The sequence below is a fragment of the Malus sylvestris genome, chromosome 10 (genome assembly GCF_916048215.2).
Source record: "Malus sylvestris chromosome 10, drMalSylv7.2, whole genome shotgun sequence".
Taxonomy (NCBI): Eukaryota; Viridiplantae; Streptophyta; class Magnoliopsida; order Rosales; family Rosaceae; genus Malus; species Malus sylvestris.
In genome coordinates, this window is record NC_062269.1 from 8,363,207 (window position 1) to 8,434,469 (window position 71,263).

General features: G+C 38.4%; 5 protein-coding genes and 1 pseudogene across 5 annotated transcripts; 1 reads left to right on the top strand and 5 right to left on the bottom strand.

Annotated features, from left to right (window-relative positions):
- The first annotated feature begins 9,095 nt into the window (after positions 1-9,095).
- Positions 9,096-20,528, top strand: LOC126584982 (protein DETOXIFICATION 46, chloroplastic-like). Its single transcript, XM_050249363.1, has 14 exons — positions 9,096-9,656; positions 9,766-9,860; positions 10,847-10,955; positions 11,117-11,172; positions 11,813-11,868; positions 12,340-12,478; positions 12,618-12,755; positions 13,336-13,404; positions 13,491-13,601; positions 14,643-14,771; positions 15,341-15,418; positions 16,187-16,258; positions 20,067-20,129; positions 20,213-20,528. Exons 1-14 carry the CDS (start codon positions 9,206-9,208, stop codon positions 20,312-20,314), a joined length of 1,668 nt encoding a protein of 555 aa, XP_050105320.1. The 5' UTR covers positions 9,096-9,205; the 3' UTR covers positions 20,315-20,528.
- Positions 16,372-19,999, bottom strand: LOC126584981 (uncharacterized). The gene is made up of 2 exons (XM_050249362.1): positions 19,427-19,999; positions 16,372-18,796 (listed from the first exon to the last, which is right to left on the bottom strand). The coding sequence occupies exon 2, from the start codon at positions 18,783-18,785 to the stop codon at positions 16,428-16,430; it is 2,358 nt and encodes a 785-aa protein (XP_050105319.1). The 5' UTR covers positions 18,786-18,796; positions 19,427-19,999; the 3' UTR covers positions 16,372-16,427.
- Positions 20,529-27,456: 6,928 nt separating the features above from the next.
- Positions 27,457-29,965, bottom strand: LOC126584193 (GEM-like protein 4). The gene is made up of 2 exons (XM_050248653.1): positions 29,941-29,965; positions 27,457-27,980 (listed from the first exon to the last, which is right to left on the bottom strand). Exons 1-2 carry the CDS (start codon positions 29,963-29,965, stop codon positions 27,457-27,459), a joined length of 549 nt encoding a protein of 182 aa, XP_050104610.1.
- Positions 29,814-33,927, bottom strand: LOC126584985 (UDP-N-acetylglucosamine transferase subunit ALG14-like; annotated as a pseudogene).
- Positions 33,928-36,699: 2,772 nt separating this feature from the next.
- On the bottom strand, positions 36,700-39,021 carry LOC126584984 (uncharacterized). The gene is made up of 2 exons (XM_050249367.1): positions 38,363-39,021; positions 36,700-37,358 (listed from the first exon to the last, which is right to left on the bottom strand). Exons 1-2 carry the CDS (start codon positions 38,957-38,959, stop codon positions 37,083-37,085), a joined length of 873 nt encoding a protein of 290 aa, XP_050105324.1. The 5' UTR covers positions 38,960-39,021; the 3' UTR covers positions 36,700-37,082.
- An 8,079-nt stretch (positions 39,022-47,100) lies between these two features.
- Positions 47,101-49,748, bottom strand: LOC126584194 (protein MEI2-like 1). The gene is made up of 4 exons (XM_050248654.1): positions 49,150-49,748; positions 48,691-48,804; positions 48,392-48,533; positions 47,101-47,665 (listed from the first exon to the last, which is right to left on the bottom strand). The coding sequence occupies exons 1-4, from the start codon at positions 49,746-49,748 to the stop codon at positions 47,504-47,506; spliced, it is 1,017 nt and encodes a 338-aa protein (XP_050104611.1). The 3' UTR covers positions 47,101-47,503.
- Between the last annotated feature and the right edge of the window lie 21,515 nt (positions 49,749-71,263).

Consider the following 71,263-nt stretch of genomic DNA (forward strand, 5'->3'; position numbering starts at 1 on the left):
CCAAAACCATCAAGATAGTCCCTAAAATTGAAAATCAATGAATGTAGTCCCTGAAAATAGGTGTCGTAAATCCATATGATCCTTCCGCCACAATTTTGTAAAATTTTTGTTATGTGTTGATGTGAGTTTAATAATTAATTAAAAAAATTGTCTAAATGCCTTTTAGCACATAGAAATTTTTTTTTTATAGTAGGACTTACTCTAAAAAGAGATCCATTCCATAAATTCTCAAAGGCACAAGGCTTAACCAATGCCCAAAAGGGTTTGGAAATAGTTTTCAACCAACACTAGACGCACCTCGGTTATAACCTCATTATCTCAAGGTAGGCCTCACCGTTCTTTAAGTCACCAAACCACTAGGGAAGTAACGAACAAACTTTCTAAGATTAAGGTTATAAGGACGCTGATCGCCTAAATGTTAACGGTAATGTCCCAAAAGTTATTGTCAATCTGCCAAGCCATCATCAAAGGTGATCTCGATCCAGGTTCAATTCGGTGAAGGGTGTCGAAGTGTGTAAAGATGGGTGTTTTGAGATTTTTTTTAGAGAATAGACAGTGAATGAGGTAGAGGAATGTGGACTAGGATCGGAGGTGATTTCATGACTGGGTTTTTGGGTTCACAACTTTTTATTAACTATTAAATTATTAAACCCATTTGTAATTTTTTAAATTTAATTACACTTGTGTGATCCATTTATGTGTCACTTCAGCACATAACATAATTATAGAATTGTGACGGAAGGACTGATTTGGGACACTTACTTGTGGGACTACATTGATCGATTTTCAATTTTAGGGACCATTTTGATGTCGCGGGTCAATTTCAAGGACCATTTTGATGTCGCGGGTCAATTTCAAGGACCATTTGTCAGAAGAAAGAAAGAAAGAAAAAAAAACTTATGCAACCCATTTATATGCCACACCACATCAGCACTTAACGAATTTTTTAACAAAATTGTGACGGAATGACCACATTGATTTGTGACACCTATTTTTAGGGACTACATTGATTGATTTTCAATTTCAAGGATCATCTTGATAGTGAGGGTCGATTTCAGGGATCATTTGTGATAAAAACCCTTTTAAAAAATGATTGGGAGAAGTTTGTTGTCTTTAGATTTTGGCCTAATTGGATTAACGAAGAATTGACGGAATTTTCAATTTTGAACCTAAATTCTAACAGACTTCACTACAGAGACTTAAATCTTAATTTTTTTTTACCACATAAGCTATCTTCCGACTACCCTATCACCATGGAGACTAATAATCCAATTAAGCCTTAAGACTAAATATATAATTTAGCATATTAACAATAAATGTCATTTTCAGACTTAAATTTCAAGACCTAAAATATTTTTATTTCTGTGGAATAATTTTAACTTTGATTTCCTTTTCAGTAAATTTTTTTTTTGTAACTTTGAGTTATGTTATCTTAATTAAATTTTACGAATGTTTTAACTTAAAAATTTTAAATTTTGATAAAATTTTCAAAACCGAACAAATTACATCAACCAACGAAACTTCAACATATACGTTTTAGGGAAAAAAAATTGACAAAGAGAGGAGTGGCTAGGTTACTGAAATTTGGGAGTTTTAACAAAACACTCATAGTACTGTTCACTTTTAACAAAAAACCATATTTATACATTTCCTTGGTACTATTCATTATACCTTTAAAAATGGCTTTTCATTAAAATGGAGGTTTTTTTTTACTTTTCGTTACTTTTTATAGTAGGGACATAGAAGGAAATAAAAGAGAGAGGGTTTTCTCCCAAATTACCAAAATAAAAAGAGATGAGTTTTTTTTTTGAACAAACTATATTATCTACACTAAAGGAATGTGGGTGGCTTTAACTTCACAATGAGCAAGTAATAAATATTAAATATACATTGTAGACACGCGTAAATGTCGATGAAATAAAAACTCACAAACACATTAAATTTTGACATCTTAGGGCTTACTAGCATGCACCATGTGTCTCACAAATCGTACACACGGCACGTGACTCACAAAAAAACTGAACGAGTCATCAAGAGTGACACGTGTCAACATTTGGTGAAAAGTAATTAAGAAATTATTTTTATTTATTCTTTAGTTAATTTCAATTTAAATCAAACAAATTACTTGATTTAAAATGCCAAGTCAAGGATGATTTAAAATGCCAATGCAAACAAAGCCCCCTCATAAGTACATCTTCACACTCAGGCGCTCAAACTCCCAAACAGTCAGAAGATTTAGAAAACTCTATGCATTCTTCCCCACACCCGTGAAGAACCACTAAACACCCCTACACGTGCTAGTTCCTCCATCACCACAAGTCAAATCCTTGTGGCATCCGTTCATTCAAGATCAAGTCACTGCAGCGCTCGGATCAACGACCATACACATACACTCCACAACTCTAGATATCAAATTAGAGAATTCAAACATTGTAACAGAGATTGTAACCCTAATTCTACATTAATACGATCATTCACTTTGTACACGTGTTCTTGTTTCATTTGTTCTAGAAATTTCATGTGTTTCACACATTGAACAAAAGAAAAACATTAAAAACACATGTGGCCACCATGTGGTATTTTCATTTTGAAATATTTTAAAAACACATCATCAGTGGCCAACTTGTGGTTTTTTTCTTTTGTAATACTAAAAAAACACAACATGGTGCTTTGTTATATTGAGAAGTGAGATCCTTTCATGCTTCCTCAGCTGCGCAGGTGGAGTTTCAGCCGACTTTGGGAGGCTTAAGACTTGCAAAATCCAAAGGTTACTCAAGATCTTGGTGGAGAGAGATTGATTCCGAAGTTTGCGTCTCGGTTGCTAGCAACGACAAACTATTAGTTCGCCGGTCAATTTTCCCTACTTTGCGTGAAATTAGAGCTGTTAAAGCTGCTTTCCCTTCTCTTCGTTGGCAACACTCACAATTGATTGTATTGCAACACTTGCACGGTGGAGGTTGTGCTTGGGCTCTTTTGTTTGTTGATTGCCAATCTCCCTTGTTTCTGTTCTCTCTAATTTGGTGGTTTCTTTGTTGTTTATATTGCCTTGTTTCAATGAAATTCTCTTTAACAAAAATGAAAAGTGGAAAATGGGCTAAGAGCAGCTCCAGCAGGAGCTCGTGCTCGAGGGACAGGCTGCGGAATATGGCTTGATTGTCCAAGGAAGGAAGCCCAACATTGGCCGGCGAGCAAGCCCGAGCAGGCCCGAGGGAGAGGCCTCTGGATTCGTGTCGGCCCGAGTGCCCGAGGGCAGTCTGACGTGGGCTGATGTTAAGGCGACATTAACCGCCTTTTTTATATTTTTTTTGTCAGGCGCGTGGCCTTCAAGAGCCCGTGGGCGCGCATCAGCCAACAGAAATTCAAAAAAAATGGTCCGTGGTGCACTCAGTTTTCTTACCGTAGGGGAGCCATGTGGCTTTCCCACCTCCGTTGGATTTCAACGGCTACAATTTGTGGACCGTTGGATTTCCAATGGTAAAAAAAATAAAATAACCTTATTTAATATCAGCCGTTGGATTTGAGATCAACCGTCCACGTTATTCGACTTTAAAAAATAAAAATAAAAATAAAAAACAATTAAAAAATCAGAAATGTTACCGTTGTGCCACGTGGCACAATCTGAAGTGTTGGAATTCAAATTTGTTTAAATCCAATGGTATAGATTAATTAGGTGAATAAGAAATTTAAAAAAATGTAAAAAATTATTAAAAATCCAATAAAAAAATTTTAAAAAATTAAAAAAAAATTGATTTTACTTTTCTATAAATACCTTCTCATTATCTTCTACCTTACACCACAATTTCATATTTTCTCAACTACTTTCAACCACATTCATATCTTTCTCTTAAAGTTTCAATCCAATTTTTTTTCCAACAAAAGTACAAATTGAATACTTCTTAAAGATGTTGCGTTGTGTACTAGCTGGGTTGAAGTTACTCATGATTTGCTTATAGGTAATGAGATGCAGTTGCGAGAAATGTGGAGTCTTATTCATACCAATTATCTTGAGAAAATGGGTAGGAAAAGAACCAAAGAATCGATGTCCAATTGTTGGAGATTACTTAGCCAATTGTTTAGTACTTGGAGAGACGCATCGGCACACGCTAGTGGTAATCTTCGAAACGAGGAAAATTTAGCGGATCAAGTAACAATATATTATTTATTTGTTTGTCTTATTTATTTGTTAGCTACTTTGATTATAATTATTTGTTTGTATTATTTATTTGTTACCTACTTTCATTATAATTATTTGTTAGCTACTTTGATTATAATTATTTGTTTGTATTATTTATTTGTTACCTACTTTCATTATAATTATTTTTTCTCCCGCATTGTGTAGGAACTTCAAGCATAAGCTTGGTATAATGCCAAAACCAAAGCAAAAACAAATCATTCACCCGATGGGAATGTTGGAATATTGTCAAAGATTGTCCTAAATTCAGAGTTGTGTCTGTGGGTCCAGAAGTTTTCATGAACAGCACCCCTTTACACTCTACACCCGATCATGCCTCGCATGTTCATGAAGATGACGCATAAGAAATGCCTTTTCGAATAATAACACGTGGCGCATCGAGAACGATTAAAAATCTTATTGGAAATCCATCACTAATAATTATCTTTTCGGATAATGACATTTGGTGCAACGAGAACGATTAAAAATCTTATCTGAAATTACAAATAAAATTATTTTGTATTATTCTATAAATAAATAAAATAGTAATATTTTATTGCCAATTGCCAAGGCTATTCAGTGTAAAGGTGAAGATGCAAAATGCGGATTTTGTTCATTAAGGGCAGTTACTGTTCACTCGATGGATATCATAGTGGATAGCCATAGGGGGCCTCCACCACGCTGGAAGTGCTCTAAGGGTGCAACTCGGGCCCCAACCCTAACCAAACATTCCTAATTCGTGTTCGAGTTGTCTTCGGATTTATGTGGATTTATTCGGTTTTAAATTTAAATTGGGTTCAGGTTGAGTTTGAATTTATGCGGGTTTATTCGAGTTCAGGTTTAAATTGAGTTCAGATTTGACCAATTTTATCTAGTTCAATCTTGTAATACAGTATTTTATAAATAAATACCAATTTTCGAAGCAAACAACGTCAAAACTATTTAAAGTTCAATTTTACATATCGTCATCTATACAAAAAATAAACCAAATAGTGTGGGACACATTTCTAAAATTTAACCATGCAAAGTAAATTAATTACATGACAATATCAAAGTTTTAACAAAACAAAAGAGCTAAAAGCAACACTATCATTCATTTTTCAATTGACAACCAAACAACAAACTTCAACCATATCCTTAGCTTATATAATATGAAGTGGAGCATGTATTATGTGAATGAGCAATTCGGACTAAAAATTAAATTTTGGTTGAATTGATATGGGCGAGCAAAGTATAAACCCGAAACTGGATCCCCTCTGAACCCAAAGGAACTGAGCCTACTCATCAAATGATCCGGGCTATTGAAATTTGATCTAACGGCTATAAATAGGGGGACTTCTAAAAGTTATAATAATTGTAATCATTGGATCAAATTTCAATTGTCACGCCCCGATCCCGACATACGTCCAGGATCAACATGTGACGTCGCCAAATACTTGTATATCTAGCATACCTTGTCTCCGGGATATGAATAAAGCACCACTCAAGGTCCAAATTGCATAGTAATTTCCGTATATTTTATGGCTGCATCTAACTTCCTCGTTAGACTGCCTACGTACCCTCAACAGGGATCAAGCCATTCGTAGTTCGTCCTTCGCTACAACTCCACATATGTCACAGCCCATTCAAGCCGAAAGGCATAACATTCCTCCATCAAACATATGGACTTGACAAACATGAATTATTCGATTCAAGCTACATAACGAACCCACTTGACAATCAAGTTTTCTATTTCATCCATCATATAAACCATTATGTTTCAACATAAAATCGCAATTCATAGCATGTAATATATCAAAGAATCAACAAAGCACAATAGTTTCCTCTAGTCGCATTGATCACTGATCTAATCGTATTAATAACAATCATATTCAACATCATTCCACAATCACCTCAAGTAACCCATTCCATGAATCAAGAAGACACGATATTAACATTTAATTACGTTAATTAGTCAACCAGATCACATATCAGTGCACGAAATTTAATAAAGGAATTCTACATAATTCCCTGCAAGGATTCCCAAGTAATAACCTGGTAATTCTAATTTATATTCACAAGGTCTATTGTGGGTAATTCTCATTCACTCGAATCCAGGGTTCTAGTCTAACTTATAGAAATGAGCAAGAGTAAGGATTCCAGACCACTCAACAAAATCCAAAATATCAAGTGGTTTCTCGTAATCTCTCCAAATCTGTCACATGTAAAATCAATGCCAACATCATGGAAATGGTACATCGGGCCAATCAGACACTTAGATAAACTGCGAGGCTCGGGTGAGTGACAATAATACAAATATGTGACATTTAGTAAAAACGGATTATCAATCACAATCTATAAACATCGAGTATAGAATCATGCTTTATGAAATCATAATCAAGTCATTGCAAACTCCGAAAGAGTCACCCAGACATCCAACGGCTTTTCTAATTCAAACCACAAGATTCTCAAAACCATCATTCATATGTGCATTAAAAACTAGGGCTAGAGGAACGCAGTTCGGCCAAAGCCTACATAAGTAACCAAACAGGAAGTGCCTCCCCAAAACGGATTAACCAAGCAAAGCCACCCCTGAGAAAGTAACCAAGTAGGCAGTGACCCCCCAACACGGATTAAGCAGAGTCATTCCTACAAATATTAGGAAGTGATCACCCAACGCGGATTAACAAAGCATGATCACTCATAAGCGTACATGGCCATAAGGATCGCTCAACGCTGATTAACCAAGCACGATCCATATATCGTATGGTCCCCCAATGCGAATTAACTAAGCAGGACCACTAGTGACCCCTTAATGCGGATTAACCAAGCAGGGTCAAGATAACCAAGTAGGTAGTGACCCCCCAACGAGGATTAGCCAAGCAGAGTCACACTTACAAAACTGTTAGGCAGTGATCACCTAACGTGGATTAACCAAGCATGATCACCCCTAAGTATAAATGGCCATAAAGATCACTCAACGCGGATTAACCAAGCGCGATCTATAAATAGTATGGTCCCCCAACGCGAATTAACCAAGCAGAACCATCCATGTACCACTGTTACATGGTGCAATTAGATCAACACATAAACCACTTACCCTCTCATCCACTATGATTTACATCGTAATCACTTGCACTATCAACTTCTCATGATCACTATCTTATCATACAAACATAAAAGTTCTACATAATACTTCTCATAAGATTCTGGATTCACATCGTCATAAAAACAATCATACACATCATACTAATCATACATATCTAACCACATTTCATAAATGTTTCCAAGCTACAGTCGATTCACAATTAATAAACATAGATCGATGCTAAAAATAAAAATAACAATTCAATAGAAAGCACATTTAATAAACAAGTATAACTCAATATGGTGCCACTAATACATATATCAAGACACACGTCAACTGGAAACGACACATCATTGTGATGGGCCAATTAAGCTCCATCAAGCCTCAACAACAAACTAGAGATAAACGACACTCTAGAGTATAGCACGTTGACTAGAACGTCAACCGTCAATAAGGTAGGTCCATTAAGATTAATAATCTAAGGTTATTCAATCCGGAAGATCCGCACATCGGATTTCCGATCCGTAAGTTCTCAAAGGTCCAACAACTGATAACTAGGGTGCTCACAAAGTTGTACAACGATCCAACAATCGGATTGTTGTCAATCACACAAACAATTGGTGGTCCAATTTGATCACCACACCAAACAATTGAATTTCGGGAAACCGAGCTAGACATAGGTTCATAGGGTCACTAGAAGGTATTTGGTACTTAGACAACACTTGTGGACGGTCCCACACATCGCCACACACGATGGTAACCATGGTAAAGGGTTTGAAAACCAAGTTTTCAACCTCAACCAAAAAGGCTCAAATTTATGTGGTATCTAGAGCTCAACAAGGGAAACATTATTCACAACTAGGCCAATGACAAATTCTAACCGGAAACCATCCAAATTCATCTGGGAAAACCAGGTTTCTAAGGTTCTAAACACCCAACTCTAAAACGAATACGAAAGAACAAATCAAGCATACCAACTTGAAGATTAAGAAGAGTAGATGAAGTTTAATACCTCACTCGAAAGAAATGGTTGCTGAAGTCACCGAAAAAATGACAAATCGTCGAAAACCCACGGAACTTTGCTGCCTCGAACTGGAAAAATGGATAAGAAAATTAGAAATCTAACACTGCAGAGATATAGGGCTCATCAAGAGCTTTCCATGGACACCAAGATCACCCAAAACGGAGCTCGGATGAAGAAGATATAAGTGGGTCAAGTTTGTGGGTTAACAGGTCCAATTCACCCCCAAAATAGGTTAGCAGCAACCCCTTCCCATTTTTTTTCAGAAACCTTCCCCTTTTTAATTTGATTCCTCCTTCTCCTTCTAACTGATTGATCCTTTTATTTTTGCTTAAATCTAATTAGGCTTCTTCCTTGTGGAAGTTTAAATGATTTAAAATTTATAGTTTAGTAAAACAACTTTAAATGTTCGTAACTATACGGTTATAATCCGAACTCGCAAACGACTTTTGCCTAAACGTTCGTGGTTTCAATATCTATTCAAAAATATAAATTGTGACGTCGAAAGATCTACGGATTTTAAATAATTAATTTCCAAACTTCAAACTTCGTAACTAGTTTAATTAAAATCTAAATTCAAACAATTTAAAATAAATTCTCGAGAAAGAATATAAAATCTCAATATTATAAATATGTAGATTATAACAATGAAATCCAAGAACGAGATTTCACATCAATAGCCCGAATAATTTGATCATTGGACTCAATTACCCTTGGATCTGGAAGGGATCCGGTTCAACCTAACCCAATAAATGATTAGATTGAGCTGGGGTTGTGTGGGTTATTACCAGCTGATCGGGCTTAAGATCCAATTGGGTATATGCCGGGTTCGAAGACCCAACACGAACTTCTTGGCGTTGGTAGTCTCCTCCAAGTTTCCTCCTCCGTTTTCTTTTCTCGAGCCAGAGATTTTCCTGCCCATTTTCCCGGAAAATAAAAACCTAAAATGCAAGCCAAAACCCTGATAGCTCACCCTCCTCACTCTCCCCTCCTCCAAAACCCTACTCCCAACGCTCTTTCTCAACCTTCTCTCTCCTTCACCACTCCATCTCTCTCTTTCCCCCCACGCTTTCACCACACACCTGCACTTCGCCTCCCATGGCTACGCTCATCCGCGCCTATACGGCGTCGTAATCGGTTCTGTACCGCCTGCAATGCCCAAACACCTGGAGTCCGCGCGGCAGACGATGGAGGGGACGATGATGCTTCGGTGTCTGCGGAGGGAATTGTGGAGGTTAAGAAAGAAGTGCTGGAGAGTCGGAATCTGTGGAGTCAGATGAAGGAGATTGCAGTGTTTACAGGACCCGCCACTGGGCTTTGGATGTGTGGCCCACTTATGAGTCTCATCGACACCGTCGTCATCGGTCAGGGAAGCTCCATTGAGCTTGCTGCCTTAGGTACTTAGATCTAATTTACTTTGATTTAATTGTTAATTTATACTTTTGTAAATTGTAATTGTGCTAGATTTTGTTTGGCTGAGCTTTATTTTACTATTTTGATATGCAGGCCCTGGAACTGTGATGTGTGATTATATGAGTTACGTGTTCATGTTCCTTTCCATTGCAACTTCAAACATGGTTGCCACTGCGCTTGCTAGGCGGGTTAGTTTCTCGTTCCATCTTGGATATATGTGCAGGCTTTCGTTGATAACAAGATGGGTTTGCCATGAATTTTTTTATTTTTTTTGGGTATTTTTGTGTCACGTTGATTCACAGGCAATGCAATGCAACTTGAAAGTATTCTGAATTGTATTATGTATCACTCAGCGAATGTAAAAACTTGTTCCGGTTGCTGACAAAATGAGATGTTTTTTCCTGGATTGGGTTTTATGAGATCAATCATTAACTTATTCTTTGAAAAACAGAAGCTACGGATTTTTTGCTATTGTTTATTATATTATTTTCATGCGCTAAAGAGAGGCCATTCTGGATTGATGATAGCTTTCTCTTTGTCAAAATGATATGTCATGGTGGGGCTTTCAGTGGTTGACATTTCGGCACGTCCTCCAGAAGTTCCTCGGGGAATTTTTCTCAACATGAGATAGTGTAGAACACCTAAGTTCTGTAAGCATGAGTCGTGATTGCTGATATAGTAGTAGTCATTCCAAGTCAAAGGAATCCAGGGAGGTATAGTCTTTTGCGAAATTGGATGCAACTAAACGGCCGTAGTTAGGTGGGCATGAATCATGCACATTGGATGGGTAGTCTTTTGCCCAACCATGTATTTGGTTCTTTATTGAAATGTCATTGCAGGGCTTCTTTAGTTAAACACAGACAATGATAGCTGATGACTTGCTTGTGAGCATGGACATGAGTTTTGTTGTGTGTCTTGTTCAACTGTTACTTTTATGTTCATGCACTCAGTATGTACATTTGTTAATTGTTATCACTCCATTTTAATAGACTACATTTATTGCTTTGGCATAAAACCATGTATTCTTTTCTCTCTTCTTTCATCTTTACTTTTCCGAGAGAAAAAAATTCTATTCTGTATACTTGGGGATGCTCTTGCTGGATTCATTTACCACTTTAATCACTATTTTCCATGACTTTTACTGTATTTTTTTGACTTCTTAGAATTGGTACAGGATAAAAGTGAAGTGCAACATCAGATATCTATTTTGCTCTTTGTTGGATTGGCCAGTGGCTTCTTAATGCTTTTATTTACAAGATTCTTTGGTTCATGGGCACTAACTGGTAATAAGGACTGGTACATATTTTAAATATCGCTTGATTGTTTTTTCCTTTTAAGTAGTGCATCTTAGAAAATAGCACATAGCAAGAGTTTTCTGAGTTTGTAATACTAGCATAGAATCATAGACAATTATTGACTGATCCAATTTTTCTGGCCTTTTCAGCTTTTACTGGATCAAAGAATGTGGATATTATTCATGCAGCAAATACATATGTTCAGGTTTTTTTCCTTCTTTTTTCTTTTAATTGTTCATTTGTTTTTTTCCCCTTAAGCTAAACATGCTTGATTACACCTCTTACTGAAGATTCTTCTCTCTATAAATGGTAAAATGTAAACAAGGATAACAAGTCTAACAGATTGTCATTTTACTTTGTCTTTTTGTTACATTTGACTTGCTCTTAGTTATTAGGTCACACCTATGCTGTACAATGATACATACATTGAGAATGAGATTTGTGTTAGACTTTGCAATATCGTGTCAATATTATTTGACCCAAGACTGCCTTCTTTTTGTTTATTGCCATGATTTATATTTATCTTATGGAAGGTCCACAAAAAATAGTCTGCCTTATTGTTTTTGTATTTTTCATGTAAATGGGTTGGTGTGGGGGACGTTCAAACTAAATGCTTCTGCGACATTATTTTTTTCCCAGAAATTAAGTGATTACTTCTCTGTTCTCATTGATCATTAGTATATGAAATTCAGAGTGAATTTTCTCTTTACCTTATTGCTATGATGTCAATGTCATCCTCCACTTCAATGGATGATCTCTTACTACTTCATGTTCTTCTACAAATAGAAGAATCCCTGCATTGAATTTCTTTAAATGTTTGGTAATCTAACAGAATCTGTTGGCAGATACGAGGATTGGCATGGCCTGCACTTCTAGTTGGTTGGGTTGCTCAGAGTGCAAGGTTATTATATCTCTACCCATGGATTATCTACATCAGACATTTCTAACCGTTTATAGATATAGATGTAAATCTGTAATCATAGAAGCTCCAGTTGTCCTGTTTGTTCAAATAACTAGCAACTTCTCTATGTAATGGATATGTTAACGGCCTTAAGATCTTTTTAACCCGGGTGATATTGATTTTATATGGTGAGTGCTGAGAAGAATTCACTGTCGGAGAAAGAAAATTGGCATGGTATAGGAATTGAAAAATCAAATTCTGCTAAGTTAATATAATTTAATTTATGAATTTACATATCAGAAACAAGTATGAGACAAGCATTCTCAATTTGACCTTTTACTTTGACTTGAATCACTTATTTTTTGCCTAAGGGAAGGTCATCTCTGGCAGGAAATTTAAATGCCAAGGTTAATGAGCTTGTGAGCAGCTGTTACTTCATTCAATATCTGATATTCTGAATCTGTTTCCCAGTCTTGGCATGAAAGATTCCTGGGGTCCTTTGAAGGCATTGGCTGTAGCCAGTGCCGTAAATGGAGTTGGTGATGTACTCTTGTGCAGCTTTTTAGGCTATGGTATTGCTGGTGCAGCGTGGGCAACAATGGTGTCACAGGTTTGAATATTTTATCATATGTTCTTAACAAATTAATTTCCTTTTTCATTGCTATTGACCGTTATGGTTTCAATATTCCTATCATGGCTTTGTCGAAGCATTAACTTGCTTTCCACAACTATTCACTGGTTTATTTTAGGTTATTGCAGGATATATGATGACTGAAGCTCTCAACAAGAAAGGATACAATGCCTATGCCATCTCTGTTCCCTCGTCCAAGGAACTTCTAACAGTACTTGGACTTGCTGCTCCCGTATTTATTACAATGATGTCAAAGGTTATAGTTTACTCAATTAGATTTCTTTATCTAGTTTCATGCAAATTTGTCATCATTTAGACTCTTGAACTCATCCTCAAATTGATAAGGGGCAATTTTGAACTGGAACTCCAAAATTCTTGGATGCTGATGCTCTCCTGAAGAACAACTAGACATATTAGTCTGCTTTAACAACTTAGGCATCATGTGATACAACTGATCGCATTATGTGTCTTCACAACTCAAAGACATCATAGAGACGTTTGTTCAGAAATATGACGACGTAGATATAGCATAGCGAAGTTTGTTGAAAAAATGAAACAAAATTCTCTTTTTCTAGAAGAAGATTGAATCTCAAAGAGTCAAAATCAATGCGCTAATACCATGATGAGAAAGAAAGGAGAAAGTTGGTTTAATCACAGAAGGATTTAAAGAGAACACAACCTAAGCATAATAGTAATCTAAACTACCACCAAATCAGTTAATTCAGGAAAACACTAGTTCACACCCATAACCAGATTAGGCAACCAATATATTCTACCCAACTGTAACCTTCAACTAAATATGTTTTGTTCTCTAATAGAGGTACTGTGATATATAGGTGGCTTTCTACTCTCTCCTTGTGTATTTTGCGACATCTATGGGAACAAATACCATGGCTGCTCATCAGGTTGGTTTTGGTCAAATTTGTCTTGTTGGTCTTTCTTTTTGTACATAAGATGGTTATTTGCATTGATCCCTCACCATTTTCTCTAGGTCATGATTCAAACATTCTGCATGTGTACAGTGTGGGGTGAACCTCTCTCTCAAACTGCACAATCGTTTATGCCCGAGTTTATATATGGAGTAAATCGAAGTTTGGCAAAGGTTTGTCCTACTCAATTCTATTAATATGGTAACATCTAATTTTCAATCTTGGTTGTACTGGTTGAGATGCGAAAATTCTTCATGTGTATTTTGGTGCGACAAATAAACTAGATAGAATACTCCTCTTTCAATGAATATGCTGTATTAATCTTTATTTATTCATTGTCTAGTATGGTAACATCTAATTTTCAATCTTGGTTGTACTGGTTGAGATGCGAAAATTCTTCATGTGTATTTTGGTGCGACAAATAAACTAGATAGAATACTCCTCTTTCAATGAATATGTTGTATTAATCTTTATTTATTCATTGTCTAGTATGGTAACATCTAATTTTCAATCTTGGTTGTACTGGTTGAGATGCGAAAATGCTTCATGTGTATTTTGGTGCGACGAATAAACTAGATAGAATTCTCCTCTTTCAATGAAGGGTGAAGTGCCGATTTAATCCTTGAACTATCACCTCAATGAAAATTAGGTTCCTGAATTATTTTTTCGGTAAAATAAGTCCCTAAATTCATTATAAATTGCTAATTTCATCCCTACTATTATATTCAAAGCTATTTTATCCAATTTTTCGTCAACTTAAGTCACTTGACACACTTTAGAGTGTAATACCATCATTTTCTTGTCTATAAGCCCTTAACATTTCATATAGGTTGCGAATTTAATGTCTAATTTACCCTCAAAAGTTAACTTACAATATTTCTGTATGAAAAACTATCAATTTATCCTCCAAAGTTAACTCTATACACTATTTCTTTATGAAAAACTACCAATCTACCCTCCTATGTGTATCACATGCAAGTAATGTGACTTAAATGGACGAAAAATTGAATATAGTAGCTTCAAATATAACATTAGGGATGTAATTGGCAGATTTTTATAATTCAGGGACTAATTTTTCTGAAAAAATAGTTTAGGGACCCAATTTTCACTAGGGTGATAATGCAGGGACTAAATTGGTTGTTTACCCTTCAATGAATATGCCTTATTAATCTTTATTTATTCATTGTCTTCTGAAATTTTTTGATATGAAACAGGCTCGAATGCTGCTCAAGTCACTTGTCATCATTGGAGCTATACTTGGTTCAGTATTAGGGATTGTCGGAACATTTATTCCATGGTTGTTTCCCAATATCTTTACACCTGATCAGATGATCATTCAGGAGGTTGGTTCTTGCTTTCTTGAACTTGTTAATGTCGTCCTACTTCCTGTTTCTTGTTGCCATTAATTATAAGTTGTATTGTGGTATCTTAATCAAGGGGAGTGTCAAGTTGGGTTTTATTGCTCCATCATAAGTTATATTGATTATTCTACAATATTGTAGGAAATGATTCCTGCACGCCCCTTTTCTCTTTCTACATACCCCTTTTTTATTTCTGTCCCTTGATTTTCCATTGATTCATTTAATCCAAATGCCATAAATATTTAGGGGTGTGCTAGGTGAGAATAAGAGTGCGTAAATCACTGATCCATTTGTAGCTTCCACCAGATAACATGGTATAAGTGGTTTGTGAGTCGTGACAACAGCTTTTAAACTGAATCATTACCACTTATTCTTCCAATAACATCCAACTTTTGAGCTCCATATATATATGATTTTTGACTGAGGGTATCCGTTGAGCTAAAAAAGTTGGACTAACTGATGTCTGTTCCATAAGGCGGCTGGTCTTGAAAAATCGTAATTACAAAAAATGTGCCACAAATGTACTAATATTCTGGTTTGTGTTAATGCAGATGCATAAAGTGCTGGTACCATATTTTCTTGCATTAATTGTGACCCCCCCAACTCACAGCCTTGAGGGAACATTGCTGGTATGTTTAATTTTATCTTTAGTAATGATTTTTCTCACATTCTTATTATAAGCATTTTTGTTTGCACAAATTGTGCCTGTCGTTTTGACCCAAAATTGGTAAAAACTACAATACTGTGTTTCCATTGGAAATAATGAGCGGTTCATCCTGTTTTTGAATGTGGAATATATGCTCTCTTGGAAGGGTTTTAGGAAATCTGATGGTCATGTTAGACACTTGAATAGGATTCTAATATCCTCATGGCATGGTATAACGTCTGATGAATGCTTCTTGTAATTTGTGTTAACTTCATGAAATATGCATAGTAAGCTCAATTTTCTATCTTTATTATGAGTTTTAATATTAGTTTAACTGAAAAGTTTTGACCTAGGAATTTCGTATGGGCGACGTAGTTGATGGTAGGTGTCTACATCCCCCTTCTGCCATGCTTCCCATGATCAGAATTAACACTTGAGAGAAATAAGGAAACACATAAGCCTCTCGAGATGTTTGGTTTTGGGAAATAGTACTTCTGGAAGTAGCCTTTTCTTTTGTTTGTGAAATTTGAGTATCACAGGACAAACACGCGTTCAACAAGATTGTTCTGCTGATTGTGTCATATTTTCTTGGTATCCACTATCCAAATTATAATTATACCCTCTCATGATTGAAATGTTTGGAGTTAAAATAAACTTCAACTTATTCGTTGATTTTAGATATTATTTTAGAGAGCTCTCTCCAATCATAGTTACAAACTTTTCTCCAGCATCAATATTTTGTTTATTTCAGGCCGGACGAGATCTCAGATTTATTAGTCTGTCCATGAGCGGATGCTTTTCCTTAGGTGCACTGCTATTGCTGGTAAGATATTTTTCTGGTGTCTTCTTAAACTGTTATCGGCAGGGACGAAGCCAGAGATTTGTGTGAATGGGGGCATCCTCAAACAACAAAGTCATAATTAAAAAGCTTAAGAATTTACTAAACACAATACTTATATATTAATCCATAAAGTTTTTCATACAACAGTCCTTTACAATATCCCTCGACGCGTTTTCATGTTCTGAAAGCGTTGCATGACAACATCATTACCAATACCATCAAATATCTCTCTCTCTATAAAAATAACCATGTTATCATTCATCCATTGATCTCCCATCCGATTTCTCAATCGATTCTTCAGAATTTTCATGGCCGAAAATGCTCTTTCAACGGTTGCAGTAGCAACTGGAAGAGTTAGTGCTAATGTCACAAGCAAGTAAACCAGCGAATACACCTTGTGTTTCTTGCATTGAACCATTTTTTTTGCAAGATCTCCAATCTCTTTTAAACCTGAAAACTCAATGCTAGACCGCATATCCACAATGTAAGTCTCAAGTTGAATCTTAAGTATCACCAGCTCATTCATAGAGAAGTCTTTAGGATAAAATTGGGCAAGACGCAATAGCTTTTGGCTATCAAAAGCAGAGAAGGAGTCGGCTGGACATAAACATGCCAAACAAAGAAGTAACTCAGTGTTGGTCTCATTGAAACGATTATTTAGTTCTTGAAGCTGCCAATCCAAAACAACATAAAATATCCCAACACAATAGTGATGCATATTTGTGACTGCTTTTGCTTTTCGTTGCCCTCGCCTTCGAGAAAGAAACATATCATCCATATTAGGCACATCAATATCATGTTTAAGACAAAATTCTGAGACTTCATTGAGTAAAGAATCCCAACCATTTTTCCTCATTATCTCCAACCTTTGCTTACAAACTCCAACCAACTTCATAGCATTTACAATATCTTGATCCTTCCTTTGCAATGCTTGTGACAATTCATTGGTTATTCCAAGTATATCTTTCATCAAGTGTAGATTAAACACAAAATCAAATGATTGCATGGAATCCAATAAATTATTCGCTTCACATCTTTGTTGAGAGCTTACTCCATCATCTGCTATTACTTCAAGTACATCAAGTATGGATGAAAACATAGTCATTATACTTACTAAAGTACCCAAGTGTGAACCCCAACGTGTTTCTCCAGCACGTTTCAAAGTAGTTTCTTGATTTTTGCCTTTCCCACTTGTAAACTCACCACTGTTTAGTGCTTCAATAACTGCAATAGATTGCTTCTCCCGAAGAAGATCACAACGCTTCGATGAAGCTCCAACAACATTTACCAAAATAGTAACTATACTAAAAAGAGACTCAATTTGAATGTTCTTCTTTGCCACAGCTACAAGAGCTAATTGAAGTTGATGTGCAAAGCAATGAATATAATAGGCACAACCACTTTCTTTCATAATAAGAGCTTTAAGACCATTGAACTCACCTTGCATATTGCTGGCCCCATCGTAACCTTGCCCACGCAACCTAGACATGCTCAATTTATGCCTAGAAAATACCCCATCAATGGTTTCCTTGAGTGAGAGAGCAGCGGTACTAGTAACATGCTCAATGCCAATAAAACGCTCAACGACATGCCCATTCTTGTCCACATAACGCAATACAATAGCCATTTGTTCCTTCGTTGATACGTCACGAGATTCATCAATCAAAATAGAGAACAACGAAGTGCCAACGTCTTCAATAATAGCCTTGATCGTCTCAGTTGCACAAGCATTTACAATGTCTTTTTGAATATCTGGTGATGTCAATTTGTGATTCTCCGGAGCATTTTTCAAAGTAACGGCTTTCACATCCTCATTGTGGTCAGCAATAAACTGTAGAAGCTCAAGAAAGTTTCCATGGTTGCTTGAATGTTCAGATTCATCATTACCACGAAATGCAAGCCCTTGTCTCAAAAGAAATCGACAACAATCAATTGATGCATTCAACCGAGCTCTATATTGAATTCGAGCTTCATCATGAGTTTTAGAGAAAAAAGACTGGATATGTTGCTTTTGACTCCTTAAAGCTTCAAAATTACTCCACGCTTGATTGTGTGCACTATTGACGCCTCCAATATGAGTTAGAAGTCTTTCTTTCTTCTTCCAGTTAGAAAATCCTTCGCCAACAAAGAAATCACCACCTGCTTGTTCTCCAATGTTTGGTTTAAAAAGGTAGCAACACAGACAAAAGGCAGCATCTTTTTCTACACTATATTCCAACCAAGTAGGAAAATCATCAAACCAAGCAGGGTTGAATCGTCTTTGCGTGTCTCCATATTTCTTGTAAGGAAAATTATGGGTTTTAGGTTGTTGAGGACCAGCTAGTACATACGCTCTTCGTACTTGATCTCGAATATTAGGATTGTAATCCAAAATTCGAATTCTCTTACCAGGATCTGATGGAAGATTTGATAAAATAAATTCTGCACTATCATGTCCCCGAGTATCATTATTTTTCTCAATAATTGGGGATGGTGGCGGCACTGATATTTTTTTGAAAAACCTCTCCATGATGTTTCAGCCTACAAAGTTAGTCATATACCAATAACATATAAGGTTCATACGTAATTTGTAGAATTTATAGAATAAAAATCTCAATAAAATTCTTAGACTCTTAATCCTAGAGTATACTATACTAATATGCCTAATAATAACTAATCCATTTCTTCTTCTTTTTTGGGTTTCGAAAGGGGATGATTATGATTCCATTTCTGAAAAATGGATTTGTTTTTAGACTGTTAAGCCGTAGAATTGAGTTTTCTTGGAGATGTTGACAATGTTATCCATATTAATATATATGCTTTCTTAACCAAAAAATAAAATAAATGCCTAATAACTAATCCATATCCAACCAAGGCAACAATTCAATTAACTAATACCAATAAGCATACAAATTATTCAACAAATAAACATTTAATTCAACTAATCATTTGAATAAATGTATACCCATATTTATAGAATTCATAATTTCATAATTTCATTCATCAATAATCATAGAATTCATCATATCAATAATCAATAAGTCAATAACCATCCATATTAGTGCATACCATATCCATATGATTCTATATTTCTATACCAATTAAACAAAAATTCGTCTTAAATAATTAATTAGGGTTAGGAATTATAGATTTAGGAATTAAAAATTTTACCTAAATATATATATATATGTTGTCGGCTAGAGACTAGAGAATGGCTGGCTGCTGGCATGGCTGGGAAGAGCAACTTTGCTCCAGAGAGCACCTGGACAGGAGAGCAACTTTCAAGGTATTGGTTTGGACTTTGGAGAAGACAAACAGAGCAGCACCAAGCTGCTCTCTGACAAAGGGCAACGAAAACAAAGGGAGTAAAAAAAAAAGAAATGGGAGTCTGGTCCCCCACTAATACTATAACATAACTTTTTTAGGAGACAAAAAAAAAGAAATGGGAGTCTGGTCCCCCACTAATACTATAACATAACTTTTTTTTTTTTAAACATATACGAAACGACGCCGTTTCGTTTACATTTAAAAAAAAAAATCAGATCAGGCTTCTGCAGAGGTTCGTTTTGCCTTTGGCCTGGTTTAGAAAGACCCAGATCGGAGGAACCAGAAAATTGCAGTGGGGGCTTTGCTGCTGCTCAAAATCGCAGTGGGGGCTTTGCTGCTGCAGAAACAGATGAGCATGCCAGCATCAGAAAAATCTCAGTGGGGGCATCCGCCCCCTCTAGGCCCATGGTAGCTCCGCCCTTGGTTATCGGTTCTTTCTTTATACATACACTAACACTACCCTCCTCATTTTTTCTTCCACCAGCTTGTGAGCAGTAGAGGAGTTGGCTTAGCAGGCTGCTGGTGGGCACTGGCAGCATTCCAGTGGGTAAGCACAATATCTCTCTGGTTCTGCCTGTTTTAAAGTATTTACCGATTTGAACTTGTCTGAATACCAGTCTTCATTCTCAGAGTCGGTTTTTCCTCGCTCTACAACGGCTGATTTCTCCCAACGGCATACTTTATTCTGAAGATATGACCCGCTTCGAATTGGGAAAACTGAAATCTGTTTAGTCCAGGAATCAAAGGAACACAAGATACTACCACGATTAAATTCATGCTCACCATTTTAAGAGTCGTCAATTATACCAAAATTAGATGCAATAATATCCTAGAAGCCAAAAATGAGTTTGGCACAATTCTTGTATCCATAAACGAAACGAGCAAGGTAGTCTACTTGAAGATCCATAAAGCAGATGGAAGCAATGTTGGCTTTCTTTTCTAATCACTTTATGTGAGTATTATAGTACACTTTGCATGCTCGTCACCAAATGACTACTCTAAACAATGACAACTTCTTGTATGGCAAGAGTTCACCATCACAGTGGTGTCTCGTGCCAATAATGCACAGATGTGGAAGAAAGGTAATACATGTTCTTGTATAATTGGCACAGGTACACCATGCCGGTGCTATGTAAGTCCTTGCTGCGTACTTTTGTGGCAGGTAGAGAGAGTGAACAAGTGCCGCCTGGGCTTGGGCTGGGAGAGTGCTACTACGCGCAGTGGGCCCCTTTCCAGGTTCTAGCATTGCTATCTCTCTATCTCTATCTAAATTTGGACTAGAACACGGCACGGTGGTGCTCCGTGGTCGCCGCGCAATGTAACTGGTGGTGCCACAGTGCTCATACCTCCAGCAACTAAAGAGGGAAAATTAAACAACTGTTGTAAGTGGTGGATCGTTCTAATGGTTAGGGTTTTGAACCCATGATATCAAGGTTTCAAACCCTCATTCCTCACCATTAGCGTAGGAGATCACTTGTAATGAAAATAAATTAACAATTGCCAATTTGTCACCATGCACCAGAAAGTGTATGTTCTTTTGAAGTGTAGGATTCCAAAGAACCTATTCTGTCATGACAAGAAAATCTCTAGCTTTGGGTTCAATATAGAAAAAGCTGTGGCCACATTGCTTGACAAAGTGGCGAAACAAGGATAGCAAGGACTTACATGGAATGGGTTCACCACCACATGTTTCTTATCTAATAATACACTGTCATGTGCAAATTTTTCTTCTTACAATATATTATTAGCTTGGAATGTGACGGTGGATCTGTTCCATGTATATAAAGCGTATGGAAGACTAGAGGAGGGCAGGATTGGAAATTAAATTATTATTATTTTATATTTTTGTAGCTGACGCAGAGGTAAAGAAAATCCTCGGACCTAATTTGAAAACCTAAACCAATAATACTAGGTAGAAATATAATTCCTCGATTAATTTGATAGAAAGTTTAAAAATACAATTAGGGTTCGACAAAACTTACGAGGAAGAATAATTATCGAGTTTGCTACATTCACTCTAACATACGTTTTGCCTCTTTTTTACTTTAATATTATTTTATAGGTTGAGAAGATGTGTGAAGACATGGATGTGTATATTAATGAACAATCTTTTATTGTTTTATTTTATTTTAGTTTGTTTGCAATTGATGCGCATACCACCTCTCCCCGAAGTCCAATTCTACCAAAATGAAAAATTAATTTCCTATTTCATGTGGACACTGTAAAGATGTATTAGATGCTTCAAATATTGACAAGTGTACATAGATTAGGTTGCTAAGTAGTTAAGTTTGTTATCAGTAGTTAACTTAGTGACTAAGATAGCCTTGTCTATATATATGTGTAGCTGTTGTAACACATATTCATTCATTTCAATACATACAAGATATAATTCATTTCTCTCTCTAAGACTACCATTCTCTCGAATCTCTCTCTATCAAGAACATAGATGATGAACAAGAATTCCTTTGTATTCTGACATGGTATCCTCGCCAGTGATGAAGATTTCTTGATCCTGAGTTGCTTTTTGCTTCCGCATTCCTGATTAATTTGTTATGGTGTGAATTTCTGCTCTTTTTCCTCTCTCTATAGCTCTGTGAGTTTGTGTATCAGCGATGTTGTTCCGTGAAGTATATGCATGATTGTGCACGCCAAGTGTTCGATTAATTGCCTCTTACAAGATCTGTTTGCATTGATATCAATTTACAAGATCTCTCCAAGTTAATTTCTTTGAAAGTTTGTATGATTCCTCTTTCTAAAACCCTAATTATGTGATTGTTTTCATAAATTCTCAAACTCTTGCATAGTTATCTCTACAAATATGGTGACTGCTGCACAATTACAGATTGTATAGTCTCCGATCACGAATCTCATTACGAATGTCTCTAATTCTGTTACTGTGAAGCTTGATAATACAAATTATCTTGTATGGAATTATCAAATTCGATTACTTCTTGAAAGTCATAGTATCTTTGACTTTGTTGCTGGCACTCATCCATGTCCTACTCGGTTTAAAGATGATTCGGATGTTGAAGGTGTTGAAACTGAGGAATTTCAAATTTAGAAAATGCATGATCATGCTCTCATGTAGTTGATCATTGCTACACTATCTCCCACAGCCATGTCTTGTATCATTGGTTGTCTTACTTCTCATGATATGTGGACTAATTTGAAGGATAGGTTCTCCACAGTCACAAAAGCAAGTATTTTTCAGTTGAAAACTGAGTTGCAAAATATAAAGAAAGGTTCTGATTCTGTCTCTCAATATCTTCAAAGGATTAAGGATGTACAAGATCATCTCTCTGCTACAGGAGTGATCTTTGAAGATGATGACATTGTAATTTTGGCACTTAAAGGCTCGCCTGTTGAGTATAATACTTTTCGAACAGTTATAAGGGGGAGAGACAATGTCATTTCACTCAAGGATTTTAGGTCCCAGCTATTAGCAGAAAAAGCTTGTTGATGCACAAAACCGGAGGTCTTGGAACAACGTAAATCCGACCGTGAATCTGCAAGAAAGTAAAGAACATAAGATGTATCGTGGTTCACCCCAATGTTTGGGCTACATTCACACTGATGTTGATTGTATTTCTCTCTAACTGTATGTATGGGTTACAATGATAAGGGGGAATCCCTCAGAGAAAAATAGAGTTTGAGAGAGCTCTCTGCTTGTGAGGATGAGAGCTTTGTAATGTGAGAGTGAGGCTTCTGGATTATGAGGGTGAGGAGACCCTTTTATAGACTAAGGGCTCCTCCTCTTTTTACATATTTGCCCCTTCATTCATTACATAATTACATTTGAGTCCCCCGAGTATTTATACCAGGTCTAAATACGAAGGCCCTAAGTATGGTACAAACAGTATTCCCTCAAGTCTTCAGTCAAGAGAGTCTTTTGGCTGGAGACTTGAAAATTCAGTTCATGTGTGGGCCGAAGTAACTAGATGTCGTCTAGAACTGATACTCGATATGAGGCGGTGCCCAATCTGAAATGATGCTCAACTAGAAGTAGCACATGTTGCGAGACTACTCTGCTTGTGGCTTATGTTACCTTGGTTGGCTCGGCTTGTGGCGTTGAAGGTGAATGAGTCCCTTTTATAAAATAAAGGCTCGTTCCTCAATACATGAATGATGGGCTAGAGTTGATGCTCTCTAATGATGGTGAGGGAGTCCCTTTTGTAAAATAAGGGCTCGTTCCTCAATACATAAGTGATGGGTTAGGAGTGATGCTCGCGGCGATGCGGTTGCTCAGCTGGCGACGATGCTCTCTAATAAAGGTGAGGGAGTCCCTTTTATAAAATAAGGGCTTGCTCCTTAGTACATGAATAATGGGTTAGGAGTGATGCTCACGGCAAGGCGGTTGCTCAGCTGGCGGCGATGCTCTCTAATGAAGGTGAGGGAGCTCCTTTTATAAAATAAGGGTTCGCTCCTCAATACATGAATAATGGGTGTTCTCTAATGAAAGTGAGGGAGTTCCTTTTATAAAATAAAGGTTCACTCCTCAGTACAAAAGTGATGGGCTAAGTCCCTCCAAGTATTTTTCATAAGGCCCAGTTGTGGAAGCCCAATATATGGTACATAGTGTAGTCCCCCAAGTCTTCAATCAATAGGGTCTGTTGGCTGGAAACTTCAAATTGAATCCATGTATGGGTCGAAGTGGCGGTTGTTCGGCGGCGGTATTTGTATATCCTGCACTGAAGCTTTGTAGGTGAAGTTTTGCAAGTGAAGCTTTAGAGCTAGAGCTCTGTAGATAAGGCTTCGAAGCTGGAGCTTTTGTAAATTGAGCTTTTGAAGCTAGAGCTCTGTAAATGAAGCTTTCGAAGCTGATTGACATGGGTGATGCTCATGAATGTTGACATGAGTGATGCTCATGAATGTTGACATGAATGTTGACATGAATGATTATGAATGTTTATGTATGATTGACATGAGTGATGCTCATGAATGTTTATGTATGATTGACATGAGTGATGCTCATGTATAATTTTGGAGTACTGGATGTACTTTTGATCACCTGGTTGGTGATAATAGCGGCAGGGTGCCGAATAATTTTAGAGTACTGGGCGTACTTTTGATCACCTGGTTGGTGATAATAGCAGCAGGGTGCCGAATAATTTTGGAGTATTGGGCGTACTTTTGATCACCTGGTTGGTGATAATAGCAGCAGGGTGCCGAATAAATTTGAAGCCATAGGGCCTGGCTCTTTTGGGCATATGGGCCTTCGCCCTTCACATAACATTCCAGCCCATTATTTTGGGCTTGCCGTTTTTTTTTTTTGGCATGCTGCCTGTTGATGCACAAAACAAGAGGGGTCTTGGAACAACGTAAATCCGACCGTGAATCTGCAAGAAAGTAAATAACACAAGATGTATCGTGGTTCACCCCAATGTTTGGGCTACGTCCACACTGATATTGTATTTCTTTGAGATGTTGAAGAGGATAGAGAAAGCTTCTTTGTGAGGATGAGAGCTTTGAATCTCAGAGTATGAGAGGCTTTCAGAGGGTGAGGGGTCAGGCCTAAGAATTGGCCTCCTCTAATGAGGAGAGTGAGGTGTCATTTTATAGAATAAGGGCTCCTCACTTATTACATATTTGCCCCTTCCTTTATTACATAATAACATTTAAGTCCCCCGAGTATTTATAGGAGATCTAAATACGGAGGCCCTAAGTATGGTACAAACAGTAGTTCCTCAAGTCTTCAGTCAAGATAGTCTTTTGGCTAGAGACTTGAAATTCAATCCATGTGTGGGTCGAAGTAACTAGATGTTGTCTTGAACTGATACTTGATATGAGACGTTGCTTAGAGTGAAATGATGATCAATTAGAAGTAGCATATATTGCGAGGCTGCTCTGCTTGTGGTTTATGTTGCATTGGTTGGCTCGGCTTACGGCGTTGATGGTGAGAGAGTCTCTTTTATAGAATAAGGGCTCGCTCTTCAATACATAAATGATGGGCTAGAGTTGATGCTTGCGGCGAGACGGTTGCTCAGTAGGCAGCGATGCTCTCTAATGATGGTAAGAGAGTCCCTTTTATAAGATAAGGGCTCGCTTCCCAATACATAAGTGATGGGTTAAGAGTGATGCTCGCAGCGATGTGGTTGCTCAGCTAGCGGCGATGCTTTCTAGTGATGGTGAGGGAGCCTCTTTTATAAAATAAGGGCTTACTCCTCAGTACATGAAGAATGGGTGCTCTCTAATGAAAGTGATGGAGTTCCTTTCATAGAATAAGAGCTCACTCCTCAATACATAAGTGATGGGCTAAGTCCCCCAAATATTTTTCATGAGGCCCAGTTGAGGCCCAATATATGGTACATAATGTAGTCCCCCAAGTCTTCAAATCGAATCCATGTATGGGCCGAAGTAGCGGTTGTTCGGAGGCGGTATTTGTATACCCTGCATTGAAGCTTTATAGGTGAAGCTTTACAAGTGAAGCTTTGAAGCTAGAGCTTTGCAAGTGAAGCTTTGAAGCTAGAGCTCTGTAAATGAAGCTTTTAAAGCTAGAGCTCTGTAAATGAAGCTTTTGAAGCTAGATTGACATGAGTGATACTCATGAATGTTTATGTTGATTGACATGAGTGATGCTCATGGATGTTGACATGAGAGTTGCTCATGAATGTTGACATGAATGATGCTCATGAATGTTGACATGAATGATGCTCATGAATGTTTATGTATGATTGTCATGAGTGATGCTCATGAATGTTTATGTATGAATAACATGAGTGATGCTCATGTATAATTTTGGAGTAATGGACGTACTTTTGATCACCTGGTTGGTGATAATAGCGGCAGGTTGCCGAATAATTTTGAAGTACTGGACGTACTTTTGATCACCTGGTTGGTGATAATACCGGCAGGTTGCCAAATAATTTTGGAGTATTGGGCGTACTTTTGATCACCTGGTTGGTGATAATAGCGGCACGTTGCCGAATAATTTTGAAGTACTGGACGTACTTTTGATCACCTGGTTGGTGATAATACCGGCAGGTTGCCAAATCATTTTGGAGTATTGGGCGTACTTTTGATCACCTGGTTGGTGATAATAGCGGCACGTTGCCGAATAATTTTGGAGTATTGGGCGTACTTTTGATTACCGGGTTGGTGATAATAGCGGCAGGTTGCTGAATAATTTTGAAGTATTGGACGTACTTTTGATCATCTGGTTGGTGATAATAGAGGGCCTGGCTCTTTTAGGCATATGGGCCTTCGCCCTCCATATAACATTCCAGCCCATTATTTTGGAATTTGCTGTTTTTTTTTTACTACCCTCTGATGGGGTTATACAGATGTCTCCGAAAGATAAGAAAAATAAATTACATCATTCAAAAATAAATCCGACTCTCTGCTCAATGGGTTACGCCCATAATTCTTTCTTTTTTCCGTATGCCATCACCACCTCAAATCACCACCGCAATTATCTCTGCTTCTCTGATGAGCATCACAACTATCATTGTCTTCCTTTATTGTTGTCACTTCGGCCCTACTCTTTCTTCTTTTTGACGAAATAAAGGTAATTCCTCTCTCTTCCATCTTATCAAAAGCTGAAAGAGCATTACTTGTATTGATGTTTCCCACCATCTCACTCACTTTAGTTGCAGTCTTCGCAGACTGAGCACGTGCTTTGAGGGTATCTTGCCTCCTGTATCTTGCTTTCTAAAAGCCGTGTATTAGACACAAGATTATCAACAACAGCTTTCCGTTGGTCAAGTTGAGATTTCAAAGTATTAGAATTATCTTGCTTTCCAGTGGCTTCTTCAGAAAACGTGGGAGCATGTGCAGCCTAGTCAAGATATATCCTCATCCTTTTTCTTTTTCTTACTTTTGTTTTTCTTTCTTTTTCCCGAAGGAGGACCCACAACACATGATTATCATTCCCTTGTTCAAATATGGAGACCGAAAACTTGCACGACTGAGCTCGATCTATGAAGAGCAGCGAATATGTGGTGGCGGATCTGACCATGGCGATGGAGATTCAGTGCATGTTTATGGTAATTCAAGATCCCCATAAACCAGAAGTCAAAATCATCCACAGTAACTATTTCTACGTATTTTTGCGACGACTTCTTCCTGTTCTCGCTCTGGTTGATCGCCTTGATCTTCTTCACTGGGATCACCACCTTGTAATGGACTCTGATGACCAACTGTTGTCTGTCCAAATCTAACGATGGAAGTTTGATCGATCTCTCGTTGCAAAATGCAATCTTGTCGGTCGAGATGAAGATGAGGTCTGCCATAGGACCCACCGTGGTCGATAGATAACAATGGGATGCCTTGAGCAGCTTCTCTCCTGCGTTAGTGCTGAATGCGTGCTTGAACACCTCTAACGTCCCTCCTACTTTTACAATCTTAGCCCCCAACCTCAGCTTCCCCTTCACTGTCTCTGTGATCTTGGGCCCTAGTCTCACTATACAGTTGAATCAAATAATAATTAAGTTAATTATTATGTGACTCAACTTCTCATGTTCTTTGACTACATGGGAAAAACTGTCAGCCTTGCTTGTAAGCCTGTTCATCCTGTTAAGCACTGAATGCACCCAATGCAGTCTACTGAACCTTTACCCGTTACTTGGCCGTGCAAGCTCTGTGGGATTGCACCGTCAAGGCGGTTGTTGTCGAGGAAAAGCTCCTCAAGGTTCGAAAGGGATCCAATTGAGTCAGGAATAACGCCGGAGAATGAGTCGACTCAGCAGTGTTAAGTTGGAAAGCGAGTCTGGGATCGATCCGGAGAAAAAGTTGTTGGAGAGGTCGAGCGTTTGTAAATACGGGAACTTCGAACTACACGATCCCGAAGTCCAAAAATTCCAAACGAACGTCCCCGAGCTTCCTTAAGACCTCACTAAGCTCACTGTGAGCTTAGAATTCCCTAAAAATCAACATAACACGATTGCATGAACAGTGACATAAAACTGGGGTTCGGGTTTCACGTGATTTCGAAGGTTTCACGTCCTAAAACTAGCACCATTCAACTCAGGACGACGAAAGGATGAAGAACCATACCTTTTTAGTTTCGATCCGTGGAAGTTCGAAGGAATTTGGTCTCGTCCGTACGGTTCGAGAGTGAGAGAGAGTCGTGAGGGAAGAGAGAGAGACACGGGGGAGGAAGAAAGACGAAGGAAGTGTGTGTGTGTGTGATCCAACACAATCCTCACCATCCATTCAACTTCATCCCTAACACACAATTCACAAACTCATTTAATCCAACTTAATAATTTTTATAAAATCTTATGAAATAATTGTATTTAGCCCAAAAGATATGTCACACACACACATACCTTAATACCCGTCAAGGGTAATTCCTTCATTTCACGTCCCCGATATGAAAATCTCGGGACGGGCTGTGACACCCTTTTATAATACAAGAGCTCGCTCCTCAGTACATAAATAATGGGCTAAGTCCCTTAAGTATTTTTCATGAGGCCCAGTTAAGGCCCAATATATGGTACATAATGTAGTCCCCCAAGTCTTCAATCAATAGGGTCTGTTGGCTGGAAACTTCAAATTGAATCCATGTATGGGCCGAAGTGGCGGTTGTTTAAAGGCGGTATTTGTATACCCTACACTGAAGCTTTGTAGGTGAAGCTTTGCAAGTGAAGCTTTGAAGTTAAAGCTCTGTAAATGAAGCTTTGAAAGTTGGAGCTTTTGTAAATGAAGCTTTCGAAGCTGGAGCTTTTGTAAATGAAGCTTTCGAAGCTGATTGACATGAGTGATGCTCATGAATGTTTAAGTTGATTGACATGAGTGATGCTCATGGATGTTGACATGAGTGATGCTCATGGATGTTGACATGAATGATGGTCATGAATGTTTATGTATGATTGACATAGTGATGCTCATGAAATGTTTATGTATGATTGACATGAGTGATGTTCATGTATAATTTTGGAGTACTGGACATACTTTTGATCACCTGGTTAGTGATAATAGCGGTAGGCTGCCGAATAATTTTTAAAGTACTGGGCATACTTTTGATCACTTGGTTGGTGATAATAGCAGTAGCCTGCCGAATAATTTTGAAGTGTTGGGCGTACTTTTGATCACTTGGTTGGTGGTAATAGCGGCAGGCTCCCGAATATTTTTTGTAGTATTGGGCGTACTTTTAATCACTTGGTTGGTGATAATAAAGGGCATGGCTCTTTTGAGCATATGGGCCTTTACCCTCCACATAACATTCCAGCCTATTATTTTGGGCTTGCTGGTTTTTTTTATTTTTTTTATTTTTTTTATTTTTTTATTTTTTTATTTTTTTTTACCCTCTAATGTGGTTATACAGATATTTGCGAAATAGAAGAAAAATAAATTACATCATTCAAAACAAAGGTATCGACAGTTGCAGATCGTTGGTGCATACTGCACCTACTACATACTGGGTTGTTGCAGATCTTTTTCCATGTGCGTATTCCAGTGGCTTATTCAGAAAAGTGAGAACATGCATGATGAAAGTTTTCTTTTTCAAAAGTTGATGACATCTTCTGCTTTAGTGGTCGACAAAAGCAAAAGTATAATTCTTTCCTTTCTCTTTTTATTCCTTGCTTTTGCTTTTGTTTCCCACAGCTCACTTGATTGCTTTTGCCTTTCTTCTGCATCTTTTCTGCTTTACTTTTGTTTTCCCATGTGCTCTTGCAGAGAAATTGAAGAGAGAGAGAGAGAGAGATAGAGAGAGAGCAGATCTGCGGTGGTTTCTCTATCTAAGAATCAAACCAAGCCCCTTTTCAATCCTCCTGCCTGATTTGTATTGAGAAAACCTGGACGTTAGAGCACGTATAGCAGCAGCAGAATCGGATCAACTGCGTGAGACAATCGACATAGTGAGCTCTGGGATACTTCTTCTGTAATTGAGGCCATTGGACAAAGAACTGATCCGCTATCCGTAACTTGTAAAGAAGCAAGCCACTCAGGGAGAGCCTCTGCACTCTTTGCTATACTCTCAACATAAAACACAGACGACCATCTACTCCCCACAACCTTGAATAAGAACGCAATTACACAAAGTGGAACACAAGTCCTAGGACCATTGCACATAATCACTTGGGGTCGGATTCTGATCATTAGCTAAAGCCCATGAGCCAAAGCAATCAAAGTAGTCAAAACAGAGGTGAAATAGGACTGACCCACTTCCCTGCTCCGGTAGATCTGCATGAACTGCGAGCTCGAACTCTCATCGGCGTTCTCTTCAAGCAGTCGAATTTTCTGGAGACTCAAGTTATCAATGGCCGCCGCGATGTAGAACCTGGGGGCAAATCTATCTTTTTGAAGGGCAGACAACAGGTTGATCATCTCTTGTGTCGGTGTTGACCCCGCCGCTTGCTTGGCTCTTCGGCTTCGCCAGTAAAACTGCAGGACAAAGCGGATAAGAGGTAAAAAGTTGTGTAGAGGAAGGGTAAGTGTAGAATGAGAAACGGCAAGGAGATGAAGTGGGTTTTTGCAGTAACAGTGGCAGTTTAGAGAAACCACCGCAGATCTGCAGATTCACCGAGCTCGTCTCCAACCAATCATACGGTGGAGTAGACGCAGTATGCGTGTTTCTTAAAGGAGCTGACCTCGTGCGTGTGCTTGTGGAGGGAGCGAAGGGGGTTGGAGGCCGGATCCGTTGGCGATAGCAGCGACTATGAGGGAATCGTGTGACTCAGATCATGCGACATCGTATACGCCGTCAGCGGTGTCGTAGGAGACAAGCTTGGTGATTGGTTGGTGGCGTGCGTCGGGGCCCAGATGGACGGGAGAGAGGTCGATGACGTGAAGACGAGCTAGGTGATTTTGCAGCAATACTGCAAGATTTCTGGCCAAAAGCACGTATATATATATGCGCAGGAAGCAGGGCAGACGACGGCAGGTCTAGGGGAGAGAAACTAGTCTGGGCCTTTTAACGGCCCGCATAAGCTGCATGCACCAAGAGACTAGCCCAGCCTATTCAAAGTAACCGTCGACGAGCTCGGGCTCAACAAGGTGCCCAGCGAATAAGGCCTGGTTCTTAGTCTCGATCATCTACACCCAGCAAACAAGTTTGTTGTTCTAAGAAACCAAACTTGAGAAAGGGAAAGAGGGAGATTTGGTTTTTTGGATTTTGCAGATTCACGGTGGTGGTATGAAAAATTGAGAGAGAACCGACATAGTTGTTCGTGTCGTTTCCCACAGACGGCGCCAAATGTTGATGCACAAAACCGGAGGTCTTCGAACAACATAAATCCGACCGTGAATCTGCAAGAAATGTAAATAACACAAGATGTATAGTGGTTCATCTCAATGTTTGGGCTACGTCCACACTGATATTTTATTTCTCTATTTGTGAGAGGATGAGAAGGTGAGAGCCTCTGAGGGTAAGAGTGAGGCTTCTCATGGCCTAGGAATTGACCTCCCATAATGAGGAGAGTGATGAGTCCTTTTATAGAATAAGGGCTCTTCACTTATAACATATTTACCCCTTCCTTTATTACAAGCTCTCTCTATCCTCTTCAACATCTCAGAGAAATACAATATTAGTGTGGACGTAGCCCAAACATTGGGATGAACCACGATACATCTTGTGTTATTTACTTTCTTGCAGATTCACGGTCGGATTTACGTTGTTCCAAGACCCTTCCGGTTTTATGCATCAACACTACCTTCTTTACACATCAGTATAACTGTACAATAATTGCTTTAGTTTGCAGAAGACAACTTACTAAAATATTCATCAATGACAGTGGGTATGGGTGTGCGATGCTTTCCACTTCCGCTTGTTGGTTGTAAATGTCAGTATACTCCAGCTGTGAAAAGGCAATATTCCTTTCTCTAAAGTGACAGTTGCTTGGATAACCTTTCTGACACCACCCATTTGCTTTTCTCTAGCTTTCAAAAAAAATGGGAACATGTATGATGAAAGTTTTCTTTTTCAAAAGTTGATGACATCTTCTGACGGTTTGGTGCTGCAGAGAGCACTGAGCTTTCTGGAAAGCAAGTTTCATCGTGCACAAGCAGATCACTGTGACCGCAAATCGGACCACAAGCAGATCTAGCACTTTCTCGTTCCCTTTGTCTGTATCTGAAGTCATGATGAACTTATCCTCAATGGGACAGGCAAATAAGTCTAACCTTTCAAGGCAAGAAGTCATGAAGTCTCCATCATCTTTCTCATCATGCCAGAACAGGTCATTTTTGCATATCGACATCGTGGTAATCGCGTGTCGTGCCAAGCTGAGAGAACCTATCGGATGAAGCTTGGGAAACGCTTGGAGATGTAGATCGAACTCCATACGGGTTCGTGAATTCTGAGGAGCACTTGTTAGAAGTAGAAGATCCCGCGCTCACAAACTCGTCGTCCACCGCCGAGCTCGACCCCAAGCATTCTTTGCCGCCCTGAACCTCAGACCGCTGGAAGCTGGCTGGAATTCTTACCAGCAGCAGTCGAGGAACCATCGAAAACATGAATTTCTCGTAATCGAAAGAACCTAGATCGTCCTTTTCAATCATATCCTCTTTGAGAGCCGATTCGACCTCTGAAAACCCATTTTTCCTCAGGAACTCGAGCCTCGCTGAGACGTCGGTTGGGTCCGCCATGGACGTGGGAGTTCAGAGAGAGATAAAGCAACTCTAGGATTGTTGGTTTCGACTTCATTGGCAACACGAAGAATGAGGGAAATTTCGACAAGGGACGATGGCATGATCTCACTGTCGAAAGCCGTCTCCCCGAGGTTCCAGGCGGTCTGGGTTCAAGTTATCCGCCTCTGCAGTGGTTGCTGAGGTGGCTGATCCAAACCACCCCCTCTCAACGACGACGCCATTCTCCTTCACTTCCTATCAAAACCGCAGAGCTCAATCACACTACTGGTTCTTCCTACTTCCTACGGCGGAGCAGAGAAGCTAAGCTTTGAAATCCGGCATAGAAACGGCAGAAAGATGAGTGCTTTACAGTGAGGGTTTCCAGCAGAGGAAAAACCCTAAGAGAGAGAAACGGCAAAGCAGAGAGAGAGAGGCGCGGGGCACTGCAAGTTTTGTTTGAAGAAGTGAAAGAGATCAGAAGCAAGAGAGAGGCCGAGAGAGTTTTGGTTATCTCTTGAGTTTTGCAGATCTTTTTGTAAGAGGATAACAAAGTGAGAGATAAAGTATTTGGTTTCCTGGGTTTTTCTGGGAAAGCTTTGGGTTGTTGGGTTTTTTTTTGCAGATTCACGGTGGATGTGAAAAAATGAAAGAGAACCGACATAGTTTTTCATGTCGATTCCCACAGACGGCGCCAAATGTTGATGCACAAAATCGGAGGTCTTGGAACAACGTAAATCCGACCGTGAATCTGCAAGAAAGTAAAGAACACAAGATGTATCGTGGTTCACCCCAATGTTTGGACTACGTCCACATTGATGTTGATTGTATTTCTTTTTAACTGTATGTATGGGTTATAAGGGTGAGGGGAGTCCTTCAGAGAAATAGAGAGTTTGAGAAAGCTCTCTGCTTATGAGGATGAGAGCTTTGTAATGTGAGAGTGAGGCTTCCGGATTGTGAGGGTGAGGATGCCCTTTTATAGACTAAGAGCTCTTCCCCTTTTTACATATTTTCCCTTTCATTCATTACATAATTACATTTGAGTCCCCCGAATATTTATACGATGTCTAAATACGGAAGCCCTAAGTATGGTACAAACAAAGCTGTTGTTGAAAATAATTCTGAGTGAAACCTTTATGTCTGCAATGATGGAAAATGTGAACAAAGACAAAGGAAAGACTCTGATGTTGGGAGGGTCTAATCAATCTCAATCACAGAACTATAGTCCTAGAGGATCAACCAGCACTGGTACTTATAATGGTGGTTCTTCTGATCATAATAAAGGATACAGTTCCAACTACAGAGGCAGAGGAAGAGGCAGAAACAACTATAATTCTAATAACAGATTCAATTCTGGTTTTTCATATTCCAGTGCAGGAATTCTTGGTCCAGGAAAACCACATATTTCTACATGTCCTAACCATGGTTATGATATTCCAACATGCCAAATCTGCAATAAACGAGGTCACATTGTTGTTGACTGCTTCTAGAGACATTCATCCGCCACTACTCCATCTTCTAGGCCACAATGTCAAATCTGTTGGAAATTTGGACATACTGCCTTACAATGTTATCACATAACTGATTTCTCATACCAAGGAAGGGCTACCTCTCCAAATCTCTCTACTATGCATACAACTTTTCAACCATCAGCACCTCAGGACCAGTTTTGGGTGGCTAATACATGAGCAACATCTCACATGACTTCTGATTTGGCAAATCTTAATCTTGCAACTCTCTTCTCTGGCACAGATACAGTAACCACAGCCAGTGATTCAGGTTTGAACATATCTCATATTGGCTCCAGTACACTAAGAACACCTACATATGCATTTGAATTGAAAAAAAATCTGCATGTTCCTCATATATCTCAACATTTATTATCCATTTATAAACTTTGTAAGGATAACAAATGTAGATTTATATATGATGAGTTCTCTTACTGGATCCAGGACAAGGTCACAGGAAGAATCCTTCTACAGGGACTGTGTAAAGCTGGCTTATATCCCATTCCCTTCTCTATTCCACAACATCTCATTAATAAAGCACAACAACCATCTGCATTCACTTCAACACAATCCTGTTTTCTTGGACAGCAAATCAAAATAACGTTGTGGTACCACAGGCTAGGCCATCTTTCCAACATTGTGACATCTGCAATGTTAAAACAATCTAATATAGCTATGCCTGTTTCTCATGTGTCTTCAGTGTAACTGATGGTGCCACAGTGCTCATACCTCCAGCAACTAAAGAGGGAGAATAAACAACTGTTGTAAGTGGTGGATCGTCTTAGTGGTTAGGGTTTTGAACCCACGATGTCAAGGTTTCAAACCCTCATTCCTCTCCATTAGCGTAGGAGATCACTTGTAATGAAAATAAATAAACAATTGCCAATTTGTCATCATGCACCAGAAAGTGTAGGTTCTTTAGAAGTCTAGGATTCCAAGGAACCTATCTTGTCATGACGAGAAAATATTTAGCTTTGGGTTCAATATAGAAAAAAGTTGTGGCCGCATTGCTTGACAAAGCGGTGAAACAAGGATGGTAAGGAGGATTTACATGAAATGGGTTCACCGCCACATGTTTCTTATCTAATAATGCACTGTTATGTGCAAATTTTTCTTCTTAGAATATAATAATGCACTGTTATGTTTTGATTCGAATTACGAATTAGTAAAATTTCATAAAAGATAACTTTGGAACTATAACCACATGTAGATCATCTCCAGAGGATGTAAAATCTAGAAAGGATCATCTTCGAATTCTTTCAACCTGATCCTTTTCGGATCCTGAAGATTGTCTGCAAGGCTTTGCCTCCAATAGAGCCAGGAAGCCATCGCAGCTAATTTTCCTTCCTCGAACAGGATTGCAATGTCACGACTGCAACCTTGCCTCAAAATAGGACTGTCAAGCCATTGATCCCAACGATGCCGTCATCTCCTCCACATCCGCGCCCCTCTCAAACCTCTACCTGTCAACGCCACCGCCGCTGCATCTTGATGCAAAGGATTCCATGGCCGTTGCTGCCATCGCATCTTCTTCTCATTTTGATGGCATCAAGGCTTCCTAAATGTTTTCTGGCCGTTCGATTTTCTTTATGAACGGATAGGATTGAAGGATCCTTTGGATATGGATGGAAGGGATCGTCTGAATCCCTTTCTTATTATCCTTTGCTCTCGGGAAAACGTAAATTTTGGATTCAATGAAAAAATAAAGGGAAGTATTCAATTAAGAATTTGAGAGACTTTAATGGATTTATAAATCCATGGATTTTTATAGAGTTTAATTGATTTGTAGAGATTTCATATAAGATTTTGATTCAATTCCTTCGAAATCTCATAGGGAGATGTGAGATTTGTAGATGCTTAAAATACACTACGAAATCTCTCCAATTCCCTGTAATTCCTCAACTTTCTCAAATTCTTTAAAATCAATTTCTAATTGAATACACTATGAATGTTATAAACTTCTTTAAAATCCTAATTGAATATATACAGATTTCTAATGATTTTAATAAACTATCTTAAAATTCTAATTGAATACATCTTAAATTTCAGAGAATCACTTAAAATTCTGATTGAACACCCTTAGATTCATTAAAAGAATTAAAATTCCTCAAAAATCCCAATTGAATACATCCCCCTAAATGAGTTATAATCTTAATGCCAGTTTGATAACCATTAAGTACAGTGCAGATTTCATCCAAACAAGCAAAATACAAGCAGCAGCAACAGCATCATCATGTTGCAAATACCTCATCCTACATTTGTCAAACACGTCGACTTTTGTCCTCAACATCATACCGCACGTATCCAGTTTTAAATTTCTTTTCTTTTTTTCTTACTTCATTTTCAATTTAAATTTGATTTTGCTACAAAAATTCCATAGTATCCAAACATGCATAGCTTTAAAGTTAAATGCAAGAACACCTTACCGCAGAACCTTCTCAACACAGTTCTAGAATTATATAACCATAACCATATGTGGCAGGAACTTAGACCCTGGTTCTCCCTCGGCTGTCACGCCCATTCATTCTTGGTCTTTCTCCTTTTTTCTGAAATTCCATTGCTGTGGGTCTCGAATATGTCTTTCGTCTCATGAATATCTTTCGCGACTGCTGCCTTTTCTCCTCTGCTTTCAACTTGGTGATGCTGGGCCTGTAAAGAATCACTGTTCTACCAATTTGGCCAACAACAACTGAACCAGTTGATTCCTCTAATTGTGTAACGGCATCCTCTAGCTCACCAGGACATGTCCCGTGTATTTTCACCTGTTCAGAACATTGGGTGACAATATGTGTTAGCTAAGCACACCTATATTTCTTTGCTTTTAATTGGTAAAAGTATAATCAAGGAACAAAACAGAATGGCATACAACAAATGAACCGACATTCAAAACCAAGTTGGATACGTGGACAGACATTCAAATCAACTCAACTCAACAAGCCAGAGATATGTTGAGTTTTCTGGATTTCAGTTCCCATGGAGAGCTGTTATGGAGTTCTGTATCAGAATATGCAGCAGTTACATGAACCGACATTCAAAACTAAGTTGGATACTGCTGGTTTAAATTTGTGGTGCTTCAACCAACCCCATAGCCCCTAATTGGGACATGGTGATATATTACCTCTTATGCGAGTCTGAGGCTCCGAGCAGCTGAAGTAAGGCCCCCAGTGTATGCTACAAACACCGTACATTTGTAAACTCTGTTTTCTTTTTCTAATATGAAGTTTAACTCAACTGTGATTGTAAGGGAAGCTGCTACTACCTAAGCATGATTGCTCAGTATATCATCTCAACTCAACAAAAGCCCTAATCCTCAAATAATTCGACGAATTCCCTACGTGTAAGATGAATATCAGTCCAATCCTCGCGAACAATTTATGGAGTACAGATTTATGATCTTTCTGACCAAAATCCCTTGATACTAGATATTCAAAGAGCAGTGAGAAAGCTAACACAGATGTATTCTACAACTGTCAGAACCAATAATCTCACATTTCGAAAACTGAAGAACTCAAAAAGTGAACATTTCTGTGACAAAAAAGAAAAGGATAAGACTCTAAACAATCTTGAATCCATTCCTAGGACAAATCTGACATAGTGAAACTTGCAAAGCAGAAACTCTCTTCAATAACAGCATACCAATTTCAGACTAGCACAACAAAATCCCTCAACCTTGGCATAAACCCTTAAACCCCCAACTGGGTACTAATTGAACCACCAAAATCTTGTTTTCCAAAATATAATAAGTAACAAATGAATAAGAATTTACCTTGAGAAGCTCATTGGATTCAAGGTTCTCTATAAAAGAAGCGGCGACGCTAGCTGTGACGCCGGACTTCCCCACCAACTGAGACTTGAGCTTCTTCCCCAAGCTGTGAGCATAAGACGCAAGTTCCTTCTTTTCTTTCACCGTCAGCGTCGGCGGCTTCACCCCATCTCTCTTTAGAGCAGGTGAAGACTCCGAACTCACTTGGCTATCCCCTTTATTATCCGAGTTCTCCATTTCGATCTCAATTTCTTCACCATTATCATTATCTTCTGGAATTTCGAGTTGTTGGGTTTTTTCTTCTTCTTGTAAAGAGGCTTTGGGGGGAGGAGAGTGGGTAGCGGTGGGAGAGTGGCAGAAGAAGAGAGATCGAGAGGAGAAGGAAGGAAGGGAATGGGAGATAAGTGAGCGGCGTGGGAGGTGCGAGAATGGAATGGTGATGGTGGTGGTGGTGGTGGTGGTGGTGACGGTGGTGGTGGAGGTGAGAAGGGGTTTGAGGAAAAGGGAGAAGGAAGAAGATGATGGTGGTGGTGGGCGGTGGAGGAGGAGGTGGAGCGGGTGACAGGTTGGAGCTCCTACTGCTGCTGCTGCTGCCGCCATTTTCTTTTCGGCTGGTTCTTAGCTTTACCCAACAACCAGAAAGATGTCTATTAATAATGCGGGCCTTGGATTTGCGCAGAGTCACTCTAATAATAATCCGCCCAAGCCCAAGAGCAGATCGTATTTGGAGGACTAGTTAGTAAATTCGCGTATTATAAATGTAATATAGTTTTTTTTTTGTTTAATACAAGTTTATTTTTACATATTTTTCAATAGTACATGTGTAATTCACGTTTTTCATGCTAATACATTTATTTATACCAATTATAATAGGTTTTACTTGTCCTACAAGTAATACAAGTTGTACAAGAAAATGATATTCTAGATCTTATTGGACTCCTACTTTTGTTTTACACAATCACACTTAAAGTTGAACATTATTTATATCACTCCTCGTTGAGTGTGTAGAACTTAAGAAGTAACTGCATCAAGTCTTCATCATTAGGAGATGGGGATTGTTGTCAGTTCTGGTTCGGTACAAGCAATGTATACACGAGTCTTAAAGTAGGGATGCATAAAAAGGATAAAGTCTCACCAAAACTTGGCTACAAGAAACAGAGTGTGCGACAAACCCATAGTCTAAGGAGAAAAAGGCAAGTTAATGCATTGTCATCTTTAGATGCATCAAGTTGCAGAAAATGCACACAAAGGTTTGTCCATCCCGATGTGGGTGCCTCATTAAAACCTCATCAAGTTAGCAAATATTCAACAGAAAAAAATACTCCTGATCTTAGGGGGAAATGGTACATTAAAGTAAAGCGAGTATAATTTAGGATACTCCCTCTGACACTACAAATATTGCAAATGAGATAAGTCAAATGACACAATACCTTGGTAAGCTTCTGGAAGATAGACATCGGCAGTAACTTCGTGAAGAGATCAGTGAGGTTGTGTTAGGATTGGATCTCCTTAACTTCAATCTTTTGATGCTTTGCTAATGAGTAAAGAAGAACTTCGATGGCACAACATTGTTGGTGTTGACTTCTCGGATTGTGTAGTTGATATAATCAGCATTGTTTTATGGATAGTTTGGAACCCAATGATGGATGGAACTCCAGAGGTACTTCAGATATGATCGACAAGAGATCTCAACCATATCTCTCACGTGTGGCATAGTGAGGTGCAGTGAGCTTAGCACGATTCGAAGATTTCGCAATTAAGGTCTATTATGTGGATCTACAAGATATTGCGGTGTCTCATATCGGTAAATACATAACCATTTGGGATCGTGCTTGGTGCGAGTTTGATAAGGAACCGACATAAGCATAACAAAAAAAGGAAAGCATCATTCTCAGGATCAGAACGGTTGAATCTGCTGGGGATGCATAGTGCTGTATCTTATCATTAGTGAAGGAGATGTCATGCCTAATGCAATAAGCTAACTACCCTAAAGTGAAAATTGAACTTAGATATAGAATTCCGGGTTCCAAAACATCTTCAAGAGTTTCATTTATTTCTAGTGTGTGGATGATAATGGGCGTACTCAAAAGTAACACCTTTTGATTTGACTAGTAGACCAATATACCGTCAGAAAATGCTCAAACTTCATATTAAGACATGAAGTCTTCCCAAGACCCTCATCTCAATTATCGTCTTCAGGTCCGAGGCATTTTTCTAATGCTCTTCCAGAGTCTTAGTGACATTCATGTCATCGAAATAAACTGCAACTCTAGCAAATTCGGAATACTTCTTAATGAACAGGCTAGAGGCATAGTTTATTTACATATTCATGGCTAATCAAATAATCACTTAGACAGATGTACCAAATTTGCCCTGATTGTTTGAATCCAAAGTGGACACCTCATTGTAGCAAACCATGTAATTCTTTATGAGCTTACATACAAATCTTCCGTGTCCAAACCCTAGTAGAGAGACATTATAACCACATTCATAGGTTGCAATCGATTGCCAGGCATTTGGGAGAAGTTTTGCGCTATAAGGCTTGCATTATATCACACAATTTTATTTATCTCATCACAATTCATTTCCTACTTGTAACATGACAGGGTTACCTTAGGCATTGTAGGAACCATAGGTCCAACCACACTTTGATAAGGAATATAATTCACCCGGATTGTAATTTGACCAATAAGTTCTATGTTGTCACTAATCAATGGAACGGAGTTCGACATCATCATTTTTCATTTATGTTGGTAGCTACCATACAAGTAAACATCATCGAGATAATTTCATTCCAATTTCATATCTTACCCAAGCTAGTATATTGGACCAAGAGCTTCAAGTCTCGAGATAATCCAGATTAATCTCATGAGATGGAACGGTTGAGACAGTGATCGAGTAGGCATTCATTTTATGCTTTATCCTCCCTCTTCTGAGGTAGTGAATCCTAGGAACAAAGTAATTTGCCACGCTTTTAGCCAAGGACAAATGATTGGCTGGCAACTTTTTGTACCATGTGCCTATATAAAGGGAAATAACTTATCAGGGATGACAAATCATCCTTCGGGAATGGCACATTCAATCAGGGATGTAAACTCAAACTTCGTTAGCTACGCTATCCTTGCATGCATGTTTGTAGTTACTATATATGATCTTGTCACTTTAGCTAGATTAGAAAAATGCGTCTGAAGCAACATTCTAAAAGCTAGAAACATCACACTTGCTTATCATTTTGTGCAGTATAGAGATAGACATAAGACATAATCGTCACGTTCATGGCAATTAGCTCCGTTCTTCAGGAAAGCTAACACTCTTATCTCCCCTAATGACAAGAATATTGTCTCATTGAAATGGCAATCCGTAAAATAAGCGGTCTCTTGCAAGGGATCTAAAGGGCTATTCAAAGGATAATCATAATCAACAAAGGTTCATATCCTTCTTTTAAGGACCCATGTTGGATATGTTGCGGCGGTGCACTTGGTTCATATACTTCATGTCGTACCTAGTAATCAACTGTTACGCCAAAAATAGGTTAGGTGGCAATAGGCCTCATGCGGACCAACATAGTTGCATACAAGATTGCATAGCCATAGGCAGAACCAAAAACTTGGTGTGTTCACTAAGGTTCAGGCAACCAATTGATTAAGCACTTTATGACCGCTTCTGTGAGATTGTTTTAGGGTGAACTAGGAACATGATGTTTAACTTTGTTGATGCACAAAACCGGAGAGGTCTTGGAACAACGTAAATCCGACCGTGAATCTGCAAAAAGGTAAAGAACATAAGATGTATCGTGGTTCACCCCAATGTTTGGGCTACGTTCACACTGATATTATATTCCTCTGTTTGTGAGAGGATTGTGAGGAAGAGAGAGCTTTGTAATGTGAGAGTGAGGCTTTGGGGATCTCAAGCCTCCCCCATTGTGAGAGTGAGGAATCCCTTTTTATAGAATAAGGGCTCCTCACTTATTACATGTTTGCCCCTTCATTTATTACATAATTACATTTGAGTCATCCGAGTATTTATACGATGTCTAAATACGGAGGCCCTAAGTATGGTACAAACAGTCGTCCACCAAGTCTTCAGTCAAGAGAGTTTTTTGGCTGGAGACTTGAAATTCAGTCCATGTATGGGCCGAAGTAACTAGATGTCGTTTAGAACTGATACTCGATATGCGGCAGTGCCTAATCTGAAATAATGCTTAACTATAAGTAGCACATGTTGCGAGGCTGCTCTGCTTGTGGCTTATGTTGCCTTGGTTGGCTCGGCTTGTGGCATTGAAGGTAAAGGAGTCCCTTTTATAGAATAAGGGCTCACTCCTCAATACATAAATGATGGGCTAAAGTTGATGCTCTCTAATGATGGTGAGGTAGTCCTTTTTATAGAATAAGAGCTCGCTCCTCAATACATATGTGATGGGTTAAGAGTTGATGCTCGCGGCGGGGTGGTTGCTCAGCTGGCGGCAATGCTCTCTAATGATGATGAGGGAGTCCCTTTTATAGAATAAGGACTCGCTCCTCAATACATAAATGATGGGTGCTCTCTAATGAAATTGAGGGAGTCCCTTTTATAGAATAAGGGTTTGCTCCTTAATACATAAATAATGGGCTAAGTCCCCCCAAGTATTTTTCATGAGGCCCAGTTGTAGAAGCCCAATATATGGAGTCCCTCAAGTCTTCAGTCAATAGAGTCTGTTGGCTGGAGACTTCAAATTGAATCCATGTATGGGCCAAAGTGGCGGTTGTTCGGATGCGGTATTTGTATACCCTGCACTGAAGCTTTGTCGGTGAAGCTTTGCAAGTGAAGCTTTGAAGCTAGAGCTTTTGTAAATGAAGTTTTTAAAGCTGGAGCTCTTGAAGCTGGAGCTCTGTAAATGAAGCTTTCGAAGATGATTGACATGAGTGATGCTCATGAATGTTTATGTTGATTGACATGAATGATGGTCATGAATGTTTATGTATGATTGACATGAGTGATGCTCATGAATGTTTATGTATGAGTGATGCTCATGTATAATTTTGGAGTACTAGACGTACTTTTGATCACCTGGTTGGTGATAATAGCGGCAGGCTGCCGAATAATTTTATAGTACTGGGCGTACTTTTGATCACCTGGTTGGTGATAATAGCGGTAGGCTGCCGAATAATTTTGGAGTACTGAACGTACTGCAGGGTGCTGAATAAATTTGAAGCCATAGGGCCTGGCTCTTTTGGGCATATGGGCATTCTCCCTCCACATAGTATTCCAGCCCATTATTTTGGGCTTGCGTTTTTTTTTTTTTTTTTTATTATTACCCTCTAATGGGATTATACAAATGTCTCCGAAAGATAAAAAAAATAAATTACATCATTCAAAAATAAATCCGACCTTCTGCTCAATAAGTCATGCTCATAATTCCCTTTTCTGCATGCCATCACCACCGCAATTATGTCTGCTTCTTTTTATCTTCTTTTGCTTTCTGCTTTTGCTTTTGCTTTCTCTTTTCCCTTTCTCAAAAAATGATTTCACATGGCTTTCTCCTTTTGCTTTCTCAGAAATCAGAAAATGATTTCACATGCATGAAACTGCGAGCACATGGCTTTCTCCTTTTACTTTCTCAGAAAATGATTTCACATGCATGAAACCGCGAGCTCATCCATCCGATTCCTCTCCGTCTCCAACACCACAGCCGTCGATTGCCCATTTCCTGATGTGGGTCAGTTCTAAAACACCGACCCATCGGAGATTACAGGTGGGTTTTAGGTGTTGACGATGATTAGGGAGCAAGGCAGATGGCATGAGAGAAAGAAGAAGTAGCAGGGCAGATGTGTTGATTGCATAGCTGTTGATTGCATAACTGTATCCACAACGATATTATTGACTGCATAGTTGTATCCACATCGGTATTGTTGACTGCATAGCTGTATCCACACCGACCCATTCTGAACCACGATACTGTTGACTGCATAGCTGTATCCACAACGGTAGGAGTCTGCCCTGCTGTGAGAGTTTTTGATTCAGTACAGGTAATCTTCCTTGGGATGTCGATATCAAATAGCTGCATCTTCTTGTGTTTAGCTAACAGCTTTCCATTGGTGCCAAAGACACAATACAACTGATCCCCAGAACGCTCCACTAAAGATCCATCAACAACATTGTTGTCTACTTATCAATTGACTTTACCCTTAAAGTAATCACTCATAGACTATCCAATGGATCAGTCGTTCTGATTATTGTGTTAATAAGGGAAGGATGGGTGACTTCCTAATCTTCAAGGGGAGGGCATTTTTTATATTCAAGAGAAGATGGACATAATTACTCACCTCCAATAAGCTACAAGTAGCAGGAGATTGGGATTGGAGAGCACAACCATTGCTCTCAACTGATTGATGGTGTTGTATCGGCGATGCTGATACAAGCCTTCTCAAGCTTCTTGCACTTGCTGGCTGGTCACGAAGTGAGCCAGCAGGACTCTCAACCTCCACCAGATGCCTGGAAATCCCGACCCCATTTCTCCTCTGCTGCTTGCGGTGGAGCCGACCGTTGGCTTTGCTTATTTGCTCGATTTCCCAGACGGAGGAATAAAGCTTTCTGGCAAAGAGTGACATTGCGGAGTGAGGGATGAGGAATTCTGAGGTGGGTTCTCTGCGACTCTGAGAAGAGAAATCGTCGAGCCTCCAAATGGGTGGTGGCGTACTGGAGGAAAGCCCTCCTCTTTTCCTCACCAACACAACCCGTTTCAACTTTTTCACCATCACTCCCCCTTCCTTTTTCCCTTCACTTTCCGCACCTTTTTCTTTTTCTAACATTATGATTGATTCCAACCCAGAGGCTTGCCATGTTGAGAGAAATTGTACTAGGGGTTAGCAGCCGACCCCGGATTTGTAAAGTCTCTATATCCCCTCCCCCCCCCCCAAAATGTGCATTCACGGCTTCACTAAGATTTCCTCCATATTCCTCCAGCTTTCGAATCGCGAGTGAGTAAGGCGCGCCAATGATGCTCATGTACGTGTCGATCATGTCCTGAATTGGACTTGCCATTGCCGTTCGATTTCAGAGAGAAGTTGCAAAAAGGGATAGAGATTTCTGGAATCCAATGTTGGATGTTATTGGGAGTAGTGTAGAATGTGTGTGTCTCTGCTTGTAGGTGTTGGGTTGTTTGGTACTTGGGTTTCTGCAGATTTCCGATGGAGGTTGTGGTGAGGTTTCACGATGGTGAGATGAAAAATGAAAGAGAACCGACATAGCTTTTCGTGTCGTTTCCCACAGACGGCGCCAAATGTTGATGCACAAAATCAGAGGGGTCTTGGAACAACGTAAATCCTACCGTGAATCTGCAAGAAAGTAAAGAACACAAGATATATCGTGGTTCACCCCAATGTTTGGGCTACGTCCACACTGATATTGTATTTCTCGGTTTATGAGAAGATTGTGAGAGAGATAGAGCTTTGTAATGTGAGAGTGAGGCTTTGGGGATCTCAGGCCTCCCCCATTGTGAGAGTGAAGAGTCCATTTTTATAGAATAAGGGCTCCTCACTTATTACATATTTGCCCATTCATTTATTACATAATTACATTTGAGTCCCCTGATACGATGTCTAAATACGGAAGTCCTAAGTATGGTACAAACAAACTTCAATCTAAAAAAAACATGCAATGATTACCAAAAATCTTCAACGTAAACTCTTCGACATTATCTAGTATTTTAGACTTAATCGGGGTGGTGAACTCTCAAGGTGAAAATCACCTAGAAAATTAGCGGCATGCACGTGTGGACAGTGATTTGTGTATTGATACATCAACCATAAACTATAACATGGTTGATCGGTCCACAACTTTTCGCTTAAATTCATGTAAAAAAAGGGTTATGCAGTATCTTTTCTAGAGATGATATAGAAATCCAATTTTTTTAACGAGCAATCTTGGTAAAGTGTGCTTGTAGACACAAGATTCTTACTTCGGAGAAGAAGATGCTAGTGAAAAGTATGTGGCGCATTACTATTCAGCCTAAGTGTCCCAAAAGTTAGTGCCAATTTAAAGATTCCCTCGACTTCTGACTTCTGGACAGCCATTTGTGATATGGTGTGCCCCAACCCTTGCATTTCATTGGGAACTGCTTCGAGATGGGTTGTTTAAACTCGATGTTGCTGGTTGAAGAAAAGTCCCTCTAATTTTATTGGAGCAAGTGGAATTCTTAAGAAATGTGGAACCATAATTTTTCAAGCCTGAATAAGGCCAATTGAAATATAAAACATAATGTAACAAATATAATAAGACAAATTTAATAATTGACGGAACAAATACACCGCATTTGCCATATCATAAATGCATGACTGGTATAAAGGTATGATTTCCCTACAATTATCTTCAAGTCATTGAAGGCTAAACGTAGACTTTGATTATGATTTAGCTCTTCAAAAATTAATATTTTAAAATTTACTTTTAGTACTAAATTTTTCATCTTCCATGCAAAGCTATATTTTATTCACTTTCATTTTACTTCTTTTGGCAAAACTTATCATGCCTGGAGCTACATATATATTGCCCAAGGCAAACTTAGTATAATTCTTTTGTCCGATTATCTTTAGCCTTTTAGTTGGAGATTGATTTTGTAAATTTTAGGGATGCGACTTATAGCCCTGACCTAACATTTTCCAGTGCGAAATATGAAAAGCGTGCAAAAATCACTCCAATTGAAATTAAAAGTTTAAAATAGAGATGATGACATCATTATCCATGGGAAAACAGGACAATCAGGGCCGTCCATATATGGAAGGTGGAACCTACCACCTGCTCCATTACGTCTTGGCCTCATATCCATGTCGATGGACACGAAGGACCATGACGAAGTCCAGGTGCCAAGCTCCACCCCCTCTAGGGTTTGGCCTTCAACCGTCTACATCTTTTTACATGCACTACTGTACTAGCAACAATCTAGTACATCCACCGCTACCATCTCATTACATATCCTAAAAGCTGAAGGAAGACCAACTAGAACAGACAGGGAAATGGAAACTTAACCAAACTAAATCTAGGGCTTACTTTTCTTATTACAACACTAGGGCAGTAGTCGTACGGAATTATCTGACGGTGGAGAAAGAGATATGAGACTGACGTGGACCGACAACCATCATGATTGCCTCCTTTCTTTGATATGACGAGCGTTTAATTGTCATGTCGATTAAGATCCACTGCATGGCCTACAGTCGAGATCTGAACAGACATCCTGGAACCGTCTCGAGGTGGGTCGAAACACACCGGCAGCACGTCCTCTGATGCACAAGGAAACCTCATCGTCTCGAAATGACTTACCAGCTCCTTCTTGCCCTGATCACCAATTACGTCGTAATTAATCACCACTAACACCATTGTATCATTCATTATATTTTGCTATATAAATTTATTTTCCAAGATCAAAATCATACATTAATGAATCAATTAAAAATTTGCAACGTAATTGTATAAACCACTAAAACTTTGAACAATTACACATCACAATTCTCCTTCCATGAGATGAAAATTTTCATTACTAATCCCCGCTCCTACCTTCGACTCGGTCATAACCAATGAATTTAGTAGATTATCTAATCGATGTCAATCCCAGACGCCTAATAAAGTCATAAGATTGAAATGAAATGCTAGCTAATTGCAATGTATAAATGAGGAAATAGATACAACTAGTACACTTTGTATCCAAATTCAAGATAATGTTGGATTTTTCACGGAAGAAGGTTATCCCTTCAATTCAACACAAAAATGGTAGGATGTGGAGAATATGGAGATGCATGTTTCGTTCATGAATAATCCGTTTGCGGACTTCAACTTGAATAAAGTTTCAACTTTCAAGTTTGCAATGATTTCTTGCTTCAAGACGCATTGAATTTAATGACTTTCTCCAATCCAATTTAATTCTATAAACACCCGTTTTAAAATCAATCAAGGCTATAAATTTAATGGATACATCAGTTATACATTGAATCTAGAGCGACTGCTCCAATCTAATTATAGACATGAAACTAAAGTTTATATGTTAAATATTAATTAAGCCCGTACCTGGATTTTGGCGTAGGCAATTTCACGTTTCTTTGAAGAGTAGAAAAGATCCCAAGTCTTCCCACCAGTCCCTTCAGAAAATTTCCAGACTGCCTTGCTGTTGGTGAAGTTGACGAACGCATACCCTTTGTTAAACCCAGTACTGTGTACATATATGTGCCTCAATTAGATCAAAATCATCTAAATTACCAGTACTGTATCTTCATTAATTATATTTTGATTCAGAAACAAAGCTCAAAAAATAAGTTATCAGACATTAATTAGTTCGAATGTGAAGTAGGGTAGTAAGTACAACTCACTTGAAGTCTATAGGCAGATATAAGAAATCATAGGATGAAATCTCATCTCCTACATCCGGTTTATCATTCTCCTCAGCGCAATGGGCATCCAGAAACGCCATCAGCATATCCCGGCTTTGATTCACAGAATCCAAAATTGAACCAAATCTCATTAGAAAACAGCCCATGCATGATGCATATATATACGTGCACCAATTAGATGAACTCAAGAACGCAATTATCAACCAAAATCTCAAAACCAAGAAACAAAGCTTTAAAAAAATTGAACAACTAATTCAGTAGCAATAGAAAATAAAGAGGATTGAACCGCTAGTATGTTTCTCGTCAATAACAAAATCATCAGTACAGTAACAAAACCTGGTTGATAATTATCAATCAAACATTATAAATCCGACAAGTTAAAACCCAGATAACCAAAATCACGCAACCTATGGGGACATCACACACACATAAACATACGTGTATTTGTTTGGGATATTTCTGATCATGACGGCTGTATTTTCTCCATGTTCTTCCACATGCAAAACATCCGAGTAACTTTTGGTTTTCACCTTCTTCGGCATAGAGAAATTATTTAAGTATTCCACACGGAGATCATTACATCCCTTCCAATTAATAGTTCTAAATTTATCGTCAGACATCCTATAGCTGCCGCGAACCCTTGGCTTCCACTCCTTCCTCTTCTCGTACTTACCCTTTTGCTTTTTACCATCAATACTACTCCCTAGACATCCATAACTGAAAGTGGACCTTCTTCCCCTAACTAGCCGTATGGGACGAGGAACAGTCGTCTTCTCGTTTTGGACCCTATCATTGCCATAGCTTTTCTGCTGCTGTTTTTCAGGCACTTGAGGACCTTGTGCAAAGTGATGAGAGGGTAGGGTTTGAGCAGTGGGAACAGAGGGATTGAAGAAAACGGTAGTGGCAGTTTGATGGGAATATGAGGAATAATAGTAGCTAGGGTTTAGCGGGGGCGGTGGGGGGCAATAGTAGGAGGGGAAGTACTCGGGTGCAAAAGGGTTCAACCGTTTGAAACCTTCTGTAATTTCAGCAGCCATGGAAGGTGAAAGGGGCCGGTTCAGAAGCTTTTGGGAGAGAGGGAGACAGAGAGAGAGGGAGAGCGATTCTGGCAAAAGGAGCAAAAATAGCGTTTCTTTTTTTGGCAATTGATGTGTACAGATTCAAAGGATTTCACTCAAGAGCCCTCCCACTTGTTTATTATAACTGAGCTAATGTCGAAGATGATTATTTGACAAAAAAAAAAATCGAACACGATTACAAAGGAATGTGATATCCACACATCTTATTTTACTTCTCACATATTTTTTAAATTTTTTATTATCGAATCGAATGAATTGAAAAAGATTATAGGACAAAAATTATCAAAAAGTGTATGAGAAGTAAATTAGGATGTGTGGATAGCACATCCATACGAAGTATCTTTGTTTGATTCATTCCTCTACTTGATCGTGTTTCATGCCTAATTTTTTTGTGGCAATTATAAGGTTTAGATTATGTCTAGAAAATTTTTTGAAGACGAAGTTAATCAATGGTTAACTTAATTATAACGCAATAACTATCAACAAGTTAATAGTTCTATTATATGATTTATCTTCTTGAAGAGTCCATTTGATAATTATTTTGTTATAAATTTATTAAATACAAAAAAACAAGAAAGAGACAAGAGGAGAAAATTTTCATAATATAACTGAAGAGACACAAAAAATATATCATTTTCTTTGCTCATATTAAGACATACGAAATACCACATGACTATCTAGCACTTGAAAAAAAAAACTCAAGCTAGAGATAGAAAAGTATTTTGAAGAAATGGTGATCGAATGTACAACACAAAAACCAAAATCTGAAATTGAAAATTTGACAAAAAAAATTACTAAATATGGACAACAATTTTAAGGAGGTTTTCTTTAATTCATCGAGCCTTCTATCAACAATAACAATAAAAAAATATCTTAAGTGTTTTTCAATTAAAATCCTAATTTCTACATGGTATGACATGACATCACAGGTGGTTGTTGCTAAATTTGACAACTTGAAATCTATTTTTAGTGACTAATAATTTTTTTTTATCATTTTTTCTTATATTTTTGTTCTAAAAATACTTATTACAATTATAAAAATAAATAATGCAATAAATGATAATTTAAATTTAAATTTGATATATTAGGTGGAGAACAAAATTTAAAAAATGATAAAAGTACCACATAAACGTTCAAATTTAAATTTTATGTTTAAAATTGGATATCTCATTTAGACCATATCCAACCCTTGGGTTAAAACCAAAAATTTTTAACCCCGAAAATTTAGGTTTTGACCCATAAACAGGTTTTTTCCTCCAACCCTTTTGGGTTAAGTTTTAGCTTTTTTTATTATCATCTCACATATTGTTGAATGCACCCCACCAAAAATTCAATATTAAATTACTTATTTATTTTACTATGCAATGACAATTTCGACCTTATTAAGTTAAAAAAAAAATATTCAAATACACCCCACATCACTTTTAACATATCTTCTTCAATTATCAAAACCCTCACATCCTCCATTGTTGAACAAAATCCTAACTAATGAAATTACAAACACATTGATTGAGAAAACCCTAACAAAATGTCTATAAATATGCCAATGCTATTAATCACTGAGACTGCAAGAAATTATTTTCTCTTCAACCACACATTTTATCACATCCCGGCATTTACTATGTCGAAAAACTTCAGAACTATGCCTTTGAACCAGCTATATGAATTGCAATGCCAATAGCTTGAAACTTTCAATAATTCTTTTTTATTTTTTATTTCTTTTGTTATAGAAAAGTTACATGAGATCTTGAGTTTGGAAGTGACATAAGATTTTCCAATCTGCACAAAGATAAAAAAATCTCTCAAGCTGCAAACGAAAAACAAGTCAATCACAGAAGTAATTAGCCTGGGAACAGCAGAGTATCTAGATTCAATCCATCAAAATTAAAAATGAGTATTATAAAATTTGAAGAAATTGGGGTGTATATAGAAATATAATGTGTGTTTTGAGAATGTAGGGGTGTGAGGGTATTATGGAGAGGTATGTGGGGTGTATAAAGATAATTTTTAATTGAAAAAGTAAATGTGAGGTGTATTAAGTATGTGTGGTTTATTCAACCATTTGTGGGGTATAATAAGCCTTAAGTTTTTAGTCCGAGATTGTTTAAGAAAGAATTTAAGATAATTTATTTCTTAAAGTAACTTTAAAAAAAATTATGTAGACTATCTTAATTTAATTTTATGAACATTTTAACTTTAAAATATTTAGATTCCGATAAATATTGAAAAATCACTAAATCGACACCATGAAACTTGTGGAACACTATGAAAGAATATAAAACACATAAAATATATTTTTTTAATTACTTTAGCCTTTGGATTTAAATTTGGATTGTTAGAATTTTTTTTTTTACCGTTGAATTTGATAAAATTAGATCTTAATCGTTGGATTCAATAAATTTGTAAATATAAAACCAAAAAAAATATACATATATGGTGGGTCTGCCCCACTAATCTAGGGGGAATCGTAGGCTAAATTTGCCCCATAAATGAGTTTTGAGTTTTAAATCATATTTACCCCAATGGTTGGAGCAAGTTGAGATAAGTTTAAAACCTAAAATTTAAATTTTACTCTAAGGGTTGGAGATGGTCTTAAAGATAGTCTAAGCCATCCAAAAAACAGACTTTTTGTATATATCTTGAATTTTTGTAAAAAGTGTCTATAATCAAATTGATATATAAAAATAACATAGTGCTCACCTGTTGGAGTTAACGAAGGTTCCAAGGGTTAGAAATGTTCGCCGATAAGTTATTAAGTTATTAAGTTTGATACAAAATTATTAGTTCTTTTCTTTTAGTAGTATGATTCTCTTCATCTAAGGTCATTCTACTCGCCTATCAATAGGCGAACTTCATCACCGATTCACAGAAGCTATTACTACTTTAGGCCATAATAGTAGGGTTCTTATTTATGATATAGAATGGATCTTGCCACAACCAGAGGTGCTCTTATGTTTGATTATACTTCTCATTTTCAATCTAAATAATTAGTTTAATTTTGCAATTACTTATATCATTCTTTTACAAAAATACTCTGCTAATACTAGCAGTGAGTAAACTAAATTAAGTTACATAACGCTCCAACTATAGTTCGCTACAAAAACCGTCTTTCACATAGGAGGAATATAGATACTTACAAGTGAAGATAGCAATAGTAGATAAGAAGTTTAAAGGAAAAATGTAATGACTTGTCTCCTTAAGATTGAGGAGGAATTCCTCCTCAAGATAATACTGGACTGATTTATAGAATTTCGTGCTCATAATTAAAACTGTTTATATTATAAACCACTACAAAAATGTTATCTTTGTAAAAAATTAATAAAATAGAGGTCGTTTAGTACGGATGGCAATGGGACGCATTGGATTTGGATGTGTCATCCCCATACTCGAACCTAAAACCACAGAATTTTAGAACGGGTTTTTCTCGTAACCGTACCTGTCCAATAACAGATTTTCTATTAAGTAACATTTTCCCTATTATAATATTTATATATATATATTTATATTATTAAGAAATAGTGAATTTAAATTAAAAAAATATATACTATGATACAATACATACATTGCATATAATAAATATTAAATAATGTAACAACGCAGATAATAAATATTTATATTATCGAGAAATATTGGCACATATGAACGATATAATGCATAGTACAAATTTTCATCTTTAATAATGTATGATTATTGATAACTTGTTTCTTTATATAATAAATATTTATATTTTTGTATTAAAAATGAAAGCTGTTCAGTTTTGGGTATAGATTCGGGGCAAATACAACAAAAATTATAACCAAACTCCAAATCAAAATTTGTTTATGACAGATTCTCATAATTATAAAATACTTGATATTTAATTCCAAAACCAAACCATTTAGATTGATTACATGCGGAAATTGGGTTAGACGGGCTAAATTGTAATTCCCATTGTGTATTCATCTAATTATATAAAACAAATGAGCGAATTCGATAAAAGAATTATAAACAGTTTATCTATTTGCTACCGTAATTAACTAAACATTCTTATTTTTATTAAATATTTTACAAAATAATTTATAAAATAAATAATTTGAATTATAAGCACAAAATTTGGTACATTAATCACACAATATCTTAAGAGTAGCCAAGTTAAATACGACCCTTGGGATATGTCGTGGGATGTGGCTGGAAGCCTGGAAAATGCGCATGAGGCGGGAAAATGGTGAATTATTATTTTTTTGGTTAAGCAAGAAAGAAAAAGAGAAAGAAAAATCTGAATCATGATTACGCGTATTAAATGCATGGATTTGGTGATATCTTTGGGTGCATGGTGTGCCTCTCTGTCTCTGCGTTCACACGACTGCAGCTGATATGATACTTAACCCAGTGGCAATGACGCTGCATGTCTCTCTCTCTTTTAAAAAAAAAATTAGTTGGGATGGGAATACGGATGGAACATTACGTATTTTTATGTAAATGATGAAAAATTTTATTTTTTAAATTATTAATGTTTTAATATACATATCTCATAATTTATATAACGACACATAATATACTACCATATATGATAGTCATACTGAAAAATCTCTTCTCTCTTTCTCCATGTAGTCACGACTGTCTGATGGGTGATGAGAAAGAGAGACCGGAGACTGGAAGTTTGATTTGGAAGGCCGAATGTTTCCCATGTCAGTGACTCAAGTACTCCCTCCCAACTACTACTAGACTTCTAGTTCCCGGATTTTCTTGGCCTTGTCAAAATTCACGGCTGATCGGTTTGTTTATTCATCATTATCATCCAACGGCTGTAAACTAACCGTCTCCTATAAGTAACAATCTTAGCCTTTCTAGCCTCTAGAGCTGAGTGAGACTAGGGTAGGGGTATAGAGTAATTTTGGGTCTCAAAACAACACTATTCATCAAATTTAACCTTTCTTTATTAAGAATTTTAACGAAAAATTTTTGGTATTATTCATTTTAACGAAAAATTACATTTTTATAATAAAAAATCAATCATGATATTGTTCATTTTATCATTTATTTTATTCTTATCGTTAAAACTCAAAGTTTTCAAATTCTTTTTATTAGTTTTCTTTCTTTATTTCAGAATTTCTCATTGTTTTGGCGTTGGAAAGCGCGTAACCTCCTCAACAAAAGAAGGGTTTGTTGGGGAGACAATTAGAATGACCAAAGATTTATTCTAGCGACGTTTGGAAATAAAGAAAAATTGGTGTTTGAGATATATATAAAATATATTTAAGCATTTTTTTAAGAAACACATGCGGTGGTGATTCATGGCCCATTTAAAAAGAAACACTTTAATTTTTTATTTTTAATATAAATTTGAAAAGTTAAGCCCAGATGACTACCTAATTTATATTTAAACTCATCTCAATTTAGCCAGTTTATATTTGAACAATAATTTTACTATCTGTTGTAGATGCATAACTAAAGTAATGTGCTTGAATATAACTAGTTTATATTTAAACCCATCTCAATAGTTTAGCATCATGCACCTGCCACATTTTGTCTTGGTTTTCTTTTGCTCAACACCATAACGCATATAGATGTTGATATACTACTACTTGATGGTTTACTCAGTATAACATGCTAAAATAACTAAATAAAAATACTACAAACAGAAAGATAACACATTCATCTTTGACCTTCATGCAATAGAAAATAAGAGAAGCTTTTGACACATAATTATTTGTTCTATTGGCATTTTGATTCTGCTCTCCACTTTGTTCAGAACTTGAATATCAAGACAAGATTTATTCAATAATCTATACTATTAGTTAAATAATTAGCCTTCATACACGCGTTCACGCGTGTGCAGAAGACATTTTTTTGAATCACGGCGTGCTAAGCGCGACTTACACGTTTTAAATATATTTATATGAGTAAATTAACAAACGGAAAGTCAAATATTTGGAGTAAATGAATAATTTTAGATCATGTTAGAAGAAACCCCTCATAAACCAATTAAAGTAGTTGAATTCACATAATAAAATCGATCTCTATAGAATTTACATTAAGAATAGAGAAAATAATATTTAATAAATAATTAATTGAATCACATTATTGCTAGCCCATTGTGATACTAAGCCCACCCTCCTCCCTTTTAGTGTAGATAATATCATTTGTTAAAAAAAAAAATCATTTGACAATTAATTTAATCACATTATTATCCGTTTGCGAAAGACTTTTTTTATAACCAGCATTACACGCCTCTTAAGATGTTTGGAACGTGTTTAAAAATAGAGAAAATAATATTTAATAAACAACTAATTTAATCATATTATTGCTAGCCCATTGTAAGGCTAAGCTAACCCCCTCTCCTTCTTAGTGTAGATAATATTATTTGTTAAAAAAAAATAATCATTTGACAACTTATTTAATCACATTATTTATTATTTTCTCTATTTTTAAACACGCCCAAAATATCTTAAGAGGCGTGTATGCGCATAATAATACATTTAAACGTGTAAGTCTCGTGTAGCATGCCGTGATTCAAAAAATGTCTTCTGCACGCACTCACCGGTTATAAAAAAGGTCTTTTGCAAGCGTATAATAATAAATTTAAAACGTATAAGTCGCCCGTAGCATGCCATGATTCAAAAAATGTCATCTGCACGCGCTCACCGGTTATAAAAAAAAGGTCTTTCGCACTTGCATAATAATATATTTTAAACGTGTAAGTCGCACATAGCACGCTGTAATTCAAAAAATATCTTCTACACGCGCGTGCGTGAATGCTAGTACATATAAAGTGAGTAAAATTATAAAACAAGTGAGTGAACCTAACAACATCTTTTATCAAATGAGTTTATAATAACTTCACTAAAATTACTACATTAATATTAATTGTTCATGACATCAATTTTCAAAGAACATCTCTTAAAAATATTTTTTTTTTAAATCTCAAAAATTCAAAAACACGTTTGGTTAATGTTTTGAAAATAATTTTTCTTATTTAAATTCAAACTACCTTGATCGGAATTTGGAGGAGAGATAGAAAATCGGGGAATAGAGGGGAAGAAAATAATGGGCGAGGAGAGAGAAATAGGGGAGAGGAGGTGATGAGAGAGAGCTGACTTAAGACTTATGAGTTAAGACAAAAAAAAAAATCTAAAAACTCACTTGTGGTGTTTTTAAGAAATAGCATATATTTTTAAGTTAATTTTGAGTCTAGTCTTAAAAAAGGAAGTAACTTGACTCCTTAAAGTATATGTGATCGTTTAGTCCTCTAACTATACAAAAACATATAGACCAAACCATTAAAAAAAGATTTTTTATCACAAATGGTCACTGAAATTGAACTACTCAATCAAGATGGTCCATGAAATTGTAAATTGATCAATGTAGTCCTTGAAAATGGGTGTCACAAATCAATGTGGTCATTCCATCACAACTCCGTTAAATATTCTGTTATGTGATGATGCATCGTTTAGCTAGGTCCCACAAATATAATTAAATATTGTCATATAAATTAAAAATATTTAAATAATAAAATAACAAATTTTATTTTGTATAATTAAAAACTTTTTTCTTTAAAAAAAATCATCATCTTCCCATCTTGACATGCCAAACAATCCGGTTGCCCATGCAACTCCTGAGGAGTTTAGCGCCGCCGAGCCAAACCCCGAAAATCCGATCAATTGCCTTTCTTTGCAGGTGGCTTTCCACCCTAGGAAATTTTGGAAAAAGTTATAGATGGGCAGTGCAAGGGAGGGGTATAGTAGCAAAGACTAGAGCTTTGCCGTATGTGTATGTAGACATGTAAATTTCGTTGCATACAAATAATGCATCACAAAGCTCCACGTGGCATATGACTCATCACAAATGGACAAGTCATCAATGACATGTGGCACAAATCAAGCAAACGAAGCTCAAAAGCATTCATAAAATTCGGCAAAGGGGAAGAAATCTCCTTAAAATAGGAAATGGGCCCAAATTGCTCCCAAAACCGGCAAGAAAGCTAACGCATCTTCACAAAACAAGCAAGAATTGAAGATTGCTCACAAAATAGGCAACAAGCCCTATAGATTTCGGCCAAGCAAGGGAAAGTGGCTGAAAACAAGACACAAAACATGCCTAAATTCTCTCATGGACGAATCAAGGCACAAATCAAAGCCAAAGCCAAAGCCACCTAAATGCATGGCTTTGGAAGTCTATAAATACAAGGTCCCAAGATAAGCATAAATGTTGACAATTTCTACATTTAAGGGCCGAAATTCTCACAAAAGGAGAACCTCTACCAAATCTTTTAAGATTAATATGCTGCCAAAGCTCTTTTCGAAGAACGTACAACCAAAGCTGAAGCTTTCTTTTGACCAAAGCCGAAGCATTCACTTGAAGAATCAACAAGCATTTGTGCCGATTCCTTTAAGATTTGGTTGCAAGTTTAAAACTTGTAACGACGTTCGATTCAAGATCAAGTCGCCAAGACCCTTGAATCAACAAAATCCTATATCAACATCACATTTGCCGCATGTCATACGCAAACGTAGAAGTGAAGACTATCCACGCATTGTTTCAAGCTCAAAACTTGAAGCAATCATTCAATTGTTCGTCCGAGATCAAGTCATTGCGACCCTTGGATCAACAACCTACGCATCTACATCAAATTTGAAGACTGAATCAAAGGAAAATTGTAAACAAAGATTGTAACCCTGTAAATTCATCAATACAAATCTACTTTGTACACGTGTTCTCGTTTCATTCGTTACAGAATTTTCGTGTTTACAAATTTAGCACACCTAGTGGGACCTCTCAACCTCTCATCTTTGTCTTCAAATCCACAAGAAACACATATGGCATCAAGAAATGATCAAGCCATTCCCATAACCAACTCGAAAAACAAGAACATTTTTGCCTCAAGTGGCGGCACTTTGGGCGTCACAACTCGAAGCAAGGCAAGAGCTCTCTTTGCCGTACCTTCCAACCCTACATCAACTCTGCTAGAGAAGCAAGAGCACTTAAGGCACGAGCCCGTGATCACCCTGGCCTCGTTAATAGCGCCAAGGGAAGAAAGCCCGATGAGGTACTCCGACTCGTTGACTTCGTATGACAACTCAAGCAGTAGCTCGTATCCCTTAGCCATGGAAGTCATGACTACTGGTGCGGTTTTAATCGAGGAGCAACTGGCACAAATGAGTGAAACAATCACAAGGCTGATAAGGACCGTGGAAGAAAATGACTTGCAGATTGCTACACTCGTCAACTGTCTGGAAGCGTAGCACGACAAGAAAGCTAACCCAAAGGTTGATCCGCCAAAGAAAGAAGCTGACGAATAAGATAAGCCTCTGGTGGAGAAAGCCGAAGAGAAGTTGAAAGTGGATCGAGCCACCACGCTCATGAGATCTTTCTATATCCAACAGCCGCAAGAGATGATCATAAGCATCATTAAAGCACAGTACGAAAGGAGTTCACATGACTCTATGTTGTACTCAAAGCCCTACCCCAAGAAGATTGATGCCTTGAGGATGCTAAAGGGTTATTAGCTGCCCAAATTCATGCAATTCGATAGAAAAAGGGCAATCCTAAATAACATATTGCCCATTTCATTGAAACCTACAACAATGTTAGGACAGAGGGAGACTACCTCGTCAAACAGTTCGTGCGCTCGCTAAAAGGTAACACATTTGACTGGTACACCGACCTCGAGCCTAAGTCCATCAACAGTTGGGATCAGCTTGAAAGGGAAATCCTCAACCACATTTATAGCACCTGCCACACCGTAAGCATGATGGAGCTAACAAGTACGAAGCAGTGGAAAGATGAACCTTTCATCGACTACATCAATTGATGGCATTCATTAAGTCTGGATTGCAAATATCAACTTTTTGAAACCTCCGTCATTGAGATGTGCATTCAAGGCATGCATTGGGGGCTACATTACATCCTCCAATGCATAAAACCAAGAACTTTTGAAGAATTGACAACTCGATCCCATGACATGGAGTTGAGTATTGCTAGTCATGGGAAGAAAAAGCCGATCACTGACTTAAAAAAGGATAAGGTGTTCACTCCAAAGGTAGACAATACTGGGAAAAAGCCCGCCAATAAAGCTTTTATTGTCCACACTACCCTTTGCGCCCGTCAAGATCTCCTGAAAAAACAAAACGAAGGAGATGAAGAGAGGTGTGACTTCTCACACCTAAGACAGGTACAAAAACACCTTGAGGGAACTGAAGCAGAAGACGTACTCTTTTCCTAACTCTGATATGGCTGCAATGCTAAATGACTTGCTGGATAAGAGGGTAATTGAGTTACCTGAATGCAAGCACCCCGAAGAGATGAATCGCGTTAATGATCTTAGATACTGTAAGTATCATCATATCATGAGTCATCCTGTTGGCAAGTGCTTCGTCTTCAAAGAGCTCATCATGAAGCTAGCACAACAAGGTCAAATTGAACTCGACCTGAAAGACACGGCCGCAACGCACACTACCACGATTGTGTTCGAATCTTTCGATCCCGTTCCCAAGCCACACGACACCTTTCGTACAACCATCACTGGGGGCAAGCAACCAAAATACGCCTATCGATGATGAAGAATGATGGACACTTGTGACCTATAAAAAGACAAGGAAGCCAAGACCACAAATTACACAGCCAAAGGTGGAACAAGGGAGAAAGCAGCGCCGCCATAATAGTAGGAAGCCCAAAATGAGCGTAAGAACTACTAAGCCAATGTACGTAGGGGAACCTATGGAGCAAGAGTCACGCATTCCCGTCTCCTTGCACGAGTACTTCCCAAAAGACTTCTTCCAACAGTGCACTACCGATGTCTGTCACATGGTTGAAGTGAAGATAGAAGAGCCCTCGAAAGGCAAAGTTATCGCCATCGAGAAAGAGAAGACCTTTATGCCCAAAGAAAGCCTGCCGGCACACTTTAACATCGAGGAAGCACTACGATTGCCCAAAAAGATGCGACAAGCACTAGTAGCGATCTTGGTGAGTCTCGATGACCATGAGGTGCAAGTAAGCAAGGACGAAGGCTTAAAGCTTCAGTCACATGAATATGCCACATGTTGTGCCGCCTATGATACAATCAACTTCACTAACAAAGACTTACTGCTAGGGTAAAACCTCACAACCTTCTTCTCTTCGTCTCTAGATACGTGAGAGAGAACAAAATCAACTGCATGTTTGTGGATGATGGGTCGGCCATAAACATCATGCTAAAGTCAACAATGACCACAATCGGCATTAAGGTGGATGAATTATCCTAAAGTCGCCTCCTAATCCAGGGTTTTAAACAAGGAGGACAAAGAACGATGGGCATGATCTGAGTGGAGATGACCATTGGCGAACTCAAATCAAGCACGCTATTCCATGTGATTGATGCAATAACTTCCTACAGTTTGCTCTTAGGAAGACCTTGGATCCACGAGAATGGAGTAGTGTCGTCCACCCTTCATCAATGCTTAAAGTTCTACAAAGAATGAGTAAAGGTGATACAAGGTGACACCAAAGCTGAATCATAATTCGCAGATGCCAAGTTTTACATGGATGAAGATATGGTGCCCGAAGCTCTTCCAAAAAAGATCAAATCCACAGGCAAAGCCACACATAAGAAACAGGAGTGGCAAGTCGTGCCCAAGGAGCAAACGTGGGAAACCATGCCATCTTCAAGCAAAGAAAACAATGAGTCTGCTAAACCCACAACAACCAAAGGGAATGAGACGTTCTCAGAAGGACCAAACACATATGTCTTCTGATACATCCTAATATCAAGAAGAAAGAATGCGCAATCCCCATTCGAAACTGAAACAAGCAGAGCTGACAAACAGCTGCATAAGGATGATGTAAAGTTGCTCAAGATAAATGCAGTTTTACCTCTAACTCAGCTAGGCAATGCTAAAGTTTCAAAACCACCGCAAGGTTTCGTAAAACCCCTGCCAAAGGGGGCGGAACCAAGCTCTCTTCCAATCAAGAGGACCGAAGAAAGCTTCGACCCAAACGCCTATAAACTCATGTCAAAGGCTGGGTGTGATTTCACTTCTTCTTCAAACCTTGAAAAGAAGAATGCAATGCTATAAATGACAATGAACATGACCTCATCGAAACTCAAAAGAAGTTGAAGAAGCATGGTTACAGAGTTAACAACAACAAAGCTGGACTTGGCTTCACACCAAATACACTTATGAAGATTTCAAGCAAAGCGAAAAATGTTAGCGCTCAACACATTAGCGTAAGCGTTGAACAAAATCAAGAGAGCCTAAACCCGCCCTTCGAACATCAGTCTTTGATAGGCTGAATCGTTCAAAGCCCAGAATTTCAGCACTTGATTGCATTGGTGGTCAAAATTGAACTTCTGTCTTCAAGCGGCTTAACATGCCAACACCCCAAAGCTTTTTTTTCGAAAGGTTGTCAAAACCTAAGAAACAAAGCAACACGGCCAGCTCTCATCCACGATGGTCGGCCTTGGAAAAACTTGAAAAAACTAAGCACCCTTCTAAAAAGGGGAAGACAACGCCAAAAGAAGAAATGCTCGACAATCTAGCAGCAAAGTACGACGTTAGAAGCTCGATTCTTTCAAGGATAAAGCGCCAATCAACTTTGGAAGTTAACATAAAAAGATAATCGAAGGTAAAGAGGCGCACCATCATCCACACTGGTCAATCTTCACGCCAATAAGCCCAAGAGTACATCACTGAAGAGGAGGTCCAAGACGTATTCCATATCACAATCCAAGAAGACAAAGAAGACGAAATCCCCGAGGAAGACATCATTGCTGCGCCACCACAGCTCGAGGATAGGGGCAAGCCAGGGTTGATGATCTCAAGAGGCTCAACTTAAGCATAAGCGAGGAATCGAAGCTTATCTTCGTAAGTGCACTACTAAGTGCGGGCGAGATCGAGGAGTACTACAAACTGTTAATGGAGTACACAGACGTCTTTGCTTGGACCTACAAAGAAATGCCCGACCTTAACCCTACCATCGTCGTGTAGTCAAGTATGAAACGCGACTGATAAAGCAAACTCAAAGACGTTATCGATCCGAGCTTATAAATAGAGGCTAAGATTGACAAGCTAATCGAAGTAGGTTTCATTCGAAAGATGCAATACCCTAAATGGATCTCCAACATCATCATTGTTCTTAAGAAATCTGGACAAATACAAGTTTGCGTGGATTTTCACGACCTCAACGATGCTTGCCCGGAAGATGACTTTTCCTTGCCAATCATCGAAATCATAGTGGACTCAACCATTGGCCACAAGGCACTATCATTCATGGACGACTCTTTTGGATACAATCAAATCCACATAGCTCCTGAAGACGAGGAATTAACAATTTTTCGCATTCCAAAAGGTATATACAGCTACAAGGTAATGCCCTTAGCTTGAAGAATGCTAGAGCTACATATCAACGCGCAATGCAAAAGATCTTCAATGACATGCTACACAAAAACGTAGAATGTTATGTAGATGACGTATTTGTCAAGACCAAGAAGAGATCCGATCAATTGAAGGATTTACGAATAGTATTCGACAAACTACGACACTACAACCTCAAAATGAACCCATTTAAGTGTGCATTTGGCATCACTTCTGGGAAATTCCTTGGTTCATTGTCAAGCACCATGGCATTGAAGTAGACAAATTAAATATCAAGGCCATTCAAAGCATGTCTGAGCCAGAGAACCTGCACGAGCTGAAAAGTCTACAAGAATGGCTAGCCTTTATCAGACGCTTCATCTCTAACCTTGCTGGACGATGTCAATCCTTCAGTCGACTCATGAAAAATGGTCTTCATTCATATGGGATGACGTTTGCCGTAATACCTTCAAAAGCATAAAACGGTACCTAGCAAACCCATCTGTCTTAAGAGCACCTATGCTTGGAAAGCCGCTCATCCTATACATTGTCGTACATGAGGGTTCCATTGAAGCACTCTTGGAGTAAGAAAATGAAGACCAAAAGGAAATAACACTCTACCACCTAAGTAGAACTCTCACTGGTGCCGAGCTCAACTACTTACCGATCGAGAAAATGTGCCTTGTCCTAGTCTTTGCTGTCCAAAAGCTAAGACACTACATGCATGCTTACACCATCTACTTGGTTACTAAAGTTGACCCGGTCAAATACGTCATGTCCAAACCAGTTTTGACAGGCCGACTAGCTAAATGGACGTTGCATCTCAATCAGGATGAGATCATCTATGTCCCAGCTAAAACCTTCAAAGGACAAGCACTAGCAGACTTCCTTGCTGATCATTCAATCCTAGCCGATTAGAAAATCTCAGATGATTTACCTGACGAGGAAGTGTTCAACATCGACACATTCCCGACATAACAATGTTCTTCGACGGATACGCACGAACAGACAGAACGGGGGCATGAGTAGTATTCAAGTCGCCACAAAGACAAGTACTACTATATTCCTTCCGACTAAGAGAGATATACTCCAACAACGTCATCGAGTACCAAACGCTGATCATTGGGCTCCAAATGGCGTTCGACGTGGAAATCACAACACTAGAAGTGTATGGCGACTCCAAACTCATAATAAATCAACTCTTGACTGAATATGAAGTAAGGAAATATGATCTCGTCCTATATTTTCGGATAGCAACTTAACTACTACAAAAGCTCGAGGCCGTGATGCTAGAACATGTGCCAAGAAAAGAAAATCAAATAGAGGATAATTTCGCTAACCTAGCCTCAAGTATAACACTAGAAGAATACGAAGTTGTGGACGTGCTAGTTTGCCAAAGATGGATGATCCTACTCGATACTAAAATGCTACTAGATGATACAAACATCGTCTTAGTACTTTCAGTCAACACTGAAGAATATAGACAATCGCTGATCAACTACTTAAAGCATGGAAAGCTTCCAGACAATCCTAGACACCGTTCTAAAATACGTCAACGAGCACCTCGCTTCCTTTACTACAAAGGAACACTCTACCGACGCTCTTTTGAATGAGTACTTCTAAGATGCCTAGGTGAGGGAGAAGTCAATCAAGCTGTGGAAGAAGCACACTCAGGCGTATGCAGAGCGCATCAGTTTGGACCAAAGCTACACTTCCAGCTCAAGAGAATGAGTTACTACTGGCCAAGCATGGTGAAGGTTTGCTTGTAATATGCCAAAATGTGCCAAGCCTACCAATTCCATGCCAACTTCATATATCAACCGCTTGAGCCTTTACACCATACGGTTGCTTCATGACCGTTTGATGCATGGGGATTGGACGTCGTAGGACCGATCACACCGAAATCATCTGCAGGAGAAGCCTACATCCTAACTGCAACAAATTACTTCTCTAAGTAGGCTGAAGCCGTACCCCTAAGAGAAATCAAGAATGAAACTATCGTCCGTTTCATCATGAAACATAACATCTACCGACAACAAAAAACATTTCTCCAACTGACTTATAGACGAGATATGCGAGAAATACAAGTTTAAGCAGCACAAGTCTTCTATGTATCATGCTCCGGCTAACGGTCTTGCGGAAACATTCAACAAGACGTTGTGCAACCTCCTGAAGAAGGTAATCAGCAGAACAAAGAGAGACTGGTACGAAAGAATAAGCGAAGCACTTTAGGCATATAAGACGACACATAGGACTCCTACCTAAGCTAAGCCTTATTCTCTCATAGATATCGTGGAAGTTGTTATACCACTCGAAAGTCAAATCCCCTCACCAAGAATGGCTATACAAGAAGGCTTGACTGAAGAGGAAAATGCAAAGCTACGACTTTAAGAGTTGGAAGCACTCGACAAAATGAGGCTAGAAGCTGCACTCGACAAAATGAGGCTCGAAGCTCAACAACACTTGGAATGCTACCAAGCACGACTATCCAAGGCATTCAATAAGAAGGTCCACCCAAGGTCTTTCCAAACTGGAGATCTTGTCTTGGCATTACGAATGCCTATTATCACAACTCACAAGACAAAAAACCAGTTCACGTCAAAATGGGATGGACCTATCGTAATAAAAGAGATCTACACCAACGGTGCCAGCTTAATCATGGCAGAAGACGAGTTAAAGATTGGCCCCATCAAGAGCAGATTCTTGAAGCGCTACTACCTATAAACCAAACAAGCAAAGCTCATCGCCTGCATGAGCTTAAACTGCATATGGCACAATGCTCCTTGTTCGCACGAGCCTAAAAAGCCACACTTAATGCTCCTTGTTCGCACGAGCCTAAAACGCCACACTTAATGCTCCTTGTTCGCACAAGCTTAAAAGGCGACACTCAACACTCCTTGTTCGCACGAGTTTAAAAGGCGACACTCAACACTCCTTGTTCACATAATTTTAAAAGGCAACACTCAACACTCCTTGTCCACACAATTTTAAAAGGCGACACTCAACGCTCCTAGCCCACAAGAGCAAAAACTATGTACGGCAAAAAATCAAAATCACCATCAAAACCGTCAAACCATAAAAAACAATCCATCACTCATTTGAACTACGTCGTGACTTGATCCATCCTTAACCGAGGGTACGTAGGCAACTTGAAACTTCAAAACTTCAAGTACAATCACATCACTAACAAAAAAACACAAACACTTTGAAGAATAAAGAGCAAATTCAAAATGCAAATACTTTATTTCTTTAAAGGAAGAATTCGGCTACAAAGCGTTATTAAAGCTACGACGACGATTTTCAAGCAAACCTTCCAAAGTCTTCATGTCAGTAAGAGACAAGATGGGTAACCCCATGGCTATGCCTTTCTCGTTCTCGTGCCAACGCTTTTAGACATGCCTGGACAGAAGCCAAATAAATCCCTGTGACTTGATAACCTTTCGAAGCAGTTTCCTGAGAAGACCGAACTTGGGCAATTGATAAGTCTATTGCCGCAAGTTGCTGAGCTCTAACCTCTGGATTCAACTTCTTTAAAGAAACAACATGCAAAGAAGAATACTCAGTTGAGGTAGCCATAAGTTCGGCAATCTTGACTCTCAAGAGTGAGGAATCAATATTAAGGTTTTCGAATGCAAAAACAAGCTTTGATAAGTCTTCCTTGAGCAACGCAAGATCCTCTAATGGGCACTTTGAAATCCTCTTCTCAATATGGCTTTTGATATCCATGGCCGCGCGAAGGTTGATGCAATGGATAAGCTGCTCAGTGCCACTAAGGTTCTACCTTCTCAGAGAGATCTCAGAGCTAGCTAGCAGGTGTTGGACGCATAATGAGCTCTTGCATAACTACGCCTACACATTGCAAACTCGGGCAACTTGGCAGATTTGTAGCAAACTCTGCACCAAGCGGATCCTCAATCTCTTCGTCCGTGGGTAGACTACCTTCAAATAGCATCTCTGTAAAGGAATGAACTCCCATGCTCGCCAAATCAAAAGAATAAGAGGGCCCAGCCTAAAGAAGACAAAGAAAGATGTTAGAAACAAAAGCTAAACCAATGAAAGCAGAAAAATCATAAGAACGAAGGAAATATGTACATCTTTCTCAAGTGACACATAACCATCAAACTGAAAAGGAATAAACATTTTCTTCTTCTTATGACGAAAATTGACATCACTGTCATCTTGAACACCTTCAAGCGATCGTTTGTTCAAAACGTGTTGATGCTGCCGCAAAACAAGCTCATCTTCTTGCGAGTCAACTTCGTCACCCACCTCTTTAGAAGCATCCGAACACTGAGAAGATAAACACGGATGTTGAAAAGGTAAGGCCTCAAGTTCATCTTGCAAAAGAGCTACGCTTGCACAATCGAAAAGTGCCAGTTGCGTAGGAACCATAGAATAACCCTCTCTCAGTGCATCATTGCGTAAACGAGAAGAATTTGTGCCACTTACCATCCCTAAGTCTTCATGGTGTACCTTTGACCACCAACCTACATAGGCACGAGTCACTGGATTGCTCTTGAACTCATCATTGGCCGACATGGTGATAGAAGCATTTATGAATGAACATGTACAAGATTCCCAATGCATATACATGGCTTGTAAGGATTCTGGTTGTATGTTTTCCTTCAGCTTGCCTGTCACATGTTAGACAAAACCAAATTGCCTACTAAAACGATGAGGGTTATAAGGCTGAACAATACATCGGTCTCATTATCGCAAAGAAACATACCCCGAGCGAAGACTTGTAAGAGAAGATAAGTCTGAGAAACGAAGGTGTGAAACATTTATGAGACCGCGCCGCTCTGAGCCAACCCTTACTAGATGGTCAATTCTCTAACCTTCACAGCTTTTAAACAATGTATGCGCTTGCAAATCATCAAGGCTCTTTGCAGAAAGCACACCAGAGTACTTTGTCATCAAAGGCCCCAACTTGGCCGAAGTTGATGAAGAAGACCCCCAACTTATCTAAATTCGACAAAGAAAAATGAGTGCTAAAGTACTCACCCAACCAACCATACATATAATGGTAGGGAAGTACTGCAGCATGATCTTTGGTGCTCGCCGAGTTCGAAACAACATTCAAGCCATCATAAATATTGGCTAAGACTGGAATAGCAAGGCTAAAAGATTCACATGCAGCCATTTTGCTACCCACTTTGAAGACTCCAGGGTAGATAAAGTTGACATCGTCTTTGGGGAAAATAAATGTACAAAGCCAACAAGCTAAGAAATCGGCTAGGTAAGATTCTTCCACGTGCTCTGACGCTACGCTAAGATCCTCAAACATTTTCAACTCGGCAGAAGCACGGCGCCTAGCTGAACCAATGGCACCTGATGGGTCTGAGTCTCTCTTTGGCTTAGTGGTCTTGTTGCGGCCACTTTTCTTTAAAGGCTTCTTGTACTTCATGGCACCCCAATACCAAAATCGGATCCATGAAGATATCTTCACGCCTGACTTATCCTGAGGCTCTTGGGAAAGCTTGTGATACGCCCAAAACAAATAGCGGTAACTCGCAGGCAATCTTCAGCTATTGCGATGAGAATGTATCTTGTGGAGATCCCAAAGTGAAATCGACATCTCCCATTGTGACGTGTGAATTGTGTTGGTCGCTAAACACCAATGCTCAAAGCATGCACGAAAGATGAAAAGATGACGATCATAACTAAACAAAGATACGTACACAGTGTGATAAAGGCCCACGTTGGTAAGCACATCTTTGGATCAGCTCAAGACATTTTCAAGCCACTCCCAATAAAACTCAGCAAAGACAGCTTCTTCAGTAGTCGACAATATGCAATTCCAAGTCACAGCTTCACTACGGATGCGATCGCCAAGAAGCTCAAACGAAGCCAGTGGATTGTCATGAACATGGTGTGAAGGATTCAAGATAAGAATCATTGATGTACACGCTTTCTTCTTCGTATTTGGTCGACCAAAATCTGTCACCTCTTAAGATACTTCAGAAGACCACGACTTGATATGCATCGAGTTGTCTTTCACAGGAAGAACAATCACCTTAGGGCCAGTCAACGACGCACAAAGCTTTAATGTTGTTCCCCTATCTTACGAATCACCTTCATTCGCAAGAATTGTGATGATATTGCTTTTAAAGCACTTGAAAAATACCATAGCTGCAAAAAAACAAACAAGACAACATAAGTATAAGAGTGGGTCGACAAGAAGAAAAAAAAATTGCTTCACTAAAACAAAAGACATGCAAGACATACCTCGTGAGTGTTGAAAGATGACGATGACAAAGTCATAACAATGAAAAGAAATCAGCCACAAAGCTTGAGTAGCACGGCAAAGAGGGCAGCTACAAGACGGTTTTTTAAAGCACACTACAATAGCAAAGAAAATCAAAATGCTATGCAATCGCACTACGCAACCCCGCAGCGATTACGCAAGCAATTTCTTGCACTGCACGACAGCTTCACCACCGAGGGAAAACTGCGACCAAAAGGTACTACACAGTGTAACCCTGCTACAATCTTTTGCACAGCACCACGCAGTAAAAAGTGACGCACTGCAACAAGCTTCAAGCATCTACAACTCACAGCAACAAGTAGAGTTAATGTCCACGGCAAAGATGTGTTGTGACAAGAACACACACACAATTGTCTTATAAATAAGGGTCAATTGCTTCCTAATGCTATAGGAAAGATACATACCAAATAGCAAAAGGAAAATCAAAAGAAGGAAGTCCATTCTAACCAAAAGAAGGAAGCAAATTCCAAGCAAAAAATGGCAAGGTGATTTCAGCCACAAAGGGAAAAAAAACATGCTGTTTTTGCAAAAAAAATAATCAGCAAAGAGAAGAAAAGGAAACAAAGAAATAAGGAAAGGACTTTAAAATTTCTAAAACATCAAAGGAAAGTACATTTCCTTGCCAAAATACAAAAGGGAATCCCTCCAAGAAAAGGACAAGTCTTCAAGTTTCCCAAACCAAGAGGGAAAATACCCCATTGGCCGAAAAAAAATGGAAAGGAAAAGGAAAAAAAAATGCAAATCTTACTTACCCAAGGACAAGCATTAAATTTTTTCAAAATCTTGAAGGAAATCACTAAAACTTTCCACATCTTGAAGGAAATCACCCTCATTACCAAAATTGAAGGAGATTCTTACCTAAGGGAGGAAAAGCATTTTTTCCCATACCCACGAGTAAAAAATTCAAGTCCTAAAATACACCAAATGTATTTTATTAAAAATTATGGAAAATGAATACGCACAATAAGTTTATGCCGATTTATCCATTTTCAAATTTTCAAAATTTTCATTCAAGATTAAGCCTCTACGGCCCTTGAAGAAAATTTTCATTTCATTCAAGATCAAGCCTCAACAACCCTTGAAGAAATGTTTCATTCAAGAAATACGCCTCAACGGCCCTTGACGAAATTCATCATTTCCATTCAAGAAATATGCCTTTATGGCCCTTGAAAAAGCAAACTAATTCAAGATCAAGTCTCAACAACCCTTGAGTTAGAACATTCACATTGTAGGACTTCAAAACACATTTCCTACATGTGACAAGCACATGCCTACAACGCGACTTGAAGTGGGGGCAATTGTAGACATGTAAATTTCTTTGCATACAAATGATGCATCACAAAGCTCCACGATGCATATGACTCATCACAAATGGACAAGTGATCAATGTCATGTGGCATAAATCAAGTAAAGGAAGCTCAAAAGCATTCCTAAAATTCGGCAAAGGGGAAGAAATCTCCTTAAAATCGGCAAGGGGCCCAAATTGCTCTCAAAACTGGAAAGAAAGCTAAAGCATCTTCACAAAACAAGCAAGAATTGAAGATTGCTCACAAAATAGGCAACAAGCCCTATAGATTTCGGCCAAGCAAGGGAAAATGGCTGAAAACAAGACACAAAACATGCCTAAATCCTCCCATGGATGAATCAAGACACGAATCAAGACACAAATCAAAGCCAAATCCACATAAAGGCATGGCTTTGGAAGTCTATATATACAAGGTCCCAAGACAAGCATAAGTGTTGACAATTTCTATATTGAAAGGCCAAAATTCTCACAAAAGGAGAACCTCTGTCAAATCTTTGAAAACTAATACGCTGCCAAAGCTCTCTTCAAAGAACGTACAACCAAAGCCGAAGCATTCCCTTGAAGAATCAACAAGCACTTGTGCTGATTCCTT

Excerpts from the sequence above, each read along its gene's own strand:
- LOC126584194 (XM_050248654.1), bottom strand. The coding sequence starts at position 49,748 with ATGGCTGCTGAAATTACAGAAGGTTTCAAACGGTTGAACCCTTTTGCA. Across the intron at positions 48,534-48,690 it reads TATCTGCCTATAGACTTCAA|TACTGGGTTTAACAAAGGGT; the intron begins GTGAGTTGTACT and ends ATATGTACACAG. Across the intron at positions 47,666-48,391 it reads TTGCCTACGCCAAAATCCAG|GGCAAGAAGGAGCTGGTAAG; the intron begins GTACGGGCTTAA and ends ATTGGTGATCAG.
- LOC126584981 (XM_050249362.1), bottom strand. The coding sequence starts at position 18,785 with ATGGAGAGGTTTTTCAAAAAAATATCAGTGCCGCCACCATCCCCAATT.
- LOC126584982 (XM_050249363.1), top strand. The coding sequence starts at position 9,206 with ATGCAAGCCAAAACCCTGATAGCTCACCCTCCTCACTCTCCCCTCCTC. Across the intron at positions 13,602-14,642 it reads TAAATCGAAGTTTGGCAAAG|GCTCGAATGCTGCTCAAGTC; the intron begins GTTTGTCCTACT and ends GATATGAAACAG. Across the intron at positions 15,419-16,186 it reads GCCTTGAGGGAACATTGCTG|GCCGGACGAGATCTCAGATT; the intron begins GTATGTTTAATT and ends TGTTTATTTCAG.
- LOC126584193 (XM_050248653.1), bottom strand. The coding sequence starts at position 29,965 with ATGGAAAAAGATCTGCAACAACCCA. Across the intron at positions 27,981-29,940 it reads AAAAGATCTGCAACAACCCA|TGAGACTAGGGCCCAAGATC; the intron begins GTATGTAGTAGG and ends TCAACTGTATAG.
- LOC126584984 (XM_050249367.1), bottom strand. The coding sequence starts at position 38,959 with ATGGCGGCAGCAGCAGCAGCAGTAGGAGCTCCAACCTGTCACCCGCTC. Across the intron at positions 37,359-38,362 it reads AATCCAATGAGCTTCTCAAG|GTGAAAATACACGGGACATG; the intron begins GTAAATTCTTAT and ends TGTTCTGAACAG.